The sequence below is a fragment of the Fukomys damarensis genome, unplaced genomic scaffold, assembly GCF_012274545.1.
Source record: "Fukomys damarensis isolate Sample0158 unplaced genomic scaffold, DMR_v1.0_HiC HiC_scaffold_12, whole genome shotgun sequence".
Lineage (NCBI taxonomy): Eukaryota > Metazoa > Chordata > Mammalia > Rodentia > Bathyergidae > Fukomys > Fukomys damarensis.
The window spans coordinates 32,120,829-32,192,917 of NW_022900924.1; the positions used below are offsets into that span (position 1 = coordinate 32,120,829).

The window sequence follows — 72,089 nt, forward strand, 5'->3', positions numbered from 1 at the left end:
CGCTGACAGGACACTTTTCCAAAGTACTATTAATTATAATGTGCTATTAGCTAACTGCAGGTAGTGGACATCCTTTGCATGTTAACTAAAGTGCAATAGCCATTTAGCTAGTGGGGACTGCTCAGTCTTTAAAATTGTCTTAATCATTAGTGAATTAGTTAAACTGTAACATTAAGAGATAAAAACACCAGTGTCACTTGGGAACAATTCTAAACTGGCCTGGTTGTCAGATTTTCTGAGTCTCCACAGCTCTGACAGTGTAGATGGATGGGTAACAGTGAACACAGTACCAGACCCAGCCAGCCTCACCCTGACTTCCTCTGGTTGTGCAGATTCACAAGATCATTGTTATGGGGTTTATTTCTGCTTCAGAGCTATGGCACAGCATGTGAGGCAGGACAGTGCTGCCATATGCTTTATATTTAGTTCTCAATGATTTAGAAATTTATAATATACTTAGCAGATTTTTGAAACTCCTGTTTCTTCCAGTGCTTTCTCTTTTGGGCCATTTCACTAATTATTAATGGCTCCACTGTAGGAGGTCTGGAAATGATGCTGAAACTCAGTCAAGCCTCCTTGGCTGCTCTGGAGAGGGGTTTTCAATGTCAGCTCATTGGCTGTAAAGAGAAGCTGAAACTGTGCTTTTGGTTCATGTCTGGGTTGTGATGGTTAGCATATTTTTCTTCTGCCACAGATAACCCAGACTTAATAAAGAAGGCTTAATTGGTTTGCTTTGATTCATGCTTTGAATACTGAACATAAGCAGAAAACATGGAAACAAATTCTCAGGTGATCTGAAGAGTTTATTAGAAAAAACACATTTACTTTTAAAACTTTATATACAGTAAAACCAACCTTTTGGGATATATAATTGAGTTTAGATAAATACATATCCTAACAAACCACCACCGCTCAATCAAAATAAAGAACAGTTTTCTCACGTCTCAAAATTCTCTTGCTGCTCTTTTGTAAGTGGTCTCCAATTACATGCTTTATTCTGAAACCAGATCCATACTTTCATCCTTTCTAGATGTCATGTCAATGGACCCAGGTCAGGTAGCTCTTTGAGACTGTCTCCTTTTTTCTTAATTAAATATATTTGAAATTCATCTATGTTGTTGCATGCATCAGTTGTTCTTCTTTACTGCAGTATAGTATTGTTTATCTTTTTGTCAGCTGAATGACAGATGAGTGTTTCTAGTGTTTGATAATTATGCAAGAAACCGTGATGAACATTTGTGTACCAGTTTTTATGTAAATATAAATTTTAAAATTTTTTCTTGGATAAATATGTGGACGTGAGATTACTGAATCTTATGGTATGTATTTTATAAGAAATTGAGAAACTTTTTATTATTATTAAAGTATTTTAGTTATTAGATTTATATAAACAGAAGGACACATACACAACTAAGGATTATAATAAGGCAGTAAACTGAAATAATAAAACACTAGCCATGTTACATAGGATATATTCAGTATCTTAGAACATTTATGTGGGCTCTCCATGACCTCATTCTCTTTCCCCTTCCTTTTAAATTTTTATAATAATTTGACTCTCAGTTATCCTCACAGTTTTCTGCACACATGTCCCTACACAATGTAGCCTTTAGCTTTGTCTCTTTTTCAATATATAAGTGGAAACGTTATATACTGTGTATTGTTTTTGACTTTTATTCTATTTTATTGGCCTTTGTTTTTCCCTATGGCAGAAATTGACTCTTTTCTAATACAATTTTATGACAGCCTTGACACAGGAAAGGGCAAATCTTACATTGCTTTTTTATTTCAATAGAAATCAGATCCATCATCAAATACTCAATTATATACAATATAAATTAAGTGTGTTTATTGTATGTATCATATTGTTGGGCCTTGCTTCTTGACTCATTCTTCCAGTCTATTTCTTTTGATTGGTGAATTAAGACCATTAAATTTGATGCTTGTAACTGATACATATTGACTTATCCTTATCATCACTTTTTCTTTTTGTTGAATTCTCCCCTTTGCATTCAATTTCTTGCCATGCCTGATGGATTCATTTTTCTGGTTTTTGTGGGTTTGTGATCCTCTTTGTCTTTTCCTAGGATATTGTTTAACATTTTCTGGAGTGCTGGTTTGGTATTCATGAAGTTCCTAAGGTGTTCTTTGTCATGAAAGTATCTTATTGCTCCATTAATTTTGAAAGATAGTTTTGCAGGGTACATCAATCTGGGTTGGAGGTTGTTTTCCTTTAGGGCTTGAAATATGCCACTCCACGCTCTTCTTGACTTGAGGGGTTGTGCTGAGAAGTCTGCCATGATTTTGATGGGCTTTACTTTGTATGTGATTTGTTTCTTTTCTCTAACTGCTTGTAGAATTTTGTTCTTCTCTTGGGTTTCTGGAATCTTAACTATCATATGCCTATATGTGGATTTTTTAAATCATGGCTAGTTGCCTCAATTATCTGTATGTCAAGTTGTTTTCCCCTGCTTGCAAAGTTTTCTGCTATTACTTCTGTGAACAGTTTTTTTTAATGTCATCTGCACTCTTTCCTGTTTCTTCATTGAGTCTGATTAGTCTTATGTTATTCTTCTTTTCATCATCTAACAGCTACTAGATTGATTTCTCATGGGTCCTTCCTATTTTTGAGAAAATTTTTTTTTCTTGGTCACTAATTGCAATCCTATCTTCTATATCTAAATTTCTATCCTCACATTGACTCTGCTCTGTAAACTTTCAGTGGAATTTTTAATCTCTTGGAAATCTATTTGCATCTGTTGTATGTATTCCATTTGTTTCCTATGTTGGGATTCAATCATGTTCCCCAACTCCTCCATTTGTTTATGTGTGTCCACTCTAGATTTATCAATCGTGTTTTGCAGTATGGGTACATTCTTAGCTGCTATCTGAGAAATTATGTCTGACTTTATTTTTTCCAGATCCTCTTTCACTGCCACTTCAGGGCATCCAGGTTGTTGAGTATCAGATTTTTCCATCTTGTTTCCTTTGGGGTTGCCTTAGATGATCTGGAAGTCTGGTTTGTTTACATGTCTTCGCATTTCAACGATGCAGCCTGCCATGCCTTTGTTGAGGCAACTTTTTGCTCACCAAGTGGTCTTCATTTTTCAGCAGGCCACTGACCAGTCTTTTCTCTGATGCTCAACAATATACCAATTACTGGGTTCAGAATGGTGGCCTTCTGGATCCCTGAGCTGATGTGTTGCCTGGGTGGGCTTCTGGCTGGGGCCTGTGTATCCTTGGGATGGTATCTAAGTGTGCTTCTTGCTGGAGCCTCTATGTAGTTCTTGTCTGGGAGGGCCTTTGGCTAGGGACTTTGCACCCCAATTCCTGTTGTCTGAGCAGGCTTCTGGCTAGGGTCTCTGTGGACTTATCAATGGTATCCAGGTGAGCCTCTGGCTGTTGCTTGTGTGCCTGTGTAGCTCTTTTGGAGGTGTGCCCTTAACTGTGGATAATACTATGAGGCAGTCCTCTGGCTGAGCTTGTGCACCTGTGTATCTCTTTTCTGGGTGGGCCTTTGGTTAGGCTGGGTGTTCTTGAGCCTCTGGGGTCAGAGTGGAGCTCTGGTTGGAATCTGACTGCAGCCAGGCTTCTCTGGTCTGCACAACTGCTCCCTGGGATTTGCATGCACTGACCAGTGCTATGGAGTGGGCCTCTGGATAAAGCTCTTAAAAAGTTATTTTTATGTAGTTGTGTCTATTTTTGCATTTTAAATTTTATTATGCAGTATATCTATACCAGACTATGCCAATTCTATAATATAATTTGGTGTTGGTAGATTTAGTAAATGAAATATTGTATAGGATACCCAGTTAAATTTGAATTTCAGATAAACAGCAAGCTATTTTTATCCTAAGTATGTTCTCATTATTGCATGAGTTTCTGAAATTTGAATTTCACTAGGTGTTCTGTATTTTGTCTGGCAACTCTAAATTCCAATATCTGTTTATGCAAGATGACCCATTTTCCAAAGTATCCTATTATTTAAAAAATAATTCTTTGAAAATTGGTGAGTTATTTAGAATATTTTTTTCAGCATAATTAATAGCAATAACACTGAAAAAAAGGTTTCATTCTCATTCTTTAAAATAGAGTAACATTTAATCATGCTAATTCACCCAAAGTAGGCTAATTCTTTCCCCTTATTTTCTCACAATGTATTTTCTTTTTCTTTCATAGCAACAAAAGTTCTTTACCATTCATTATAGACTGAATATTTCAATTTCTCCAAATTCATATTTGAAGTTCTGATTTGTAATGTTAATTTATGTGGTGATAGGATGTAATAAATGTATAAAGAGATCATAAGGGTAACACCCTAGTCTGTGATGGATAGTGCTGTTGTAAGGAAAGGAAGGGACACCAGAGCTTTTCTCATCCTCTTGAGAGGACTCAGAGAAAGGCTGGCCATCTTCAAGTTAGAAAGTGAACCCACACCAGGATTTGGATTGACTGGTATCTTGATGTTGGACCTCCCAGCCTGCAGAAGTGCTAGAAATAAATTGCAGTTGTTTAGTCTCAGGTGTTTTGTTATGGCAGTCCAAGCAGACTAATACACCATTAGAATATGACATTATTTATATTTTTCATGATTACATTTTAGTTAAAAATTTTACAATTATTATTTGAGTCTCAGAAAATCCTGCAATTTAAATAGTATTCATGCTATCTTTATTTTTGTTTTATTTAGGAGCAAATGGTTGAAACTTTAGAAGACTGTGACTTTCCCAAAATTTAGCTGTACTCCATAATCAGGGTTCAACTCTCCAGTGCAGTTTTAAAAAAATTAATTTTATTGATAAAATCCTGATGAGATAATTAACAATGTGAAATAGGAAGAAAAGGGCTAAAAGTGTAGTGAAAGTGGGAAGGGTAGGGGAAAGGTAACAAGAGAAAATAAAAAAATGAGAAAATGAAAAAATGGAAATAAAATGTTTGTAAATGGGGAGGAGAGGAGGGAGTGAAGGGAGGGCAGGGACAAGGGGAAAAAATGAGAACCAAGACCTGTTATGTAAAAGTACAAGATCCCAATAGGAAGAAAAGGGCTAAAGGCATAGGGAAAATGGGAAGGGTAGGGGAAAGGTAATAAGGGAAAGGAAAAAAAAAAGAAAATGAAAAAATGGAAATAAAATGTTTGTAAATGGGGAGAGGAGGAGTGGGTGAAGGGAGGGCAGGGACAAGGGGAAAAAATAAGAACCAAGACCTGTCATGTAAAGATACAAGATCCCAATAATGAATGTAACTGTACTGTATACCTAAAATGTACCAATAAACTCAATAAAAATTAATTTTATCAATACATTTAATGTATACAATATAATGACATTCGTTGTTGGAAATTTATACCTTTACGTAATCAATCTTGGTTCTTTTTTTTCTCTATTTCCTTGCCCTCCCTTCAACCCCTCCCTCTCTATCTACAAAGACTTTGTTTCCATTATTTTGCATTTTTTCATATTAATTCCATTCACTTCTTTCCTTTCCCCTACACTTCCCACTTCCCCTTTTCCTTTGTCCCTAGCTTGTTTATGAGAGCTAATCTGGGAATCACTGATCTCTAGTATTCCTGCTCAGGATTTGAAGTCTTCTAATACTTCCTCTGATGAAAAAGGCCATTCCATTTAATATGAGCAACTTCAACATTTCTACTCTGTTTCGTACAAGATCCCAATGATGAATGTAACTGTACTGTATACCTAAAATGTACCAATAAACTCAATGAGAAAAAAAAAAACATTTCTCCTCTGTTTCAAATGGATCAACATTTTTATTTGCTTGTCTCACACTCTTCTGTCTCCTCTTTCCTAATATCATTATGTGATATATTTTTGTGAAACTTTCTCATGTTCCACTTACCTCTTCTGAGTTATCCTAAAATTTTTTGTCTAATTCTCTTTCCCTTAGTCTAGAAATACATTCATACACTCTCACATTGTAATAAAGTCTTGCATCATTCTTTAAATTGCAGACCCATTTCTTTTCTTGTCACCGTCTATGTCTGAGAGGAATAAATTTCCCTCACATTTATTTTATGCTATTATAAACATAGTATACATGAACAATGAAAAAGCCTTGGACTACATGTATACCTACCATATGAAAACTTCCCATCTATAGATAACTATTATAACTATAGATAAATATTAACAGTACGTTAATACTATTTTCTCTCTCTGCTTCTCTCCCCTCTTCTCTGTTTCTAATCTTTCACAATTTCATCTTTCTAAAAAATGTATATATTTAGTTTGTATATACATGTATAGTCTCACCCAATTTTATGCCATGTAGCATTTTTCAGATATCATATTTTAAATTAAAATGTTTATTGTTATTACTTATTTTTAAAAAGACTATAAAATAATGCATATCTGTAATTTAGAAGTCAAATGATCTATAATTTAAAAGTCAAATGATATATTTATGTGGTAGTTCTCTGCGTCATCTATCCATACCCATGATAAGTCTCCTTACAGGTAAACATTTTAATTTCTGTATTTTAATTTATGCTCTATATTATTAAGGATCCCAGCAGAAACAGATGACCTACCAAAAAGCAATTGTTAAAGAAGGGACTGTTTGTAAAGGAGTGGGTTAAGTTCAAAGGACCAGTAAAAGATGATGGAGGGTCTAAGACTAGCAATAGTGGAATGAACAATACTGGGGCACCATCTCCAACTTTAGGATTAAAAGGTACAATGCTAGTGGAGGAATTATCAGAACCAGATAAAAACTGTAGCTGTAAGAGAATGCCTACACAGGAGCTGTTGCCTTTGAAGAAGAAATACTGCGCTGCCCCCCTAGGGGTGTGTGTGAGGGTAGGAGCTGCAAGTGTAATTAGCCTGTTCTCTGCCTCTTTCTGTCCTCCTGTTTCCCACTAATGCATCCTATTAAGCAAACCCAACTGGAAGCCAGAGACAAGGAGGCCTTGACAAGAAATCTACAGAGATCAGACTTCTGAGGCACAAATCAATGGAAAGGGTAAAAACATTTGGTGGCACAAAGAAAAAATAGTGGCATATAGGCTCATCTTGGTATTTCTCTTGCTTTATAGGTTTTGATTGTGTCAGCAATTTATTGTGATAAGGAGTAATTGGCCTTCAATGTTTTATGCAATTACATATGTAATTATTCACTACCAAGCCATGTAGGGCACTATGTCTCCTTTCTTATACTATTTCCTATCCATGTGTCTTTCCAGAAATTAATAATTGCTTTATATTTTCATGTGTTTATATGTATTTTTCATTAATTTTTCTAAATCTTCCAAATTATTCTGCATATAACCACACATATCAGATCATTCAGTTCTATTTTTCCTTGGAACCTTCTTTTCTAGGTCCAATCTTGGCTGCTTTTTAGGCTCTAATGCCAGTTATGCACCTAGAATCTTTATTTTAGTATCTCTCCTTTTGATGAATTCCATGGGTTCTCCTATGATTTTCTCTTTTAGTAGAATATACTTTCCACAAGTTTCGTGAAAAAAGGCCCAAGAGCAGTAAAAATTTGAGCCCTTATTTGTCTGGTGATATCTTTATTCTACTTTTGGTCATTCAATTGATAATATATCTGAGGTAGAGTTCTGGGTTGAAAATTGTTTTTCTTCAAAATTTTGAAGGCATTGCTCCTGAGCCTTTGAGCTTCTAGTTACTGTCCAGGCTCTGCATGTTATAAATTTGTACCTTTGTATGTGACCTCTCTTTCCTTTCTAGATGCTTGTATTGGCCATAATATTCTCTTAATTTTTGGTGTTCTGAAATTTCCATGATAAAATCTTATACCATGTTTATTTTGTTTGGCTCACACTCTTTCAATCTTTAGTTTTGTCTTCAGTTCAGCAAAATTCTAGTATAGTGTATTTTTGGTAATTTCTTTCCTTCCATTTTTTTTCTTTTACAAACTTGTTGTTTGGATGGTGGTCCTTCTAGGCTCTGCTGCTAAGTTTCACTTCTTACCCCCTCCCACAGCCTCCTCCATAGTATTTAGTTTGTGAATGATTTACATTGTTATCTTCAAAGTTGGAAATGCCATTCTTTGTTTATGGATAAAAATATGATTTCATGTCGAATATGTGTCTACAGTTGGACATTAGGCTCCTTCATAATCATCCTTCTTCCCCTGCACAAAAGAAAGGTATAATTCTCATGGATCCTAACTCTCACTATGGTGTATTTCCCAGAGAGTTAAGCCTTTAGAGATGCCAAACGAGAGGAATCTACAAATAATTTTACATATGAAACCTATCTAATTAACATGGTGTAAGACATTGTATGTTTTGGCCCAAGTACACAGAATGTTGTAGAATTGGATAGTGACTACTTGTGTTTAGCAGACTTTACTGTGTAATTTTCAAATTATTACTCTGGTGGGAAAAACCTGTAAAAATGAAGAAAGCATCTGTAAGAAATACAGGAGACAGACTTCTGGCAGGTATCATGTATCATTTATGTTTACTTATAGAAGAACGAGAATTCAGACACGAGATAGTTATTATAGAAATGAATGTTAACATACTTACTGGAATTGTAAAATTAAGTCAGAAAGCGAGTCTGATTTAGAAAAGTAGCTTGATCATGAGAACTGAGTCTACCCACTAGGTTATGACAGACATTTTTCATGAATTAAACAATCTAAATCTAAAAAGCTAAATCTGAGCTCTGATGGTTTTAAAAAAATAAAGCATGTGATTAAATGAATTTTATTATTCATGCATGAAAATGCATAAAAGTAATAATATTTAAATTCTCCCAACCCATTCTGAGTATACCAGGTAAAGGAAGCTTCCTCTATGTGAAACATTTGATGGTATAATTCTTTTGTTCAATCTTAGTAAAGCCTTTAGGTGTAATGCCCCCAGGAGAGGAGAGAGTGTTATTGTAACAACTGGATAACAAATCTTTTTGTGTTGTCAGTTTTTTTATTCAACAAATTTAAAGAAGAGCTAACTTGAGTTATTAGCTGATAGACTGTTGAAGATGATGATTATGATAATGATTGCTGCTGTTTTTCTGCTGGAGATACAGGGTACCGGGGATTGAACCCAGGGTCTTGTACATATTGGGAAGCACCCCATTATTGAGTTACATCTGTAGCCCTGAAAATTATTTTTGATTGTTAGTCTTTATTATTGTTTTTGGCTTTAACTTAGAAATGGATCATGGTATTAAGTGGCATTCTTTTCATTCTTATCTATTAGTGAAAACAAGATTTTCAATATTTATGTTTATAATAATAGTAAGTAATAACTTGTCATGAGCACTTTAGTAATAAGAACCAGCCATCTATTTATAGATGAATTAATTGAAACATAAATAAGCCCATACTCTCATTGAAATGTTTCTAAAATAATACCATTAATTTTGATATTAATTTTATTAAGATTCATAGTACAACTTTTTCATCAGTTATATACTAATAGTAATCATAAATGCTAACTCAATCCAGAAAAAATATAGTTAAACTTTTGACCTATGTAAACACAAGAAATTTTAAAATTTTAAATTTAAATTATGGATATTTTTGTTGTAAGTATGTATAATAACATTTTCAAAAATATTTTAAAGCACATATTTTCATTAGTTTAGGATAAAATTCTTTAGGGGAAATGAAATAAAGATATAGAATTTAAGAAGAGTAAAATTTCCAACTGTTAAAGTAAAATTTACATGTGTTCATATAGAGATGAAAGCTTTTATATGCGTAAAAAAGTTTATATAAGAAAAGCTTATGTATAAAAGAAATATATCTTGTTTATTTTCAGTGACTGATGGTAACACATTACTGAATTATGTAAATTAATTAAATTTAGTACAAAAATAAAGCACAGTAATTTTTTTCCCCAGCACCAGGGATTTAACTCAGGACCTTGTGCTAGTAAGGCAAGCATGGTGCCTCTCAACTAAATCCTCAGCCCTGTAGTACTTTTTAAATGTCAATATACACTATATTCTGAAAAATTACACTCTTTTCAGTTGTTTAAATACATAGTAAAGTTTCAGACATCAACTCAATAATTTGACAGCCATTGTTTTATAGTGCTTTTTATTTTCTTTACTATTTAACTATTTTTTATTTTAAAAATTTAATTTTATTGGTACATTTTAGGTATACAATATGCTGATATATATTATTGGGAATTTGTATCTTTACATAATATATTATGGTTCTTAGTTTTCCCCCATTTCCCTGCCCTCCCTTAAATCCCTCCACCCCTCCCTATTTACAAAGACTTTGTTTCCATTTTTTCCTTTTCTCATATTTATTCCTTTCCCTTCTAAAATCTTATTCCTTTTAAAAGAAGACAGGTGATGGAGAGGAGGGGTTATAATCTTTAACAAAGATTATAGGAGATCAATTTAAAATTTATTGAATTATTTTATACTTTTCAGTTACTTTTACTTATCTTTCAAATTTTAACCAAAAAAATCACCAAATGCAAATAAATAGTTCGCATTTTATCCCCAAAGAAGGATAAGGAAAATACGATGAGACAAGAAAAAAAACCAAGCACTGTACACACAATAAACCAATATTAATTTTTTAATAATGTAGCCATTTTTATATAAAATACAGCAAGGTTAATTACTCAGAAATATACTATTGTCATAAAACACCAGTGTATATGTACCTTTAACTAAAACCAGTGTTTTCATGATAATTCTTTTGAATACATACCAAATTAGATAGCAGTGAAAACCCTAATAGAGTGCTCAGAGTAGTTGGCAATAAATGTTTTCTCCTCCAGTTTACTAATGTAGAACTGTAATTTAAAAATATATATTTTATAGTTTATGCAGCATCTCTGCCTAGAACACTATAAGCACAGATATTACCTAAAACTGTTTTATTTGATACATATGCAATAGTTAAGCTAGCAATAAGAAGGAATTTATGCATACATATTAGTTTACATGTTTATAACATGTTTGCAGTTTCTGAGAATTATCAAAAAGTTTGGTCTCTTCCTGTAATCCTGTTAATTTATATATGGACACAGCATTTTATTTTGTATTTAACATTATCCAAAAAAATTATATACAGATCCCTGAAAAATAACATAACCTAGGCAAAAGCAAAATTTAAAGTATAAAAAGTCTTAAAGCCTTTCTTGGAAATATCAAATTTGGGTTTTGGAATTAGATAGATTAATATCTACCCCTGATTCTTAACCATTCCCTTGTTTTGAGACTTATTTTGAAGTAAAATATTATCTTGAATTTATAATAACTTTTATTTAAAGGAAGCTTGCAATTAACTTACATATGATAAGCTTTTATCCTAACAATATTTCTGGGAGTATTAATTCTAGGTAACATTTACTGAGCATTTCCTTTATACCAGGCACTATGCTTAATACTCTATGCTTAGTCTTCAAGACAGTTGTCTGAGGTAGGTAATATTGTGCTGATTTTCCATGAACCTGGTTCATGAAAGGTCATAAGACCCAGATGGGATGGTTTTCCTGAACTCATCATTGCACTGTGAGCTCCTTGAAGTGTGTGTGTGTGTGTGTGTGTGTGTGTGTGTGTGTTTGTGTGTGTGTATTAACGTTTTACTGGTATCTCAGAGCACAGTGGTAGAGGAAAGTGGGAAGTAAAATTTAAAAATACCCTTTGCTGGAAGTCAAGACAGTGGGCAACAGCCAGATGCAGCAGGTGAGTGGCCAGACCAAGAAGTCTAATCATACTCTGAACTTGCTAAAAGAAAAATCACATTGGTTTTAGAGTATGAAAATACTTTCACAAAAAAATCATACTTAGATATTAAGTGTTCAAGTTCATATCTAACTTTTCTAAGTTCATATCTAAATGGTGCTATTTTTATTTACTATAAAATATACTGTTGAACACCTAGGGGTTTTTATTTTGTTAAACTAGTTCTTTGGTCCTTATATAAGCTTTATTGTCTTCTCGTTTATCCTCAGTATTTATTTTTATTTTCAACATAAAAAAAGCTGTTGGTTTGAGTGGTTTCTATAACCGTGGACTGAAACATTTTTAATTTCATCTGTACTGAACATGTACAGATATTTTGTTGTCATTATTCCCTAAACAAAACAAAACAATGTGACAACTATTTTCACAGTGCATTTACATTGTCTTATAAGTAATCTAGAGATAATACCAAATATACAGGAGGATTTATGTAGGTTATATGTAAATACTACTCCTTTGAGAATTTTGGTATCTGCAGGGTTATTATGGGGTTCTGGAACCAATTTCTGATAAATATAAAGGATGACTCTTTTCCAGGAAAAAATCATGGAATGAAAATGAAAGGTACTTACATTATTACATGGAGGAAAAAAACTTCAGGCTCTGAATATCTGGCATTTGTGAGTCAGTCAAAATAACTAACTAGAACTTAAAAGTGGTCTTTGGGACACTTTTTTAAAAACCCTTACTACTATATTCTTTTAGTAAATGAGACCAAGAATAGTGATTTGAGATAAACTACATTCATCCCTTATAATGTGGCAAATTCCTTTATGATTGTAACTAACACTGGACTGACTTCTCAAAGGCCATTAGCATTGTGAAATAGGGAACAGGAGCCACCCAGGAACATTTTGCTACTCCTCCCCTCCTCAGTCTCTGTATTTCTGTCTAGCATTCACAGTCTAGCCCAAAGAGCTCTTGAAGTATTTATGCTCACTTTGTTTCCTGAAGTAGCAAGTGAAAATGGTTCTAAGTTGGCCCAAGGGAAAAAAATTAATCAAAGTGAAAAGAAATAATTCCATAATGTTTCTACTGCCAAACTGCATGTGAGCAACTTTAACCAAGAGAAAGAAGAAAATTTAAAAAGCAAGCATTCTTTGAGCTTTTCTTTAATTTTTAAAAAGTACTGTTAAAAAATGGTTTTCTTCAATGTATATTAAAGCAAACATAAAGAAGATTGATTCAGTGTTCCACTTTGTGGGGAAAGCAGTCTGAAGACAGCTTTAGTGCCCTGCTAAGCCTTTGATGTTCACCAGAACTATTCTTCCATATTTGTAAAGTTTACTCTAAGTTAAAGTCTATTTAATCATCTGTGTATTTTCAATTTGTGCATGTGTGTCAAGGTACTTAGAATTGTGCCTACTCTATTGGTGTCATACAATACCTGTTAGTAACAGCAATAGAATAGTTTGGATGGAAACTATGTCCAAGGGGATAATTATTATCTGTGTTAGGGAACATGGTATTTTCAGGAAAATCAAATAGGGATTTTGGTCAAGTGTGAAGTTGAATATTTATGGTTTCAGGAGCCCATACTTCAAAATTTTGAAGCCCTACCTCTTTGACGTGTTTTGAACCATGCTAATTCAGAAAATAGTTTTTTAAAGAAAGGCAATCCTTTGCTTCAAATGTCTCTAAATTAGATTGATCCAATATATTGAGGTTTGGGGCAATATACAAAAGACCTTACTAATGATTGAATGTATTTTGTAACACAGCTCAGGCAAACCAGGCTATGCTAAAGAGCAAAACAAAATATAACCTAAAGAGTGAGCAGCAATGATTTAACATGGTTTTGTAAAAGATATTAATACTGATAATCCAATCCAATCTTGGACATGTGGCCAGGTAAAACCTTCTAAGTGTTTAGTCTTGTAAAAACTGGTCATTAACCAAAAAAAGAATTCTTTTGTTTTTCTTCTGAGTATAGGAAAATTTTTGGTAGCTACCAAAAATAAATGTTTTTCTTCATTAACATATTTTGTCATATTCAGTAAACTGTTCTGCAAGAGAATACAGAAAAATAAAATGCTAAACAAAGTACAAATTCTAACAAACAAAACAGAAGCTGAGTAAGAGAAAGAGAAAAGTTAATTTTAATGTGAATCTTACTGCCACTAGCCTTATCTCCTTTAGTATGATATCTGTGGGTCAGCAAATTACAAATTAAGCATATTTAAATACATAAATATTAGTTGTATCTTAGGGTTTCCTGTCACCCATTTAATGAACCAATAATATACTAAAAGTTCTTCAAGGGGAACACTGTAATATAGAATAGGACTAAGAAGGTTAGAACATCCTTTAGGGTACCAGAACATGCTAGTTAGCCTTTTTATTTACTTAAGTATAAAGTCCAACCACCAAAAATAGAGTCTCTAAGTTAAAAAAATACTTTCCTTGGTAACATTTGTTGACATTTCTGATCAGAGCCAATACAACTCTTTAAAAAATAAAATAATACTTTGAAATATGTGTATAAACTTCTCAAAGAATCATTAAAAATATATAATTTCCTTCCTGTATGGTTCATATAGAAAACCAGGTTTTCTTTACACAGTCCCTGTAGCTCTAAGGAATTCCATTTCTACATGAGCTTTTGACCTTTGGGCTGAACCACTCTTTTTCCGGAATTCTGCAGCAATTTCCTCAAAAGACTTTCCCTTGGTTTCTGGAACTTTAAAAAATGTAAACAGAGTAAAGGCCAGGACCACTCCAGCAAAGAGGAAAAACACATAAGGTCCACAGAAATCCTGGAAAAAGCAAGCACAGAATTACAATTAGCAGCTATTTGACTTGTGTTCTGTTCAGTAAATTTACACAGTGTTGAGCCACTTACCGCAATGTACTGGAAACACAAAGCTATAATGAAATTGCAAGCCCAGTTGCTGAATGCAGCCAGAGCTAAAGCTGTTGGGCGTGGTCCTTGGCTGAAGAACTCAGCCACCATGAACCAAGGGATGGGGCCTGGTCCAATTTCAAAGAAACTGACAAAGAGAAAGATGGCTGACATGCTCACATAACTCATCCAAGCAAACTTATCCTAAAAAAAAAAGCAAAACAGGAATAAAAGTGAGGCCAGGATCATTGACTACTGTTCATTTAGTTAAGTAGCTTCTCACAGATTTCAGAGGTGGACATAGCTCTTCTACTAATACGTTTGTGTTCAATCAAGTGCCAGTTATTCCAGTCTTGGGACATGTTATTCTAGTCTGAATCATTCTTAAATCCTTTGAATTCCACTATAGGCAATCCTCTGGATTAAGACTTTATTTGATTCTTAGTCATTTTCTTCCTGTGAAAGTCAAGGCAAAGATCCAGTATCCTTTACTCTTGCATATACTAAGGTGGCTAGAGAAGGTGTCTGATTCCCTGTAAAGTGATGGATGAGGACTCTAGCCTGGTAGAAATTTCAGGTACCTTCCCAGGGTCACAAAGTCATCCAGGTGACAGAATCAGCATTAGAGCTCAGTTGGGACTGACCCCAGAGCCTATTCTCTAACCGTATTTCCTCTTTCCTGGACAACAAGCATAAGTAACATGCTGATATTCAGTCTTTAATGCCAAGAAACTAGTTCCTATTTTCTTTACCTTGGACCTTTGACCTATGTACTGTTCCTTTGGCTTTATTTCATAAGTAAGTTTCATGTTTTTGACCTATGAAGACCTTTAACTTGGAGCACAGAGATGTTGTCATGTGGTGACCAAAATTATCAGTTCAGGCACCAAACTCACCAGCAGAACAAGTCCCACTGACATGAAGATGGCACAGAAAAACATTCCACTCATTCCGATTAGAAACAGAGAGCGTCGTCCTGCCTTTTCCACAAGAAATACCTAGGGACATTAAAAAAATAATATGTCTGTTGTAGGAACAACAATACATTGTCTTCATATTTGAGTTATTTTAACTGATAACAAGGTCATTTTAATTTATATGGTGGGAAAGAAGTAGGACTGTTATTCCACATTATGGATATGAGACTAGGTGGAGAGTGACTTTTGCCCCAGGTAGCAGAAGTACTCTCAGTGAACAAGTATTAATTGGGTCACATGGATTTAAACAGGCCAATTTAGAGTTAGAATCACAGTGTTACCCCCACTATAGAATTATCCCCTTTATACAGTAGTCAGAAGCTGTATGTCTTGAGTCTCTTCAAATAGATCTACAATAAAAATGACATTAATTTTATTCTGATGCTTATGTTGTTACAAAGGTGTTGTGCGCTACAGGGGTCTGAAACAGGGCAACTCTTCTCAGGGCCAGTAATCTCATCTGATGGTCTCACTGTTTGATAAAATCAAATTATGACCACTTATCTGGCAACATACTGAATTTGATCATTGTAGTAAAATAGGTCTAAATTTTTCTGGTGTACTTAAGTGTGTGTGGTGTTGGTGTTGAACTATATATTTGAAAATTGCTGAAATCAAAGAGAGTACTTTCTTATTCTAATTAAGGAAATATATCATTGATTCCTTTGAATCTGTGAATTTTCGCATTAATGGTTAAGATTCATGGCTAGCCATGATCAATGTTTATTGAATAGACTCTTGCCTGTCTGATCCATTGAATATGACCAAGACTGCCCTCCCACAACACACACACACACACACACACACTGACATACACTTACACCTGTCATAATTTCTCACTTCAATAGGGAAATTGGTTAGGCTCATCAGTCTACTAGAAAATCAGTAGCAACCCAATATCCTTAGTAAGGTGAGCCCTGGTTCTAAAGATACCTGAAAAACATTTTACCTACTGTGAAAGTTCTTTTTATCTCATTCATATCAGAGTTCCAAATCAGTTCAGAAAGGATGGTAGGCAAAGAGCTTACATTTAATTACTGAGAAGGAAGTGGGAAAAAAATCTTTCTCAAATTCATAAAATTTCTCATTCATTTGACTAATTATGAGATTGAAATTGACTTGATGATTCCATGTCAAGCTACCAGGAAAATAAAAATGTTTCTATGAAATTAGTTAATTGGGTAATAAACTCTAAAGTGAGGTGCCTTGAAAAATGAGTCAGACTCTGTCCTTGAGGCTGGGTTTGCACTCAGGAATGCACATGACAATGGGAGGACATGATCAGGGGCTTGAGGCATCAACCTGATTACAACCCTTGTCTTTGCCCCAGACCATATGCATGCATCAGTCAGATGCCAAGTACCTAGATGGAGTTGGTAGCCCCTGGTTCTCCCCAGCAGTCATCTTTCTATAGTTCTACTAACTCATTAATGTGGAACATAATTCAGTGGGAAGTTAGGAAAGTGTATATCTTTTCCCAAACACTCATTCCGAAAAAAAAAAAAAGATTATATTGCTTCTAAGTTGGAGAAGCACTAATATATTATCAGTGCAGATTCCTATTTGCATATATTTATTTGGTTGGTAACATCGGTTAATTGGAGGCAGAAAAACTAGGTGTCTTCAGTAGTCCTTTTTTGTACTTGTTGAAATTTAAAACAACTTTTCAGAAAATTTGAAAATGTTACCTGTAGTTTTGAGGGTTAATGAGATAATTAGAACTGATTATTTTTAATTATGCACTTACCACTCAAAAAGTCACATAATCAAGGGATGAGCTCTAAAAAAGGTACATTTAAAATAATTATTGACACATAAATAAAACAACTCATTCCAACAAAGTTGGGTGTGAAGTGGAAAAATGAATTTCTGCAGAAGTTTCTACTTTAGATTTTCTCAGGAGTTGGTTTACTCATTCTTGACAACTTGTTGTTTTATACAGTAAGCCTTCATATTTTAATAACAAATCTCTGTATTATAAAATGTGTTGAAATAAAATTTGTAAAAATATTCTAGGAACAGTGATATATGCACACCCATGTTTGTAGCGGCACAGTTTGTAATAGCTAAAACTTGGAAACAGCCCATCTGCCCATCAGTTGGAAACTGGATAAAGAAGATGTGGTTTTTCTCTAAAATGGAATATTACTCAGCCATAAAGAATGACAAAGTAGATTCATTCATAGGTAAATGGGTACATTTTGAGGATATACTCCTAAGTGAAATAAATAAGTCACACATATGCAAATACCAAATAGTTTCTCTGGTGTGAAAAACTAAAATAGTACTTAAGATCCTAACGAGGCAATTAGCAATGTGAAATAGGAAGAAAAGGACCAAAGGTGTAGGGACAGTGAGAAGGATAGGGAAAGGGGAATAAGGGAAAAGGAAAAAAATATGAGAAAATGTAAAAATGGAATTAAAGTGTTTGAAGGTGGGGAGGGGAGGAGGGGGTGAAGGGAGGGCAAGGACAAGGGGAAAAAATGAGAACCAAGACCTGGCATGTAAAGGTACAAGATCCCAGTAATGAATGGAACTGTACTTTCTACCTAGAATGTACCAATAAATTCAATTTAAAATTAAAAAAATATTCTAGGAGACAAAAAAGGCAGAGTCCCTTGGAATGCATCCTGATAATACCAGCCCTCCTTGATTCATAGTAGCCTTTTGGCTTCAAGAGCATTACCTCTAAAGTCATGTGTATAGAGACATTAGCATTCTGTTTGTTCTTTCTCTTTCCAAGGTCCAGCACTGTTTAATGTACTCTGGACAAACATGTTTTGGTCTAGGTAGCCAGGCTGCAATTTATTGACCATGTTAAAGAAATAGTTAAAAGTATGTATGAAGACAATGAAAAACAAGGAGCTAAAATACAGTATAGTATCATGACCAAAATTGAAAAGGATAAGCATTTTATGCATTTTGTATTCAAAGCTAAAAATTAGCCCAATTATCATTTTAAACTAATTACTTTAGCTCATAAATTTTCATCTTCATTTTTTAATTTTAGTTTTTAGATCATGTTCATTATTATTGTCAATATATCAGATCATTACTTCTAGAAGATTTTTGACTTAAAGTAGAATATATAATCTCTTTTGTAGAAAAAACAATACATTTCTAGTGTTATGCTAATTCAACCCCCATGCTCTCACATACAGTATTATTTTTTATTTTTCTTTTTTATTAGTGCATAATTGTGCAGATTAGTAGGCCTTATTTTGGCATATTTGTACATGCACACAACATAGTTTGTTTTATTTTTTTCTTGGTCCTGGGGATTGAACTCAGGACCTTGCATTTGCTAGGCATGCTCAGTGCCATGGAGCTAAATCCCCAGCTATGTAATATACTTTGTTAATTTTCCCTCACTCTCTTTCCCCTTTTCTTACCCTGCCCCTGATCCCTTCCCTCTTTTCTAATATCTCCCTCCTACTCTCATGTCATCTTCACTTCTCTTTTCCCTACTAGGCTCCTTAAAAGAGGAAACGTAATATTTGACTGCATGAGTCTGACTTATTTAACTTAACAGGATGATTTCTGGTTTTATCCATTTTCTTTCACGATTCCAATGTGATTTCACTCTTTTTTATGCCTGAATAATAGATGTGTGTGTGTGTGTGTGTATTTTTTTCCTTCATTCATTCATCTATTGATGTGCACCTAGGGTGCTTCTATAGCTTATTTATTGTGAATTGCACTGCACAGACATGGGTATGCTGGTATATCTCTATATTTTGCTGATTTTAATTCTTTTTAGGACTATGCTGAGGAGTGGCAAAGCTGAATTAAATGGTATCTCTACTTTCTGAGGAAACTCCATGCTGATTTCTGTAATGGCTGTACTAATTTATATTCCCACTAAGAGTGTAGAAAGTTTTTCTCCCATATTCTCATCAGGCTTTATTGTATTTTTGTATTCTTGATGATCAGTCTCACTGTGATGAGATGGAATCACAGTGTAGTTTTGATTTGCATTTCCAAGACTAAAGTGGTTGATCATTTCTTTCAAATATTAGCCATTTGTACTTATTCTTTTGAGAAGTATCTTGTTCAATACATTTGTCATTAGTGATTGGACTATTAAATTTTTGGTGTTAAGTTTTTTGAGTTCTTTATGTACTCTGCATATTTGTAGGAAGAGAGGTTAGTAAAGCCTTTCTCTCATTCTGTAGGCTATCTCTATTGATTGTTTTCCTTTGCACGCTCTTGTGCTTCACTCGTAGCTACACCTTTGGGAAGTACCTGCGATTTTGCCCGATAATCTAACATTATAGGAATTTGCTGAAGTTGTTGAATTCTGCTTAAAGTCTTAAATGTTTATTACAGAAGAAATTGTTTATTATTTTATAGTTTTTTCTCTAAGACGTCAGGATAAGAAAGTATTTCATCCATGGTAATCTAGTCAATATTGATAGAAATGGCAAGCTTTCAGGTAATCCTAAAGAGTTTATACAGAGCAAAGGAGAGGGAACTCATGGATTTACACAGAGAAAGTCCCCTGTGCCTCTCAGTGAATTATTAATTCATCAGTGAGTGACTGAGTGGGGAAGTGGACCATTTACTCAGTTATGACTCATCTCAGTGCACTGGTTGGCTTACTCACAGAGAAGACCTCTCCCGCGAGGTCTACACACCCAGGTTACATGGAAAAAAGTAATTGATCACTTTTAGGTTACAAATTATTTTCCCCATTCCAGACCAAGGAAGAAACAGAGTGTTTATTTGGGTATTGACTTACAGAGAGAGCAGTGAAAACCATGTTGATGGCGCCAACTCCAATGGTTGCATAAACAGGCTGGCTGAGTCCAGCTGTCTGAAAAATGCTGGTTGAATAGTAAAAGATCTGCAAAGTAAAAACACATTGACCTTAAACAAGTAGACTTGCATTGGTATATTTAAAGCAAGAAATGTTTTAGGTTGCTTGTTTTTATATGTTTCTATACCCTCTCAAAGAACCTATACTTCTTTTAGTGTTTACAACTTCTGACTGTTTAAAATTCCTCCTTATATTTATCTGAAACTCTTACTGCTTTTGAAAATTCTTTTAATTTCTAAACTTTTGTTGAAGGATAACATATAAAACATACATATATCATAAGTGTACAGGTTACTTAATTTGAAGGAACTGTGTAACTAGCACTCAGATCAAGAAATAAATCATTTACAGCTCTATGGAGTCTCTCTATATGTCTTAGGGAAATCACTCTTTCAGTATCTTACATCATAGATAAAGTTTGCCTTGCCTTATACTTGACAAAAACAGAAACACATAATATGTACTATTTTGTGGTTGGCTTCTTGTGCTTAATATTACCTATGTAAGAATTATCTTTACTGTTGTATATATTTGTAGACTGCTCATTTCCATTACTATATAGCATTTTGTTTTAAATCTGTAATTCAGTCACCCATGCTACTTCTGATGACTATTTAGGTTGCTTCCACTTGGGATGATTATGAATAGTGCTGCCAACAGTTCTTTTGGTGGTATATATGTGTTTTTATGCCTCGTGAAAGAACTGCTGGGCCATAGCATATGCACATACTCTGCTTTGCTAGACTCTGCCAAACACTTGTGCGAAGAAGTTATGACAATTTTGTACCTTCACCAGTGTGTATAAGAGCTCTGGCTGCTATTGAATTTGGTCCAGAATTTTCTACTCATCTCGATACTGATGGAGAAATGACTTCACAACCTTGCTAATAGGAAAAAAAATTAGCTACATTTATTTCTAACAGTCTTTTGGATCATTGTCATCTTTTGTCATTCTGTCATCATCTGTCGTTCTTTTCCCACCTAAAATGTCCTGTTGCTGACCTGATTCCTTCTCTTGCAGGACTGACAGATTATGTTATGCCAGCAATGGCTTGCAATGTACGCTATTTCACCAATGTTTGTTCAAAAGCCTCAGTTTAAAGATTTCTTCACTGTCTCTTTAAGTCAGACACTGAGATGGAAGTTGAAGTAGGAAGTTCAGAAGGAGTAAGTATTGTGCCATTAGGTATACAGGCAGAGAGGTCCAACAGAAGATATGAATTTTGTCTGTGATTCTCAAAAGGGATCTCTTAAATGAGGATGGAGACCATAGAAGTATTTTATTTGTAGAATGAGAATCATTTCAAATATCCTTTTGCTTCAACTGATGGGAATTATTTTTACTTTTATTTTTTTGAGACAGGATCTCAGTATGTAGTTCAGGCTGGCCTTGAACTCAGGATAGAGCCCAGGCTGCCTTTGAATTCATGTCACACCTCCTGACTCAGCCTCCCAAGTGGTGGGATTACAGGTGTGGAATTATATTATTTGCTTACCCCAAGACTCTACTCATTCATCCTTCACCCCCAGAGTGTCTTGTGGCTCACTATATAGAAGCCCAGTCCATATTTTTGACATAAATAAAACAGACTGATTTTCTTTACTTAGTTTCTTAAGTGCTTTGTTTTTCCTCTTCCAGTGGCTAATTGCCAGTAGGACCATTTAATCTACATGATGCAGGGGTTTCAATTTAGAAACTAAAAGCTAATGGTTTAATACTCAGCATATTTTTCAGTCATATCTTTTCTGCCATACTCACCTATTTCATTCTATTGGTTGTGCTGTCTTCCCAAAGTGGAAGTTTTTTTTATGGAAAGAAATTGCACTTTGCATGTCATATTCATTACTTCATTTAAATAAATAAAGGGAACCATGGACTTCTTTCTGTCCATACATATTCTTAGAAATCCATAATTTTATATTTAACTCTTGAAGTATCATGAAATTTAGGTTTTTTTTTGAAGAAGTATATTTACTCTCTTTCTCCTTCTTTGTTTTTTATGACTTTTACCTTGATCAATAGAAATAAAGTAGTATTGATTTTTGACTTTTTAAATACATCGTGAGTTAATTTTAGAAAGCCATGGAAGCAAAGCAAGGAAAATTTATTATCATTTAATATATATTTATTATAGTAGCATCTGGTGTCAATATTTTAATGTGTCTTTTTAGTCATTTAAACTTACACTTCCTTCTCTGTATTAATTTTATTTACTTTCCTAAAGTTATAAGGTGTCCTTAAACTTACTGCATTGATCCCAGAAAATTGCTGAGCCATGTGCAGCATCAACGCCACTATCATAGGCTGTCGATAGCTGGGATTGGTGAAGAGTTGAATCACAGAAACTTTCTGCTCACTTGATGCTTCTTCTTTTTCCTTTTTCATCTCATTCATGTCTTTGGTGACATCATTACTTCCTCTGAGTCTTTTCAAGCCTGTCCCCCAAAACGATCAAGTTGAGACAACCCAGGTGAAATGAGAATACATTTATTTTTATCACGTTCATGAAAGAGCTACAATTGTGCATGTTTCTTTGTATTACCTAATAGCATGGCCATTGGAAATCTTTTTTGTTAAATGATGCTCTATATTTTAAAACACAACACTTTCATATCAGAGAAGCCTATGATCCTTGTTAGCATAGCATAATACTAGAAAATCTTTTGGAAGCCTCTGGTTAGGTCTAATACCCTGCAGGTGGGTTTCTGGCTTAGGTGTGGGTATGAGATGGTATGCACCAGTCCTATTAAAGGTTTATGGGTGTGAGCTGGTTTGTGGAAGCCCTATCAAAGTGATTTTTGCATATTCTCCTCTATGTGATCTCTGACTTCATTTGGCAGGCACAGAAATTGATTTCATGAGCAACCATTTGCATACACTATTTTGTATTAGCTGATAGTTTCAAAACAATAGGATGAAAGAAAAATCACCTACAGACTTACTTTTCTTAGCTTTGACTTCCTCTTCCAACTTGATGTAAAGATACCTGGGGCTTTCTGGACAGAAGATTAATAACAGAGACTGCAGAAGAGCTGGCACAGCAGATAGGCCAAGCAGAATGTGCCACAGATCTTGATTGCCCAGGATAAAGTCAAGGCCAATAATCTAGGAAGAGAAGGAGGAAGCATATCAGCTGTAAAACACTTTAGGTCTGCCTTCTACAACAATTTGTTGTAAAAGTACATTGGCTATTTAATCCTAATACCATCTAGGCAAGCACTCTGGGAGGCTAAGGTAGGAGTTTGAATTTAGTAACATGGTGAGACTTTGTCTCAAAAAAAAAGAGGGGGGAGGGTTGGAATTGCAGATCAGTGTGAAAGCCTTTGGTTCATTCCCCAGTACCATTATAAAAAAAGTAATTAATTACAACATCAGTTCATAAAGTATAAGGTGGAAACTATTTATAGTGTATTTTACCTTCACCAAATTAGGGACAATTTTTTTTGACAAATAATTCATCTAGCCTTGTTTTCATTAACTCCAATTAGACCCAATTAAAAAAAACACATTTGATATCTAAAGCAACATATGGTTGTAGTCTCCAGGCAACCTTACAGAATTATGGTTGAAATCATATGAAAAATAGGATTAAAATCATGCATAACTTTAAGGCTTTGCTTTAAAAGTCTTTCTTAGGTTAAATAAAATGGATTTCGTAGAACAATTCCTGGATCAGAATCAGCTTTATGATCCCAATTACAGTGATCCATGTGCTTCCTTCTGGATCATGCATGTAGGCTTCCAAACACTCTCTGAGACCAAAAGGAAGAAGGAAAAGGATAGAGTCAGCTGAACAAGGGCTTCTCTGACTTGTCTATGTACTACATTTCCAGGTAAGATGCTCAAAACAAAGGAAACCCAGGCAGTCAAAACTTTGAAGGTTCCTATTCCTTGAAATCTAAATGTAATAATTTAATTCTGGAGTAGTATTGGAAGCTTCACCTCGAGTGCCAATCCACCTGCAACTTCTAGGAGAAAAGTGAGAAGGGGCAACAACTGACCTTTGATTCAAAAAGTCTTTGTCTCTTACCACCTCCACTACCGCACTATTGGGATGGGCTTTTTCTTTCTTCTTTAAACTGTGCTGGTTTACAGCGGGAGGACTCAGTCAGGGAGGGAGACAGTAGACAAAGTAGAAGATGGGTAAAGCAGGGGAAGAGGAATTTTTACCTGACTGATAAGAATGCCTGTGACAATGGCCAGCTGGTGAAGAGTGCCAAGTGCACCCCTGAGCGAGGTTGGAGCAATTTCACCGATGTACATTGGAACCAGCCCTGAAATTAGCCCTGAATAAAACATGAATATAAATGTTAAAGTGCATCCAGAGATATTTTAACAACAACAATTTGGTTTAAATACAGTCAATATCCTGACTGAAAATCCCATCCTGAGTCCCTTGGAAAAAAGAGCCCTTGTCCTCTGCCAAAAATGCAGTTTATACAAAAAAAATTTTTTTGTTGATCAACTCTAAATATTAATAGAAAGAAATGGTTATTCATATATTTAACAAATTTTCATGATGTTTTAGTTTAAAAAAAATGTATGTCTATTTAGTTAATGGGATGATGGCTCAGACTGCCTTGAGAAAGAGATTGAAAAAAAATTAGAGCTTCCATAGGCCAACCTCTTGACAGAGGTGAGAAGTGGTTTGTCCCAAATCACAGTATATGGATGTTATAAAGCAGTGTTACTGTGACAACTGGGAGCCCTAACCAAATCTCCACTATGAGAAGGTGTTTCACAAACACTGTTGAGGTGGTGATGGGACTGTAGAAAGGTGGAAGAGGTTAAGGAACTCAAGAACCCTTTTCCCAGATCTTCAAATCAGAGCAACCTAGTTTCTCTGTTCAGTTCAAATATTGGGGGCATCAGAAAAGATTTTATTTGAAAGAACACTTTTGATGCTTGAATGAATATGGAAAATTAAAGTGCTAGGTCATTCTTCCTCTTGTAACTTTCTTAAGTACATATATAATCAGTCATTTTGGAAATGGTGGTGTTTCTAGTATTTGCTGACTGTTGTTTGAAAGTTTTTAAAGAATTTAAAAATGATCTTCCAGAGTTTTTCTTAGATTATGCTTATCTATCACACATAAGTGGGTGATCTTTATGTAAATGATCCTTTTGGCAAATATTTCTCTCTTTCTTCCTCTCTCCTTGTGTGTGTTGTGTATGTATGTGTGTGCTTCAAATTGTTCTTATATCTCAAATGAATATTTATTGATATGGCATCTGTACTTCTGCAGAGTTTTTTTTTCCTCATTGAGTTTGTTGGTATTTTTTAGGTATACAGTACAGTTACACTCATTATTGGGATCTTGTACCTTTACATGACAGGTCTTGGTTCTCATCTTTTCCTCTTGCCCCTGCCCTCCCTTCACCCGCTCCTCCCATCCCCATTTACAATCACTTTATTTCCATTTCTTTCATTTTCTCATATTTTTTTCTTTTGCTTTATTCCATTTCCCCTACCCTTCCCACTTTCCCTACACCTTTAGCCCTTTTCTTCCCATTTCACATTGTCAGTTATTTCATTAGGATCTTATATACTATTATAGTTTATTCACATCAGAGAAACTATTTGGTATTTACACATGTGTGACATTTATTTCACTTAGGAGTATATCCTCAACATGTATCCATTTTCCTAAAATGAATCTAACTTCTTATTCTTTATGGCTGAGTAATGTTCCATTTTATAGAAAAACCACATCTTTATCCAGTTTCCCACTGATGGGCAAATGGGCTGTTTCCAAGTTTTAGCTATTACAAACTGTGCCGCTATAAACATAGGTGCACATATATCACTGTGATATGATTCTTTTAATTCTCTTGGAAAGATACCCAACAGAGGGATGGCTGGGTCAAATGGAACCTCTAGTCCCAGCTCTTTGAGGTATCTCCATATTGATTTCCACAGTGGTTGCACCAGTCTGCCCTCCCACCAACAATGGAGAAGGGTTCCTTTCTCCCCACAACCCCGCCAACATTTGTTATTTGATTTCTTGATAGCAGCCATTCTTTGTGGGGTGAGGTGGAATCTCAGTGTTGTTTTCATCTGCATCTCTCAAATGACCAGTGATGTGGAACATTTTTCATATATGTACTTGCTGCTTTTACTTCTTTGTATGAGAAATGTCTGTTCATTTCAGATATCCATTTTTGAATTGGATATGTGACTTTTACATGTGGTCTGTTGAGTTTAAATAAGAAAACCCCATTTGGCCCTTTTGAGATTGTACTATTCTCCTATAATACATAGTACTGTACTTCAAAATTGCAATGATATAAAGAAACTCACAGGTCTAGAGTCACATGAGCCTGAATTAAAATTTCCCATATTTCTGGCAACCTTAATACTAAGAATAGGGCCACACCTAATTTTAATAAATGGTTGAGTATAAAATACTTTAGAATGCTTGTAGGTTATTTCACAGTATGTTTATGGCATTTGTTCTCAATTTTCAAAGAATGGAATTTTTAAAAAATAGAAAATAGGATCATGATTGGATCTTCTTCACACTGCTATTATTTGCTTTTAACCCAAGAAGAAATTGAAGCTCAGAGGTAATTAATATTGCCTAAGGCAAAGCAGAGATAGTGCAAGAATTGATTCACTCTGAGTCCATAGTTCTTTCAACATCTTGGCTGACTCTTCACCTTAATAAAGCCATTATGACCTTCAGTTTTTTGAATTGTCATTGACAATAATGAAAAGAGACATTTAATTAAGTTACTAATGTGGGTATTTTAGGCCTTGGCTTATACTGATCACTGAAGACACATGGAATTAAAATCTTTTGTGCAAGTGAAAGTGTTAGAAATCTTTTATACACACAAATTTGTACTTTCATCATTCCTTCTTCATTCCAGTGAATATTAGTACTTAGAAGGGCAACTACAATTTGTGAATGGATTACAACATCAGCTCAGAACCATCAGAACCCAAGGATTCACTGGCATGAGAATGGAATGAGAAGTTAAACATTTGTCCACTTGTTTTAGAGATTGAATGCTTCTGTTTTTGTTTGGACCTCTGCTAATTAGTTGCCTTGAAATTTTGCAAAGCTGTCTACCAGAAGTAGTGATTCCCTTTATACAGATATAGGGTTCACAGAGGGAGCATCCTCAATTCTGAACTCCTCTACTGGATGCTTCTGCCTGAGTCCCTCTCCTTGTGGTCACCAGTGCTTTAATGTATTATGCAGCTAAGTCGGAAATCTGTTAGGGCTAGAAAGTAGGGTCTACAAGAGATTGGTCCAGCTTTGCAGTCTTGCTGTATCTGAGAGAAAAGGACGAAAACAGGTAGGCAAAGTGATGTGGTCTGAGTGTTGCCATCTTTTACTGTCTAGTGCACCCAGGAGTGATAACAACTGCTAGCATTTATTGGCAGCTTAGTATATGTCCGATTCTATCCTCTTTATATTTTTCTTACAATCATCTGGTAGGACAGGTACTATCTTCTTCATTTCATACATGAAGAACTTGCACATAAGACCTAAATAATTTTCCTGAGGTCGGATAACTAGCAATGATGTTATTAAAGTGGAAAGGACCATACATTGGATTACAATTCCCATTTTCTAATCTCAAACCCTGACTCAGGGCTTCACAAACACTATGGTATTACCTTTATCTCTGTGATACCACCCTGGGCTAAAAAATAATCATGTATGTTACCACAAAGTACTTTTCAAAGGTGTGTTTGTGTGTCTTACCACAGTACAGTCCTGATATGCTTCTTCCTGCAATTATGAGAATATGAGATGGTCCTAATTTTGCACACCCCATCAAGAGAGCTCCAACTAGCGAGAGACTGTTTGCTGCGAACAAGGCTTTGATTCTGAAATTTAAAAAAAATCAAGATTTCAGCATCAAAACCTGATAAAAAAATTTGCTTTCAGAGCATGCTGAAGTTTTTACCTAAAGGTAATTATTTTAATTTTGATGTAAAAGCTAATTTAGGAATTTTGAACCAAAATTGTTACTTTGACTCCATACACCAAAGTATTAGCAGAAAGTAATATTTATGATGGAAAAATCTGGGCTTCACACACCTGGTCTCCACATGTTGATAGAGATGACCAATTTGATTTAAAATAACACTTCTAATACTTTTTCAAACAGTAGCTAATTAAGTTTTCTACAAATTTAGGAAATAATTAGCTGATGATATATTAATTCAGTTCTGTGGTTGTAACCTCTAACTTGTTCTTTTTTCTTTAACTTTTTTAATAGTAAGAGTTTTTAGTGATATGGAATAGGAGGGAAACCTTCAAAGTCAAAATTTCTTTTCTATAATTTTTGGAAGTAAATTGAAACATACTTTTGAAAGCTTGTCATAGTTATAATTATCCTTATTTTCATAAGATACATATGCCATATTTCCAGAACCAGTGTAAATGTCAGTGTCAACCAATGTAAAACATAAAGCTGATAATAGCAATAAAAACATCATTTTCAAAAGTAATCATTAGATAAAAACCTTCAAAATTAAGTTGTAATAGCTAGAACTTGGAAACAGCCCATTTGCCCCTCAGTTGGAAACTGGATAAAGAAGATGTGGTTTTTCTATAAAATGGAATATTACTCAGCCATAAAGAATGAGAAATTAGATTCATTCACGGGAAAATGGATACATATTGAGGATGTACTCCTAAGTCACACATGTGAAAAAACTGAATAGTTTCTCTGGTGTGAATAAACTATAATATTGTGCCAGGGATTTAGCTCAGTGGTTCGGTGGCCTGCCTTGCAAGTGCAAGGACCCAAGTTGAATCCCCAGTACAAAAAAAAAAAAAAAAATCCAACAAAAAAACAAAAAACAAAAATATTGCATAAGATCCTAATGATATAATGGACAATGTGAAATAGGAAGAAAGAGGCTAAAGGTGTATGGAAAGTGGGAAGGGTAAGGTAAAGCTACTAAGGGAAAAGAAAAAAATACAAGAAAATGAATACATGGAAATGAAGTGTTTGTAAAGGGGGAGGGGAGAAGAGGTGAAGGGAGGACGGAGACAAGGGGAAAAGATGAGAAGCAAGACCTGGCATGTAAAGGTACAAGATCCCAGTAATGAATGTAACTGTACTGTATACCTAAAATGTACCAATAAACTCAATGAGGAAAAAAATTAAGTAGATGATAAGGCCAATAAAAGAATCTGAGTGGACAGGATAAAAATGTGCCGAAAGGAAATTTGTATTCTAATATTTCAAAATCTAATAGGTGGGTTTTTAAGAAAGTATCTTTAACACCAAACATTTTGTAAAATGAAACAATTTTATATGGCAATGATTGTCTAACAGCCATACAATAGGCTGAGTAATATCTCCTCAGTGCAAGTCTATTTTTAGAGTCTGAAAATACTACCTTTTATAGCAAAGGAGGTTTTGCAAATGTGACTAAATTAGGGATTTTGTGGAAGGGAGAGTGTTTGAATTATCCAGGTGAACCAATGGTGTTTCAAAGATGTCCTTGTAGGAGGAAAGCAAGAAAGGAGAAGGCAATGAGATGACACATGGAGATTGGAGTGATGCACTTCAAAGATGGAGGAAGGGGCCCCAGGCCACCTTAGCGGAGGCCAGTACAGACTGGAAAAGGGTAAGGAAATAGTTCTCCCATCAGAGATCCCTAAAGGAACCAAGTGTGCTGAGATCTTGACGTTAGCTAAATGAAACTGACTTTAGACTTAAAACCTATGGGAAAATTCATTTGTGTTTTAAGTCTCCAAACCGGTGGTAATTTGTCACAGCAGCAATGGTAAACTAATGTAAGGAAATTATTAGCTATATTAAGGTGGAACAGTGAATAGACCTGGCTAGCCCCTGAGCTGTAGTGTTCAGACAGTTCATGGGTGCTTTTCTGCAGACTGCTGTGTGAAATGCCTTTTCTCTTTACAAGAACAGAGAGCATTCAAATCATTAATTTACCCTAAGAAGTTATTATCAGCTAGATATTAGTCTATTCTATCAGGAGGGGGAAAGACAAAAAGTATAATCCTGAAAGGATTTTTGGTGATCAATTGTCTCTCTTCCTCATTCCAAACAATATTTGCTGGAACACTTTATACAACTTAAAGGGTTTCAAATTTCAGCTCAGATATGAGAAATGGCCAAAAATTAAATATATGAAATAGTTGAATCAGGAAGAAGAAACTTATTTCTATTTCTTTAAATTTTCCCATATCTCAGCATAGGCTTCATCATTATTGTTGTCATCATCACCATCACCAGAACAGGGCTACATTTGCTGCTTTCTTACTATGTGGCAGGGATTGTGCAAAAATTCTTCATATTCTTTCCTTTTAATCATCACAATAATGTGATAAAGTAGGCATTGTATTTTTCCCACATTTCAGGTGGCAGGAAAATATCTTAGAGAGTCCAAGTAACATGCTCGTTTTCACACATTGTGTGCCCAACACCCATGTGATAGGCTGAGTAATGTCTCCGGTGAAACTAAAGGTTATTAATGCTCCATTTTAATAAGTTCCTCCTCATTCTTCTATTTTTGTGGTATTGGGGATTGAACTCTGGGCTTTGCACATGTTAGGCAAGCATTTTACCACTAAGCGGTACCCTCAGCCCTATCAGTAGAGTTCCTATGTCAACTTTCCTTGACTCATGGTAGTATGACTTGCACAGCCTATGGTTTTCCTCATTGTAATCTTGGAATTGAATTTAAGTAGACAGCCTTGGGAAAATCTGAACTTCCAAACACAAATCCACAAAACTGGTCACAGACCTCTGTTGACTGTTACTCACTGTAAAGACAAATTTTTTTAAAAGAATGATGGAAGGAACACATTTTTATTTAGTTTTAACTAATGCAGATATGATTCTGGCAATAAGAATAATCATGTCATTTCTCAGTGATTTTCCCTAGAAAAAGTTTTATGGGACACATTGAACTCTTTTGCCTTGTTTTTAATTTTTTTTTACTATTGTTTTTCAAAGAAGATAATTTTCAATTGAGAGCTGAAAGAAACTTCACTTTCCTTTATAATAGACCATTTAACAAATGGTCACTTGACATTATTTTAGGAACAACCATTGTTGATGCTAAATCCTAAGACTCCAGAGAATATGCAAACTGCCTTCATTTCTAGGACACTAATTTAATGTTTTATGCTGGGTCACTATATCTGTCAGAATCTCATCTCTCAAAGAGGGACAAAGGTTTGAGATTTTCTTCAAGGATGGGAAATAGCTGCTAAAAATTGATTTGTTCATATTTTAAAATTGAATCCTGTTTGATTTACTTTAGAAATAATCTAGGATATCTTCATTTATACCAACTTGGTGAACTTGAAATGATTATTACATTTTTTAAACAATGAAAGTTCATGTTGAGTTTTACATATTCTGATTCATATTTTAACCAAACACCAGTACATTGATAAAAATATATAAAAAACAACCTCTATCTTTTATCATGAAGCAAACTCTTTTTCAAATAGTAAGAATAAAATTTGGATTGCCACATACTCTTTAGTTACAGGAACTTTTTATAGTCTTATTGTATAAAGTTCCAGTAAAGAAGAAATTATCAGAATCAGAATAACTATACAGCTAAAAAGTACAATTTATAATAGGAATTGGAAAAAACTAAATGAATTAGAATCCAGAGCTATTAAGTTAGTTATTTATATTGTTCTTTATACCTTTAAAAGATTTTGTAATACCTAAGTAGGTATTATTTTTATCGTGAAACTAAAAGGTAATACATAGGAAGAAAAGGGCTAAAGGTGTAGGGGAAGTGGGAAGGGTATGGGAAAGGAATTAAGGGAAAAGAAAAAATATGAGAAAATGAAAAAATTGAAACAAAGTTTTTGCTAATGGGGAAGGGAGGAGGAAGTGAAGGGAGGGCAGGGGTATGGGGAAAAAATGAGAACCAAGGCCTGTCATGTAAAGATACAAGATCCCAATGATGAATTTAACTGTTCTATATACCTAAAAAGTACCAATGAACTCAATGAGAAAAGAAAAAAAAAGGTAATACAAAAAATTTGGGCTCAGAAAACAAAATAAATGTAAATAAATAATTATTTGATTTTCTGATTTTATTCCTTCCCTATATAGGGGAAGAATCCACCCAACTTTAGTATGTTACATAACTAAGAACATGGTAGAAGAGCACCACCAATGTTTTTAATCTATAGAACTTCTAGTAGAAACCAGATAATCACTATGATCCTTGAATTTGGAAGTTATAAAATATACTAAGAAACTACTGAAGAAATGGTTAACTCAGGGACTCAGCAGGAGAACCTAGGTTGGAATTTTTAACCTGGAAATCTACTATTTGTTTTGTCAAATCACACCATTCTGAGAACTTTTAGGAATGTTTCATCTTGCTTTATCTTGAGCTGAGGCTTTGAGGTAGCAGTAGCAACAGTAGATAGCAACCCTATTCCAGCTGGGGATTTAGCTCAGTGGTTCCACCTCCTCCTAACAAGTGCAAGGTCCCGAGTTCAATTCCCAGAACACACACACACACACACACACACACACACACACACACACACACACACACACACACCCACACACACACAAACCCAAAAAACAAGAAAACAAAAAAAACCTATTCCAAGAATATGGGGCTACTAGTAGTTGGCAATACTGACTTGACCTTGGGACTTGACTGGTCCAAATGCCAAATTTTCATCTAAAAAATGAAACACTGGTTGCCTGAGAATGGTGTCATTTGATCAAAAAAAAAAAAATGGTAGATTTCCAGGTTAAAAATTCCAAACTAGGTTCTTCTGCTGAGTCCCTGAGTTAACCATTTGTGTAGTGGTATCTTCGTATATCTGATAACTTCCAAATTGTGAGGATTGCAGTGATTATCTAGAAATCTACACCAAATTCACTTTTCTGAAAATGCTAACAGTTAACTAGATTATTGCAACAGCATTTTCCACTGATTTGGTCTAATACTGACCTGCCTGATTGGGTTATAAGTTGAAAAACAATTTTAAAACTGTTACACAAAAGGAAACAGTATTGTTCTAAACAAATTCTAACAACACCAAAATACTAAAGTTTCTATGTTTATGATTATTTATGAAATACACCTACCTTCCAAGTTTGTCCCCAAGCCACCCACCAAAGAAAGATGCAATCATTCCACCCACTGCAAAGGTGGACACAGACAAGGACCAGAGCATGGTGATTAAGCCAGTAGATGTCACAGTCTCTTCCTCAGGCCAAGGGACTGGTGTTGGGGTTCCTGGGTGCAGGGAGATGGGCAATGCATCTGTAGTGTTGAAAACATAGTCGTCGGTAGCCTTTCGGTCATCTAGTGGAACACCCAAAGCATGTCTATAATGAGATATTATTACCTACAGAAATAAAATAAAGAAAAATAAGCCCACTATTCAAACATTCTATATAGTTTTGATTTTCCTTTAAAATATTTGTTAGGTGTTTAAAGAGGACCACCCCAACTAGTGTGTTATGGTCCTACAACATGGATAGATTTATAGTTGACCATATGCAATGATCACAAATCCAGTGTTAGCAGGAACCAGGCAAGGAAGGTTAAGTGAAATAGACATGGAGTATCTCCATGACCACAGTGGTGAAATACAATCTGTACCCTAGGGACATAATTGGGAGTGGTTAGCTTGTGGTGGGGTAGCAGTTGTCCCACCTTAAGGAAGAAACTGCAGAGGTAAAACTGGTGTTGTATGACCTTTAATATTTGAATAGAATTCAGAAATCTGAGTTTTTGTTTAAAAGTTTTAAGGTTTTTAGGTGGCCTGCCTTGCAAGCGCAAGGACCCGAGTTCAATCCCCGGTACAAAAAAAAAAAAAAAAAAAAAGAAAAAGAAAAAAGTTTTAAGGTTTTAATTGCTGGCAAATAGTCAAATTGAGAATATTCTTCTGGTTAAAAAGATATGTTTTTATATCAGTATTACTTCTGCACAATAGGATTTAAATAAATTGAAATATTCTAATGAAAGCATAAGAGACTGAGGAAGACAAGATGAGGGTAAAAAATAAAGTTAATACTACCCAAAATTCAAACACTAGGTGTATTATCTTTGTAGTAGTAAGCTATAGATTCAGTGCTAAAGTTCCTGGCAGCCAGGACAACGAGAGGAAAATAATCAGGAATATAATTGATGAATTCCAAAGATAAAAACAACTCTGAAGATCCTGAGAAGATGTGAAAGGAAGGTCACTCCATAGGTCCTCATAGAGCAGTGGTGGCAAACCGTAGGCACATGGGCTGCCCCAGGCTGCTGTTATCATTGCAAGCTCTAACAGGTTCCCCATTACTGCCATAGAATTTAGTGTGTCATAGAAGGAACAATATTTAGAATTCAGTCTCACTGAGTCACATTTTATAATGTGCTTCAGTAGAGGCCAATATGTCAGCTAGAAGCACGTCCTCCGGCCATGATTTGATCACAGTGATTTGATCACTGTTCAGCCTCAGTGAGTTGGACAGTCTTCTCTGGCAAGGACCAAGATTGCATCTGCTCTCGGTTACCAGTGAAGAGCAAAACCCTATTCAGTAAAACTAGCTGAGTGAGGGGGGAGAATCGACATCGACATCCTTTCATAAAACAGATCTGATCAAGACACTTGCCTCGTTAGATGGCTGCCCAAAATAGATAACATACGTAGGAAACAAGGCTGGAAAGAAATGTTCAAAATGTTGTTAGTAGTTTTCTGTATGGCATACAGCACTTAGGGGTAGTTTTTTTCTTATATTTTTCTGTAGTAAGCATCTATGTTTTCATAATCATAAAATGGTCTGTTTTTAAAATACCTTAAAATAACTGCACATGTTTTTCAGCTAATAATAAAATAAGAGGCCTGAATGGATATTTTTATTTAATGGTGTTTAACCAGGTGTTTAAACCCAGAGGAAAGGGGCTGTGGAGGGAATAGTAACCTGGAGGGAGGAGAGAGAAGAAAGGGAGGGAGTGAGGGAGGAAAGAAGAGGAGAGAGAGAGACAGAGAGAGAGAGCGGGAGGAGAGGGGAGAGGGGGAGAGGGAGAGAGAGAATATGAATCAGGGACTTGAATCAAAGGAGGGGAAACTAGCCTACTTTCTCTCTAAGAATGGAGAGAATAGTATAAACAAGGATATGAAAAGGTCTTCCATAGAATTCTAGTAGAATTCTTTCAGTAGAAGGAATTCTGCCTAGCAGAGGGATGGCTGGGTCAAATGGAACCTCTGCGGGGTATCTTTGCAAAAGAAATAAAAGAATCATACCACAGTGATATATGCACACCCATGTTTATAGAAACACAGTTTGTAATAGCTAAAACTTGGAAACAGCCCATTTGCCCATCAGTTGGAGATTGGATAAAGAAGATGTGATTTTTCTATAAAATGGAATACTATTTAGCCATAAAGAATGAGAAATTAGAATCATTCATAGGAAAATGGATACATATTGAGGATAAACTCTTTTTTGTTTTTTTTTGGTAGCAGAGATCGAACTTGGGACCTTGCCCTGGTGAGGCAGGCAGTAGCACCACTGAGACAAATCCCCCGCCCAAGAATATATTCTTAAGTGATAAATAAGTCACATGTGTAAATACCAAATAGTTTCTCTGGTGTGAAAAACTATAATTGTACATAAGATTCTAATGGTATAATTGACAATGTGAAATAGAAAGAAAAGGGATAAAGGTGTAGGAAGTGGGAAGGGTAGGGGAAAGGAAAGAAGGGAAAAGAAAAAAAAATGAGAAAATGGAAATAAAGTATTTATAAATAGGGAAGGGGGGAGGGGTGAAGGGAGGGCAGGAGTAAGGGGAGAATGAGAACCAAGACATATCATGTAAAGGTACAAGATCCCAATGATAAATGTAATTGTACTGTATATCTAAAATGTATGAATGAACTCAGTGAGAGAGAGAAAGAGAGAAAAAAAAGAAAGAATTCTACCAATGCCAAGTCATGGTGACATTGAACTGAATTTTAAGAAGCCTGCTAAATTGGCCTGTGTGATCACCACCCACAGAAGAAGATATGACCATGGTCTCTTGACTCCCAACATAGTTTTCTTTGTCTTAGCCACAGAGAGGCCTGCCACACTCATGATGTGTGGTATCTAATGAAAGCACATCTTTTGGCCCAAGGGCCAAGGAGCAGCCCTTTTCAGGTAATGGACTGTGACCAGCACATATTTCATCCATTTACACTCTGCAATATCCTATAATTTCCTTTTAGCTTAGAGCTATAAAAGAAGCACATGAAACATGATAAAGCACAGAAGCACCAACCAAGGCTTTTACCTTCACCTTATGCCACCCATTTCCCAGCCTCCCCAAACTCCATTTTTCTCTTTCTCTTCATCATTTAGTGAGTACTTTCCTATGTCAACCATCATGTTTGACACTATGCACAAGTCTGAATTAGTGCAAGGGGGCTGAAGCCGTGTTTTCCCTACTTAGAGCCTATGGGAGTGAGAATGATGAAATCTCTCTCCTCAGTATTCACTAGATAACAGAGCACAGATATACAAAATAAATGAGAAAAATTCTAGAAATTGATATTTTAAAAACCCAACAATTCAAATACAATCATGAAGAAAATCCAAACTCTGTCAGACCTCTTAACTATCATTGAAGTTTTATATTACTTTATATTGAATGCCTTATGGAAGTCTGGCATAGAGTGAGGGACGATCACCTTTTTAGAATTAGGGCTCCTAAAGTTTATGATCTGACCTGGAAATGTGTGGAACCTAAAGGTTATGATCTGGTCTGGGAATGGGTATAATACGATTTTGAGGATCTGGCTCAGAAGAGCATATATTGAAGTATCCGATGCAAATAAGGAGGGCTCAGTGAACATACACAGAATCAAACATATCATTCTATAGTTTTCTCTTCTTCTCTGGCATTTTTCATTTATGCACAAGTGAGAGCTCTGAATGAATGGTGCAATAAACTCTCTGGGCATGTGATATTCCAGTTAGAGTTTTCTGTGAGCTCAGGCAACAGCAGAGTCAGAGATCAAGCATTATTTATTGCTTCTTTTTCCCCCTGTGGGCTGCTACCTGAGGAGTCAAGGCCAAGTTATCAGCTTTGGAACCACGTGCATTGTACTTGGCAGGCCAGGATTACCCTATGTCCCCCACGTGGACACACTTTATCTTCACGACAGAACTTGGCCCAGAAAGAGCTTACACATATTCATGTTTCACTTGCCTGTTGAGGTGCATTGATCACACCAATGTCGTATCCAAACTGGAAAGAACTCAGTACAGCAGTGAAGACAGTAAAAGCCAAGGTTCCAGTGATCTGTGGGTTGAAACATACAGCTGGGATACACCAAACAGTTCTGGCTACCACCATCCCACCATCCTGCACTGTGAACTTTTACAGGCTCCATGGTCTGGTTCTTTCCTCTTGATGACCTTTCACGATATGCTCTGTGCTGTGCTGGGTAGGTGTTGTTCTAAGATTGTTAAAGTCATTGATTATTTTCTTCACAACCATACTCCACAGCACATGAAATTACCCCCATTTTACAGCGGAAGAAACCAGGTGCAGAGAGGATTAAGGGGCAAGCCTAACACTGCAGAAGTACAGCAGTACCTCTGTTGGTGAACTTAATTCTTTCCACTATTCTGGTCACAAATCAAATTGGACAAGAACCGAATCAAATTCAATGGTTAGGTTCATTGTTGACCTTATGGGGAAATTTGACTCAGTTCTCATCCAATTTGGTTTGTGACCAGATTGGAGGAAAGAATTAAGTTGATGAACTGAGGCCGCTGTAACAAATTATGGGTCTCTAAGCTGATGGTCTTAACCCCTCACTATTGAATAAAAGCAAATTTTTTAGCAACTACACATTGACTAGGGAAAATAGTTTATGCACTTCCTCTAAACACATGGTTTAGGAAGCCAAGCCAGTGACAATCTTGCACCCAAAATGGAAATGGCCAGGGGCTTTTCAAGCCATAGAATTTGCAAGTTAAAAGAAAGCTTAGATAGCAATGAGTGTTTGTCTGATTTCTTCATTTTTTCAATTAAAAAAATTGAGGTTCCATAGGCTAAGTCCCTCGTCTGAGTTCTGTACATATCCAGAGTAACACCTGAGGTCTCTTGACCTCACTTTCTGTGAATGTCCTCCTATTCCTTTTAACCACAAGTGGTTAACATCCACTGCTTTTTTCAAAAAACTGAAAAACATTGCTTTTTATATAGGCTCTCAAATATTTCTAGGTTCTATTATTAGGTGATTCTTTGTTTCTCCAGAAAAGTTCTACAACCTAATTTCTAAATTCCTAAGGGAATTTAAGTAGCTGTAAATGAAGCTTGGGCATCCTATGCCAGGCTCCCTGCTAAGCACATTGCCTTCCCTCTTGCAGTACCTTCTGTTATGTTTGCCAAGTGTATATACCATCTCTGTCTATCTCTCTAGTTATTAGTGTTCATCTTTGTATTATCTTTAAAGTTCTACTTCAGCTTTATCCTGGACATCAGTATCCATAAAATCATGATGTGCTAGTAATACACATTATATATCTATTAACATTAAAGTGTCACAGAAATTTCTCTGATCTTACCTGATTTACTTTCAAGCTCCAAAGTGCTAAAATACCTAAATAACTGATATTGTATTTCAATATGTTCTTATTATATTTTAATGTAGAAAACCCAAAGCTCAGAAGAATAACATTACCAAGTGTCACAGCAGTAAGAAGCACTGCTAGAGCATAGATCTGAGCATGCTGATTCCACAGCTCATGTTACAAACCATGTTGCTTACTGACATGAACTGATGATCAGCAGAGTGTGTTCTACCATGTCAGAATTTAAAGGACCTACTTTAACATGAGCATATACTTATCAATTTGTATTATTGTGTACCAGGGTGGGTGATTTTTGTTAGGGAAAACTTCTAAGGGAACAAAAGTGTTATATTATTTTAAGGCTTTATATTGAAAAGTATTGAGCTGATGGTCTTAACCCCTCACTATTGAATAAAAGCAATTTTTTTAGCAACTACCAATTGACTAGGGAAAATAGTTTATGCACTTCCTCTAAACAACATGGTTTAGGAAGCCAAGCCAGTGACAATCTTGCACCCAAATTGGAAATGGCCAAGGGCTTTTCAAGCCATAGAATTTGCAAGTTAAAAGGAGGGTTAGATAGCAATAAGTGTTTGTCTGATTCCTTCATTTTTTCAAGTTGAAACAATAGTGTAGTCAATCCTCCACAGCCTTCACCTATATTCACAAAAGGTTAACATCCACTGCATTTAACTCTCACTGTGTGTGTATTGTTCTGGCTGAAACATTTAAAAATAAGCTTCAGATATTTATATCACCTCACTCTTAAATATTTCAGCATGAACTCACTAAGAACAAAGATATCTCCCTACATGGGTGTAATATATTATCATATCCAAGAATGTGATATTGATATGCTAATGTTAACTAAGATATAGCTCATATTCAGTATTTCCTATCTATCCCCATATTGTGCCTTATAACTGTTGTCTTCTTTATTCTGTGATCTAAGATCACTTGTTGCATTCTTTTTTTTTTTAAGAATATTGCCTCTACTTCTCTTGCCTTTCATGCACCAGCATTTCTCAAGATTCTAAATCAGTTTTCATGATTAACTTCAAAATAATCTGCCCTTTTTTAGGGAAGGAGGCACATTTCTTCCATGTGGTTATATAGAATCACTTGGAAAAAAGTCAGAAAACAGAGCATAGAAAAGAGAGCAAACATCCTTAAACTCCAATTATTGAATAAGAAGGTTTTTTTTCTTTAGCAACTAAATGAATAATCAATTGGCCAAGTAGAAAGAAATAGCTTGTTTTGTGGTAACTATATCCAGTATCCCCAAAAACTCAATAATGTGAACAAATTCCCCTGTAATTTTTTTCAAAGCCAGATTTAAAATGAACCTGATGCTGATTTACCTTATCTCCTGCCATTCTATGGATTGGGAGTCCTCTTAATTCCAAGTTCTGTACTGAGTGTGGAATATGTGGCTGACAGTCCCTGCCTTTATGTCCACAGCTCTGCCTGGTTATACATTGTAGGAGGAGGAGCAAGTTGAGGGGAGGAGTAGGGCTCAAACTAAGAGTCCACGTCTAATCTTAATGACAGAGGTTGAATTTTGATGAGAATCAAACCAATAAATCCTTTGCCTCGGCGCCTTGTGGCTCCAGTACCTTTTTTTCCTCCAGAAGAGAAAATGGGAGCAGGTCCCCTAGGCGTAAGTTACAAATCAGAGGTTGTCACATTTTAAGGCATGTGTTAAGTGTAGCAGCAGCTGGGGACAGGTGAAAAGAGAACTCCAGAAGTTCTTTTGTAGCAGATATGCTGGACTTTTGAGATATGCTGGGCTACCAGGTAGTGTGGGATGACACAGGCAGGCATTGGAAGCGCCGCGCACTCTGCTCTGCTGATAGCATGTACTGTGTGGTATGTGTGCGTTAGAGCTGGGTGATGTGGCCAGGGGCTGCTGTGGACTAGACTGGTTACCTAAATGAGCTCTGCAGAATTAAGGGCTTGGGTTTAACTCTCAACATTTACTGGCTTGCTGTGATTTTCCTGTTGTTATTTTTAATCTGATAAAGAGGAACTAACAGAGTATACACTTTGTTTTGTTGGGAGGATTAAATGAAAAAAACAAGACAGAATTTGGCATAGCCTAAGTGCTCAGTAAATGGTGGTTGTTAATGTTTTTTATTTCCTCATTGAATTTATTGGTACATTTTAGGTATACAGTACAGTTACATTCATTATTGGGATCTTGTACCTTTACATGACAGGTCTTGGTTCTCATTTTTCCCCTTGTCCCTGCCCTCCCTTCACTCCCTCCTCCCCTCCCCATTTATAAACATTTTATTTCCATTTTTTCATTTTCTCCTATTTGTTTCCTTTCCCTCATTACCTTTCCCCTACCCTCCCCACTATTGTTATTACTATTACTGATTCAGTGTATATCAAGAGGAACTTGCTGGAGGTGATAATGTAATTTTCACAAATTGTCTTCAGCTGGTGCCCTTCTGGGTATCTTCGCTGATGTACAATCTCTTTGGGGGTGCAGGAGATATCCAAATTGATTGAGCTTTAACTGTACCTGGCAACTAGGATCACTGCTTCCCTTGAGACTCCCATGAAACAAGATTGCCACAGATGAACTATAAGAGACAGCAGCAAAAGAAGGGGCATGAGGAAAAAATGAGAAAGTGAAGAGGTAGAGGAAACTCAGATTTCATTTGTCTTCTATTTTTCTCACGCTTTTTCATTTCTACCACTTCTGCAAGGTGACACACCTAAAAATATTTGCTTTTAAATGTTTAATTCAGTTCAAACCCCAAATAATAATGGAGCCCAGCACAGTTCCCTGCTCTGAGATGCATGACAAATATGACACAGCTGCCTCCCGCTAGGAGTTTATAATGTGTAAATTGAGATATGTGCAGAGACCAATGTGCAACACAATAATTTCTTAGTGGAGAGGCATGGACAAATGTTAATAGTGGTAGTTAATCTTTATTGAGTCCTTGCTTGGTGCCAAGTGCCTCTCTCAGCACTTGCTATGGATTAACTTGTTTAGTCATAACAGAAGAGTTCTGGATCACAGCGTTGGGGAACAGCTTTGAAACAACTTTACTTTCTGTCCTAGTTTTGGCAGTGTTTGCATACACCTACTCAGCAGGGCCTTCTATAAGCAGGTGAGGTTCCTCGGCAGTCATTTTCCAGGGACCTGGAAATCTGTAGGAAAGAAGCTTGTGCCATGTCAGGAATGATAGTTATCCTCTGCTGTTTACCAGCCTTTGACTTTTGAACTCTCTGGGACTGGTGAGAGTACTAAGTCCTGCCAGTATCTAGTAGCTGCCAGAACTATTCTCTCTCCTTCAAAGTGTGACCTGTATCTCATCTTGAGCCATCATGATCAGCTTCCTCTGGTTTAGCCCTGACCTCTCTGTTCTGCTCTTGCTCAGAAATTAGTAAAGATTACAACTTTTGGGATGAGCTAAAACTGTCTCCAGGATGGGGGCTGAAGGATTCAACTACACTGATTGCACTTGTTGACTTAGCCCTAGAACAACTGATATGTGATTCTAGCCTCTCAGGAAAGTTTACTTCAGTGACTTCCTGGCTGTAGGATAAAGGCAGGCTTTCGGCACTTTGCTGAGGGGGTAGGGTCCGCTCAGTGAGTGCCTGCTATTCACCTCTGTGCGATTGTTTTTTTTTTTTTTTTTTGACTCACATTTTTAAACTTTTCAGGTCGCATTCTAATCACTTTTTTGATTAATTGAATCTTAATAGGTGCAAAGAGATCTGAAGGTTGCAAAGCAGGATTCACCATTCTGCCCGCCCCCATGTCCTTCCTTTCAGGAAGATGAGAGTCTGTAGAAGGAATGAAAGAAAACCAGCTATCTGAGCATGCTGCATTCTTCTCTGATTGGGTCAGGTGTCAATAAGTGCAAAGATATCTCCTGGAAACTAATAAAATGATTTCAAACTTGGCCAAGTCAGGGATGCAACAGAGTATCTGAAGATTCCAGTCCCTGAAAGCAGTGCTTTTTAAAATTTCTTAGTCAAATTTTGCACTGTAGTCTATCGAAGAGGGAGGGAAAAGGCTGGTCCATGCTGTCAGCAACTCTCTTGTATGTATTTGCATAGCCTCCTACCTGGCCTCCTCACTCAAGTCAAGGTTGGTTTCAAAAGTTGAATCAGATGATAATACTCCCCCTTACTCAAAAGCCTCTGGAGACCTCATAGTTACCCTTGGAAGGAAACCCAAATTCTTCACCATAGCTAAGAGGGGAACCTGATGTAAGCTGGATCGAAGACTGACTATCATCCTCTGGGCCCAACACACGGGCCTCAATCTATCTAACATCCTCCCGTCTCAACATCTGTGTACTGGAGTTTCTATTCAAAGTGCCTCTCCCTAGGTTTGAATGTCACTAGCTCCTTTTCTTCGCTGATATGAAGGCTTTGAAAGAGCTCCCTCACTGGACTGCTTAAAGTAATACTAGCTATGCCTCCTACTCATGTTTGGCCTGTTACTCTGCTTTATTTTCTTTGTAGTATTTATGCTTTAAGTTTTATTTCCTGTCTATTTTTTTTGACACTTTCCCTACCAAATCTAAGTTCTATGAATGTAGAGACTCCTGTATTCTTATCCTTAGTACCTATAATAGTGCCTGGTGTAGTAAATACAGGCTTTCTTGTAGTGGGAGGAGTATCTGAGGCTATTACTGGGTCATTTATTGATTTAACATTCAGTAAAGCAGCATTCACAGAGCATTTTTCTAGTTATGACTGTGAATGACACAGACCAGAACTCTGCTCCTAATGGATTACATTCTATGAAAGATAAAAGGGTGCAGAAGAAGAGACTAACGGAGGCACTCTTGGAAGAAAAGGTACTAAAGTAAACATTCTTGATAGAGGTGCCATTTTGACTGAAGACAAGAATGGGCGGCAGGATGGAGGTGGGAGTTTGAGTAAATTTTGAGGAAGGAAAGATATATTTTCATGGGTAAAGGTGGGATTTGCAGATAATTGCTTTGAAGAGAGGAGAGGAGAGACTTCAGGATGACACCATTTAATATCACATGTGGTAAACTGTTTAATCATCTGAGCAGTAATCCAAGTTTATCTCCCACATCTCATGGAATGCTACAGTAAAATAATCAATTTTGTTCTATATTTCATACTTTATAATTTTATTTTATTAGTACATATTTACAGTTCATCAAGTTTGGGAGTAGGTTTATATATACATAAAATAGCTTATTTCTTTTTTAAATCTCCCTCCCCTTCCCACCTACTTCCCTTCTTCAAAATCCTCTCTGAATCCCCTTTCCTCATTTTTATTCTTATTTTTATTATTAGTCTTAGCTCATGTTTGTGACATATAATGTTTAGATTCATTGAAGTTATTAGTTTTTGTACATGTCATTATCTTGATTTTTCTATTTCCTCTTCCCTTTCCCCTCGCTCCTTGCCCTTGGTCTCTTAGACCCTTCCCATTTACAAGAGATCCATGCCTTCTTTCCTGCTAACCACCCTTTTTTACTTTCTTTGCTTTTTGTACTTTGCCTTACTCAAATGAGAGATACATATGGTTTTGAAGCTTGTGTGTCTGATTTATTTTAGTTAACATTGAATTTTCCAGGCCTATCCATTTTTCTACAAATGTCTCAAATTTATCCTTCTTTATAGCTGAGCAGTATTACGTTATGCATAGATACGACATTTTTTTTACCCATTTGTCAGTCGGTGGGCATACAGGCTGATTCAGGGATTTCACTGTTATGAATTGTACTGCTGTACAAATTGGTATGTTTGTATCACCATAGAATGATGCCTTTAGCTCTTTGGGGAAGATATCTAGAAGAGGTATGGCTGGATCATATGGAAATTCTAATTTTAGTTCTTTGAGATATCTCCATATTGATTTCCATAATGGTTGTACTAGTTTACATTTCCACCAGCAAAGTAGGAGGGTTTCGTGACAGCCACACCAGTGTGTTATTGTTTCACTTTTTGACAACTGTCACTCTTTCTGGTGTAAGATGAAATCTTAGCATGCATTTAATTTTCATTTCTGTAATGACCAGAGATGTTGAACATTTATTTCATATATTTGTTGGTCATTAGTATTTCTGAGAAGTACCTGTTCACATCACTTGTCCATTTCTTGATTAGATCTTACATTTTAGGAGTCTATATTTTTAGGGAGGATTCTTAATATGTTTTGGAAATTAGTCTTCTGCCTGGGAAATAGGTAGAAAATTTTCCCATTCTATAAGTTGTCTCTTCATTCTACTAATTGGTTCCTTTGCTGTGAAGAAGCGTTTTAATTTCATGTAATCCCATTTGTTGATTCTTGCTGTTATTTCCTGCTGCTGTTTATTCAGATTCTATTTAGAAAGTCCTTTAACTACTCCTATAACTTCAAGTGTTTTACCTTATTTTATATTCCTGTAGGTTCAATAGTTCTTTAATGTTTAGATGTTTGATCCATTTTTATTTTAGTTTAGTATATGGTGAGAAATATGGGTCTAGCTTCAATATTCCATTAACAGATATTGAGTTTTCCCAGGGTATCTTTCTTCCAATATATTCGTTGTGGGCCCCTTTGTCAATTATCAAATAGCTGAATGTGCCTGGAGATGTTTCTGTATACTCTATTCCTGTTCCATTGATTCACATGTCTGTTGTGTCAGTAATATGCCATTTTTATCACTATTGCTTTGTAGTATAGCTTGAAGTAAGATACTGTAATGCCTCCTGCTTTGCTCTTTTTGCTCAAAATCACTTTTGGAATTCTGAGTCTTTCCTGGTTCTGTATGATTTTTTTTTTTTGGTACTGGGGGTCGAACTTGGGTCCTTGCACTTGCAAGGCAGGTGGCAGAACCACTGAGGGTTCCATATGGATTTGAGGATTGATTTCTCTAGATCTATGAAGAATGCGTTAGTGTTTTGATTGGGATTGAGTTGAATCTGTATAATAGTTTTGGGAGTATGTCCATTTTAACAATATTGTTTCTGCTTATCCAGAAGCAGGGGACATCTTTCCATATTCTGATGTCCTCTTCAATTTCCTTTTTCAGAGTACTATAGTTTTCTTTGAAGGCATCATTCCTTGGTTAGGTTAATTCCTAGGTATTTAATTTTTATCGATGCTACTATAAATGTTTTTTGTTTTTATAATTTCTTTCTTATTGAGTCAATTATTTGTGTTCACAAATGCTGTGGATATTCTTGTGTTGATTTTGTGGCTTGCCATATAGCTGAGGTTGGTTATTGATTCTAAGAGGTTTTTAGTGGAATTTATTGGGTCTGCTATAGAGAGTATCATGTCATCTGAAAATAATGATAATTTGAGTTTTTCCTTTTCTGTATTTATCCCTTTTATTTCTTTCTCTTGCCTGATTGCTTTAATATTTTAAGTATTATGTTGAATAGAAGTGGTGATAGTATCATCCTTGTCTTTGTCCTGATTTAAGAGGACGTGCTTTCAGTTTCTCTCCATTTATTATGATGTTGGCCATTAGTTTGTCATAAATAATTTAATAAAATTCAGATATTGTCTTTCTTTTCTTTTCTTCTCTTTCTTTTTTGAGACAGTCTTACTTTGGAGTGTAGGCTGACTTTGTACTCACTATGTAGCTCAGGGTCACCTTGAATTTGTGATAATCTTCCCATCTCAGCTTCCTGAGCGATGAGATTATAGACATGCACCACCACACCCTGACAGGTATGATCTTTCTATACCTATTTTCAATATAGTTATTAACATGAAGAAGTATTGGGTTTTGTCAAAAAGCCTCTTCTGTGTCTATTAATATGATCATATGGATTTGTCTTTGTTTTGTTTATGTGGTGTACTACATTTATTGATTTACATATGTTGAGTCATCCTTGCAAATCTGAGATGAAACCTATTTGGTCATGATGTACACTCTTTTTTGTGATGTGTCATATTCTATTTGTGAATATCTTGTTGAGAGCTTTTGCACCTATATTCATTAAGGAGACTGGCTTGTAGTTTTCTTTTTCAGTTGAGTGTTTATCTGATTTTGGCTTCCATAAATGTGTTAGCAAGCACCTTGTCTCTTTCAATTTCATTGAAAAGCTTGAGGATTATTGGGGATATAATATCCTTAAGGTTTTGTAGAATTTAGCAGTGAATCCATCAGGTCCTGGACTTTCATTTTAGGTGGTAGGTTTTTTATTACTGTCTAAATTTCATTGCTTCTTGTTATAGTGTTCAGCATTTTTGTGTCTTTTTGCATTAGCTTTGATAATTTGCATGAGTCTAGGAATCTGTCCATCAAGAGAATCTGTTCATCAAGATTTTTCAATTTGTTGGAATATAATTTTTCATAGTAGTAACTATCTTTTGGATTTTGACAGCGTCTGTTAGGTTTTCACCTTTTTATTTCTTATTGCATTGATGTGAGTCTTTTCTCTCAATAAGTTGGGCTAAAGGTTTATCTATTTTGTTTATTCTTGCAAAGAACTAGCTCTTCAATTTATTGATTTTTAGTCTCAATTTTATTAATTCCACTCTAATCTTTATCATTTCCCTCCTTAATTTTGGTTTAGGCTTGGATTGTTGTTGTTTCTCAAGTATATCTTAAGATTTCTCATTAGGTTATTGATTTGAGGATGCTCTGTTTTCCTAATCTGAGCATTGATTGAAATTAACTTCACTCTTAGGACTGCTATTATTGTGTTCCAAGGTTCTGCTGTGTTGTATAAGTATTGTCTCAAACGTCCAGAAATTGTTTAATTTCTTCCTTGACTTCTTCTGTGGCTCACTGGGTGTTCAAGCCTATACTATTAAGTTTCCACATGCTCCTAAATTTCTATGTTTTTTCCTGTGGTTGATTTCATTTTCAGTGCACAGTGGTCTGATAGTAAATATGGTGATTTTAATTATTTTATATTTATTTAAGCAGGCTTGGTGGACTCATATGTGACCTATTTTGGAGAAAGTATCTTATGCTACAGAAAAGAATATGTATACTGTTGCAGTAGGGTGGAACACTGTAGATATCTATTAAATCCATATGAAGAGAGTGGTTCGGTTTTGATAGTTCCTTATCGATATTTTCTTTATGAAAGTGGGTTAAGATATGCCATTATTATTGTGTTAGTATTTATTTCATGGTTTATTTTCAGCAATATTTGTTTTAGGAAGACAGGTGATCCAGTTTTTTTTTCTTGAAGTTTATTGGTACATTTAACGCAAACAATATGGTTACATTTATTATTGGGATCTTGTACCTTTACATGATAAGTATTGGCTCTTATTTTTTCCCCATTCCCCTGCTCTCCCTTCACCCCTCCATCCTTCCCTATTTACAAATACTTTGTTTCCATTTTTAATTTTTTTTCATATTTTTCTTTACCTTTTTTCCTTTTCCCTGCCCTTTATACTTCCTCTATTCCTTTAGCCCTTTTCTTCCTATTTCACATGATCAGTTATACAATTTGAACCTTATTTATACTTTCAGTTTTTCACACCACAGAAAATATTAGGTATTCACACATATGTGTCCTATTTATTTCACTTAAGAGTGTGGCCTCAATATGCATCCATTTAGCTATAAATGTCTCTAGTTTCTCATTCTTTATGACTGAGTAGTACTCCATTTTATAGAAAAACCACATCGTCTTTATCCAGTCTCTAGTTGATGGGCAATTAGGCTATTTCCAAGTTTTAGATATTGCAAACTATGCTATAAACATGCATGTACATATATTGCTGTGGTATGATTCTTCTAATTCTTTTGGGAAGATTCCTAGCAGAAGAATAGCTGGGTCAAATGGGAACTTTAATCCTAGTTTTTTGAGGTATCTCCATATAGATTTCCACAGTGGTTGCACTAGTCTGAACTCCCACCAACAATGGAGAAGGGTTGCTTTTTCCCCACAACCCCTTCAGCATTTGTTATTGGTTAATTTCTTGATAGCAGCCATTCTTCCTGGGGTAAGGTGAAATCTCAGTGTTGTTTTCATCTGCATCTCTTGAATGACCAGTGATGTTGAACATTTTTTCACATGTTTATTTGCTGCTTTTACTTCTTTGTCTGAGAAATGTCTGTTCATTTCAGATGCCTATTTTTTGAATTGTGTCTCTATATTTGGTGGGGGGTATCTGTTTTTTAGAAGTTTTTTATGTTTTCTAGATAAGTAGACCTTTGTCTGAGGAACAGTTGGTAAAATATTTTTCCCACATTGTAAGTTGTCTCTTAGCTCTGCTGGTGGTTTCTCTCACAGCACAGAAGCTTTTTAATAAGATGAGATCCCAGTTGTTGATTCCTTGTGCTAGTTCCCATTATACTGAGGATTTGTTTATAGTCTTTTCATGTGTTAATATCTTCAAGAATTCTACCTTACTTATCTTCCAGGAAGTTTAGAGTTTATGATTTAATATTTAGATCTTTAATCCACTTGGATTCTAGGATAGTGCATGGTGAAAGATAGGGCCTAGTTTTAACCTTTGGAAAGCTGAAATCCAGTTTTTCTAACACCATTTATTGAAGAGGGTATCTTTCCTCCACTGAGGATGGTTGGCTCCTTTGTCAATGATGAGGTAGCTGAGTACATCTGGAGTTGTTTCTGCATCTTCTAATCTATTCCACTGATCCTCAGGTCTGTTTCTTTGCTAGTGCCATGCTGTTTTTATCACAGTGGCTTTGTAGTATAGTTTCAAGTTGGGGATTGTGCTACCCCTGTCATGTCTCTGTTACCTAGAGTGGCTTTTGCTCTTCTGGGTCTCTTCTGGTTCCAAATGAATTTTTGGATTGTTTTCTCTAGTTCTGTGAAATACACTGTTGGGATTTCAATTGGGATTGCATTGAATCTGTAGTTTTGGAAGTATGGCCATTTTTACTGTTGTTTCTTCCTACCCAAGAGCAAGTGATGTCTTTCCATTTTTTAAAATTCTCTTCTCTCTCTTTTTTCAGACTGCTGTTGTTTTCAGTGTAGAGGTCTTTTGCTTCCTTCATTGGACCGATTCTTAGATATTTCATTTTTTTGGATGCTATTGTGTAAGGAATCATATTCCTAATTTCTCTCTCAGGGCATCTGTTATATGTGTACAAGAAGGCTATTGATTTGTATGGTGATCTAATTTTTCATTCATAGATATTTATTAGCATATCTCTTCTTACTAGATTATTCCCTTAACTAACATACAGTGATCTTCTTTGTCTCTTCTAATCAGTTTTAGCTTGAAGTTTACATCATTTTAGATTAGAATTTCTCCCCTGGTTGCTTTGGGGGTCCTGGTGCAGGAAAGGTTGTTTTTTATTCTTTGAGTTTTAGTCTATGCATATCTTTTTGAATTAGATGAGTTTCTTTAATGCAGCAGACTATTGGATTCTGCCTTTTCATCCAGTTGCCAATCTGTATCTTTTATTGAAGAGTTGAGGCTTTTAATATTGAGAGATGTTACTAAGGTGTTGATTAATTACCATCATTGTATTGTTTCTGTGTTGGTGACTCATTTGCTTTTCTTTTCCTATAATTTTGTATTGTTGTTGTTTGTCCATTGACTTTGCTTGGTGTTTTAAATTCCTTCTGGGTTTTTTGACTTTTAAAAAAATGTTTTTTATTGAGTTTATTGGTACAATCTAGGTATACAATACAATTACATTCATTATTGGGATCCTGTACCTTTACATGATAGATCTTGATTCTTATTTTTTCCCCTTGTCCCTGCCCTCCCTTCACCCCCTCCTCCCTTCCCCATTTACAAACACTGTATTTCTATTTTTTCATTTTCTCATAATTTTTTCCTTTCCCTTATTACCTTTCGCCCACCCTTCCCACTTTCCCTACACCTTTAGCCCTTTACTTTCTATTTCACATTATTACTTATCTCATTAGGATCTTGTGTACTATTATAATTTACCACACCAGAGAAACTATTTGGTATTTCAGTTAAAGAAATCTCTATATGAACATTAAAAATAGGGAATCCCAAAATAAAACTAAAAAGGAAAGTAAAAGAGAAAAGGCAATGATGTAAAATTAAAATAACCCTTAATTCTGAAGATGAAAATGGTCCTTGAACATATTTAAGTTGCTTCTTGCTCTTGCAGTCTCTTTTTTCCATTTTTTAGAGAATACTTTATTAGTTTCTATAATCAAACCCAGATAGAAATGACCTTACATATTTAATACAGTGCATTACCCCTGTAGAATTGGAAAAAATTAACTTTCTAGACCAATATGGCTGTTAATTTCTGTACAATGCCAACTCAACACAGTAAATTGGGATAACTTTTTCCAAAGTCGACAGCACAGTTAAAGTTTCCAAAAATTCAAATTTTATATGTGTATATATATATAAAAAGACCAATAATAGCAGTATGTTATGCATCAATAGCAGCAACAACTTTTCCAGGTTCTGCAGTCTTCTGAACAAAATTATAGACATCCAGTACACTCCATTAAAAAAAAACTAAAACAAAAAAACAAAGAGATGAATAATACCCAGAAAACAGCAAAGTTCTGTTGCTGTTGTGGTACCTGGTACCATTTTTTTTATTAGCATCTTAATCATCATCTGGAGAGAGAACATTCTAGAGTAACATCATTAAAAATAGCTCTGATAAAGCACGGTCACTACTACGTATCATAAAGCAGGTACAAGATATTTTACATTCACAGAGGTATGATACAATACTGTCCTACATCTACATTACTAGAATCAGTTTTGGTTTGAAATTTACTTCGTCTGCAAATAAGATTGCTACCCCTGCCTTTTTTCTGGGCTCCTGTCACATGGGGAATTGTTTTCCACCCTTTCACTTTCAGTCTATGGGCTTCTTTTTGCAATAGGTGTGTTTCAGGTAAATAAGATACTTCCAAGACAAAGAACACCTGAGAAACTACACAAATACTAAACCAGCACTACAAGCGATTCTAAACAATATCCTAGAAAAAGACATTGAAGGCAACAACACCATGAGGCCCAACAGAGCAAATCAAATAGGCAAGGCAAGAAACTAAAAGGAGAAGGTGAAAAAGTAAAAAGAGTCAACAAAAGGCCATAACAGGACAATAATAAGTCAGTACATATCAGTTATAACCATCAGTGTCAATGGCCTCAACTCACCAATCAAGAGAAATAGACTGGCAGAATGGAATGAGAAGCAAAATCCAACAATATGTTGTTTACTGGGTTTTTTTTACTTTAATGGTTTCATTGTTTCTGTCTAGGATATTCTTAAGTGTTTTCTGTAGTGCTTATTTAGTATTTATAAATCACTTGAATGCCTCTTTTTCATGAAATATCATTATTTATCTATTCTGAAGGAAAGTTTTCCTATATATGTTAACTGGGTTGGAAGCTCTTTGTTATTATGGCTTGAAATAAATCTCACCAAGCCCTTTTGCCCTTTACGGTTTGTGTTGAGAAATCTGCTGTAATTATAATGAGTTTACCTTTATACATAAATTTTTGTTTTTCTCTGACTACTTTTAAAATTCTATTTTTTGTTGGATATTTGTGATTTAATTATGATATGTCTTAGTGAGCTTTTTTTTTCCATAATGAGTTGGTATTCCAGAAGTGTTTGCTTATATGTTGAACACTTTTCTCATATTTGGAAAATTTTCTATTATGATTTCTGTAAAAAAATTAATAATTCCATCTTCTCTGTTATCATCTAATTTTTCTCTAACTCCAGTTAGCCTTAGGTTGGTCTTTTTAGTGTCATCTAGTAGCTGTTCAATTATCCCCCATCCCATCTCTGTATGGTTTCTCTGAATACTTTATCACAATTTACCATTTTTACCTCAGTTTCAGAAACTCTGTCTTCACATTGGTAATTTCTGCAATTTATGAATTTGTACAGTTTTTTATTTTTGATCTTTCTGTCTGATGCTTTTTTGCAGATTCTATATTTTTGTTAAATTTTTGTTAATTTTGTTAAATTCGTGTTTTAAATAATTTTGGTCAGCTGGAGATTAGGAAAGTTTAAATTTACAAATTCAATTTTCTTAATAGTTATAAGATTTCTTATTATTTCCTATTGGAAGAGTCATGGTAGTTTGTATTTTTGTGGAAGGATGCATTTAGTCTAATTTGTCAAATTGTGCATAGAGTTGTTCCTAATACTCTATTATAGTTATTTTGATATGTGTGCAGTGTCTATTATGATACCTTCTATTTTATTACAGATGTTGCTCATTTATGTCCTCTCTGTTTGTAAATTTATTGTTTTTTTTTCAAAGAACTGATTCTTTGTTTCATTGATTCTTTTTCTCCATATACTCCAAATTGTGTATGTGTGTGTGTGTGTGTGTGTGTGTGTGTGTGTTTAGTGGGGGAGTTGAGTTGCGACAGGGTCTTGCTGTGTGGTCACGTTGTCCTCGAATGCACCATGATTCTCCTCCCTCAGCCTCCATAGTGCAGGAATTACAGATTTGAGCTACCGTGCCTGGCCCTTTTTTTTTTTCTAAGTTCTCGAGATAGAATTTATATGATTGATTTGAAATTTTTCTTCTTTTTGCATGTATGCATTTAATACTTTAATTTTCCCTCTCATCACTGCTTATATAGTTTTCTACAATTTTTTGACATGTATTTCAAATTTCACTCAATTTAATGTATTTTTGTTTATTTTAAAACTCTGGGGCCATGGACTATATTGGAAGTGTTTTGTTTAATTTCTAAGGATTTGGAGATTTTCTTTATATTGATTTCTAGTTTGAGTCCATTGTGGTCAGAAAAACAATCTATATAATTTCTTTTCTTTTAAATCTGCTGAGATTTTTTTTATGGCCCAACATATGGTCTTTTTTGTATAGGTTTCATGAACACTTTAAAGGAATATATAGTCTACTGTTGTTGGGTGAAATATATCACAGTCAGTTAGAGCTTCTTATGGTTTGTATCTGGATGTCCTCCTCAAAGCTCCATGTGGTCATAGGTGGGACTTTTCAGAGGTAGTTGTGTCTAGAGTGTATGCTGCTGAGATTAACTATGTGATGCTGGAATCAAGAGTTTGTTCTTCCTAAATTATCTCTCTGATTGATCTGGCATAGTTCTGGGTAGGATTAAGGGTTCCTCACCTTGGATGTGAGTGCTATGTTCCCTAAGGGCAAGTGGTCTGGGTAGAATATAAGGGATGGAAAGAGGGCTGTATGTCCTTGCTGCTTCACTACTTTGCTGCTTGCTGCCTTCTGACCACCACAAACTGTTTCTCCCTTGCCATGCCACCCTTCCTTGGAGCCAGCCAACTGTGAACTGAAACCTTTACAAGCTGGGCCAAAATAAACACTTTTCCTCCTTTAACTTTGGGTGTAGGCTGAGCTATTGCTTATGTTGTCATCAAGATCTTTAAGCTCTTGGTCTAATGGTCTATCAGCTTTTGAGATAGGGATGTTGAAGTCTACAGCCATAACTATGTATTTGTCTCTTATTGCCAGGTGAAGGTAGATGTCCAGCCTCTATTTATGCCCACAGTAGGAGAAATTACATCATTAATAGTAGATAGGAGTAGTATTTCAGCTCATCTGGTGGTTTCCACTGACATTGTGATGCGGGTGGTCTTTTTGCTGATGGACAATGGCCATATTCATAACTTTTCCATTAGGTATCTATTATTGCTTAGAGCTAGAATGTTCCCCTAAAGCCTCATGTGTTTAGAGATGGGAGTTTTGGAAGATGACTGAGTCATGAGTCATGGTAGCTGAATGTGAAGATGGGGATTGCTTGGAGGTGTGTCACTGGGGTGTCATCTATAAAGATCTACCTCCCTCCCTGATTCCTCTCTTTCTTTACTTCCTGATTACGATGACCTGAGCAGTTTTGCTCCTCAGTGTGCCCTTCCATCACACCATTTCTATGTTTGAGCCTGCCAACCATAGACCACAACTTGTGAAACTGTGAGTCAACATAAACCTCTCCTACTTTAAGTCATTAAAGTCATTGGGTATTTTGTCCCAGTGATGAGAAAATGACTAAGACACACCCATTGACAACACTTCAGGGGGGGGGAGCAGGATGCTTTGTTACTTCAAGTGGAGGTGGAAATACAGGTTCCTCATCTCATCTACTAATACTATTGCATGGCAGAATCATTTCAGTGGGGATTAATGTTCTTACTCTCTAGTTTCTCTGTATTCATCCTAGTGAGTTTATTGCATTCTTTGTTGTAGGTCTATGAAGGTGAAAATGTGAGCTCTTATAGGCTTTGACATAGGGGTTATGAGTACAGATTGTGTGTTCTGTTTTGTTTTTGGCAGTGGTTAGCTGGAATAAAGTTATTATCTGCCTTGCCTAGTTTTGCTTTTCTTTTTCCTTTAATATTTCTAGGTTTCATTTCTTCAATTCCAGGTCAAGTATATTTGAGGAAAAAAGAGTACCTATTTCTCCTTTGGTCTTGTAATTTGTAGCCATATTCGTCTGTTTTCGTAGTCTTCTTGTATTGATTTTATATGAGTGTCCAGGTTTTTAGTTGTACTTAGCAGAAGGAATGTGGAAAATACATTTATTCTGGTTTCCCAGGAGTGGAAGTCTTGTTCTACTTTTTAAAACCATTAGGGAAATATCTTAGCTACTTTTCTTGTTACTGAGACAAAACACCTAACACCCACAAGTTAAAAGAGGAAAGGCTTACTTCAGCTTACAGTATGTAGAGTTTGCAATCCATAGTCAGCTGGCTCTAAGACACCGTGGCATGGCAGAGGAGCATCACAGAGGAGAAACAGTGCATGGCTGAGTAGACAGGAGGCAGCAGCAGTGAAGCAGCAGCAGCAAAGCAACAGCAGCAGCAGACCTCCTTTTCTAATTTATCCCATCCAGGCCATAAGCCTTTTGTCTGGTGCTGCCTGCACCTAGGGTGAGGGTTCCCATTATCCATACCCAGAACAATGTTAAACCAATTTAGCACCATAGACTAATTTAGTACTATACACCCTTAATTCCAGTATCACACTCTAGATGCAGCTAGCTCTGAAAAGCCCCGCCTATGAGCTCATGAGACTTTGAGGGGACATTTAGACAAAAGCCACAACAGGAAAGCAACTTAATTATTTATAAAATGAATATAAGGTGTAGGGAAGGTGGGATGGGTAGGGGAAGGGTAATAAGGGAAAAGAAAAAATGTGAGATAATGAAAAGATGGAAATAAGTGTTTGTAGATGGGGAGGGGATGAGGGGGTGAAGGGAGGGCCGAGACAAGGGGAAAAAATGAGAACCAAGACCTGTCATGTAGAGGTACAAGATCCCAACAATGAGTGTAACTGTACTGTATCCCTAAAATGTACCAATAAACTCAATTAAAGCTGAAAAAAAAACAAATATATGAGCAAACAAATGAAAAAATTAAATCAAACCAAATTAAAATAAGTCAGAACCCTTTATGGCATTTACTCTAAATTTTCCATGTTGCAACTTCAAGAATCCCTACACTTTTTTGTTTTTTCTTATCCATATAAAAATTGAGAATTATTTCCCATCTTTTGTATTTTGGTCATTGTATGGAGCAGTGAGGTTTTGGGGGAAATGGGCAAAGGAGGTTGATAAATGTTAGCCCTCAGCTATCTCCTTACAGACTCTAGACCATTGGCTATCAATAGCCTATTCGGCAGCTTCACTTTAGCATGGAACAGGTATAATCTCAGTATTTACACAAGTACACTGAGTAATTTACTTCTTCCTTTCTAAAACCTCAATTCTGTCACATTGCTTATGTAATTTTGGGCCGTTGTATTTACTTCTGTAAAACTGGTATAATAATGCTTTCTTTTTTCAGGTGATTATAACCTGTAGAGAACACGTGTATATAGAAGACATGCCAAATACTGGCTACTCAATAATGGTGGCAGTTATTACTGTTATTGTAGGTGCATGTGAATCTTTTTTGTTAGGCTGAATTTCATCATGTACTACTTCATCCCTACAGCAAAATATCTCCTTTGCCCATTGTTCCAGTGGAAGTCTGTGTCCCTTCCAGAGTGGAATCTATACTTTTAATCTTGTTTTTCTCAAAGAGTTCAGTTTTGCAAGTGTTCCACATTCTCTCTAAGGAGTCAAGAGAAATTAACAATTTCCCTTTCTCTACTGAGTCATTTGCTAATTAGAAAAATGAATTAACTGTGTCTAGGGAGAGGCAAGGAAACCTCCCTCAACCTCTAAAATGTTACTTTATTCTATTTTCTCTCATGGTAAAAACCTTCAAAAGATTGTTCACACTATCTTCATTACTTATTATTTATTTCCTCCATCCTGCTAAAGTAGGATTTCCTCCCTCACAATACCTCCAAAACAACTCTCTGTATAATTAAGTTAATGGGCAATTCTATATACATTTGACCACTCCTCTATCTCTCTGGAAACATTTTCTTGACTTCATGACAATATGGTTACTCCTCAAGTGTGACTGCTTTTCAGGTTCAGACTCTTACATTACCAGTCTTCTAAATGATTTTGGAGTCTAGAATTCAGTCTCTTTTCAGTCTATATTAATTCTGTAGAGGATCACACAAAATCCAACATTTAAGAACTGTGTACACCATCAATGACTAATAGAATGTTCTGTGATGTTAAACATGCTCCATATCTGCTCTGTCCCATTTAGTTGCCACTTTCCATTAATTAAAATTTAAAAATTGCTGGTCACACTAACTACATTTCAGGTGTTCAGTATCCTTATGTGGCTAGTAGTTACTATACTGGATAGAACAGATGGACATTTTAACATCTATCTTCTGCACTGCATTTCACTTTCCAGTTTCATATAGTATCCAACATCTTCTTTAAATATCTGTGGTTGTCAGTCTCACATATATCTTATGTAAACAGAACACTCCCTTCTTGCCCTGACTACCCTTGAATCTGCTTCATCAAAAGCATTTCTAGTTCCGTAAGTGACATAACAGTTACTCCAAACTAGGCATCAATTCCTGCCTTTTCAGTGCTATTGGTAATTCACTATAGCTTTAGAAAGTCCTTTCCAAATATGTCCTGTGTCTAAGCACATCTCACCATCACCCTAATCCAGGGCACTGTCATCCCTTGTCTTCACTATTGCAATAACTTTCTAACTGCTCTTGCTATTGCAGTTCTTGTTGCCCTAGTGTTCATTTTCCTCATACTAGCCAGAAAAATATTTTTTAAAAAATTCAGTTTATTGGTACATTTTAGGTATACAGCACAGTTACATTCATTATTGAGATCTTGTACCTTTACATGACAGGTCTTGGTTCTCATTTTTTCCCCTTGTCCCTACCCTCTCTCTTCACCCCCCCTCCCCTCCCCATTTACAAACACTTTATTTCCATTTTTTCATTTTCTCATATTTTTTTCTTTTCCCTTATTACCTTTCCCCTAGCCTTCCCATTTTCCCTGAACCTTTAGCCCATTTCTTCCTATTTCACATTTTCAATGATCTCATTAGGATCTTATGTACTATTATAGTTTATTCACACCAGAGAAACTATTCAGTATTTACACATGCGTGACTTATTTATTTCACTTAGGAGTATATCCTCAACATGTATCCATTTTCCTATGAATGAATCTAATTTCTCATTCCTTATGGCTGAGTAGTATTCCATTTTATAGAAAAACCACATCTTCTTTATCCAGTTTCCAACTGATGGGCAAATGGGCTGTTTCCAAGTTTGAGCTATTATAAACTGTGCCGCTATAAACATAGGTGCGCATATATCCACTGTGGTATGATTCTTTTAATTCTTTTGGAAAGATACTCAGCAGAGGGATGGCTGGGTCAAATGGAACCTCTAGTCCCAGCTCTTTGAGGTATCTCCATATTGATTTCCATATTGGTTGCACCAGTCTGCACTCCCACCAACAATGGAGAAGGATCCCTTTCTCCCCACAACCCTGCCAACATTTGTTATTGCTTGATTTCTTGATAGTAGCCATTCTTTGTGGAGTGAGGTGGAATCTCAGTGTTGTTTTCATCTGCATCTCTCGAATGACCAGTGTTGTGGAACATTTTTTCATATATTTACTTGCTGCTTTTACTTCTTTGTCTAAGAAATGTCTGTTCATTTCAGATGCCCATTTTTGAGTTGGGTCTTTATATTTGGTGGGGGCTCATTGTTTTGAGTCCTTTATATATTCTATATGATTGTCCTTTGTCTAAGGAGCAGTTGGTAAAAATTTTTTCCTGCATTGTAGGTTGTCTCTTAGTTCTGTTGATGGTTTCTTTTGCAGTGCAGAAGCTTTATAATAAGATGAGATCCTAGTTGTTGATTCTTTCTGCTAGTTCCCGTGCTACTGAGGATTTGTTCATAAAGTACTTTCCTATGCCATTGTCTTCCAGAGTTCTGCCTAACTTATCTTCCAGCAAGTTTAGTGTTTCTGTTTTAATATTTAGATCTTTAATCCACTTGGATTTTAATTTAGAACATGGTGAAAGATAAGTGTCTAGTTTTAATCTTTGGCTGGTTGAGATCCAGTTTTTCCAACACCATTTATTAAAGAGGCTATCTTTCCTCCAGTGGGTATGGTCAGCTCTTTTGTCAAAGTTGAGGTAGCCGAGTACATCTGGAGTTGTTTTTGTGTCTTCCAGCCTGTTCCACTGATCCTCAGGTCTGTTTCTTTGCCAGTACCATGCTGTTTTTATCACAGTGGCTTTGTGGCATAGTTTCAAATTGGGAATTGTTATACCCGCTGCCATGTGTCTGTTGCCTAGGATGGCTTTTGCTATTCTAGGTCTCTTATGGTTCCAAATGAATTTTTGGATTCTTTTTTCTAGTTCTGTGAAATATAGTGTTGGAATTTCAATTGGCATTGCATTGAATCTGTATAGCAGTTTTGGTAGTATGGCCATTTTCACTATGTTGATTCTTCCTATCCAGGAGCATCGGATATCTTTCCCTTTTCTTATGTCCTCTACAATCTCTTTTTTCAGAGTCCTGTAGTTTTTGGTGTAGAGGTCTTTTGCTTCTTTTGTTAGGTTGATTCCTAGATACTCCATTTTTTTGGATGCTATTGTGAAAGAAATTGTTTCCCTAATTTCTCTCTCAGTGAGTCTTTTATTTGTGTACAAGAAGGCTACGGATTTTTGTGTGTTGACCTTGTATCCTGCTACTCTGCTAAAAGTATCAATTAAGTCTAGACGTCTTCAACGTAGAGTATCATATTGTCAGCAAATAATGACAGTTTAATTTCTTCCTTTCCTATCTTTATTGCTTTAATTTCTTTCTCTTGTCTAATTGCTGTGGCTAATGTTTCCAGAACTATATGGAAGAGGAGTGGTGATAATGGGCATTCTTGTCTTGTTCCTGATTTTAGATTGAAGTTTTTGGCCATTTAATATGATGTTGCCTGTTGGTTTTTCATAGATAGCCTTTATTAAGTTGAGATATAGACCATCTATTCCAATTTTTTGCAGGGTTTTTATCATGAATGGGTGTTGAATTTTGTCAAATTCTTTTTCTGCATTTATTGAAATGTTCATATGGTTTTTGTTCTTGTCTGTTAATATAGTGTATTACATTTATTGACTATGTATGTTGAACCATCCTTGCATCCCTGGAATAAAACCAACTTGGTCAGATGTATGCTCTTGATGATCCTCTGTATTCTGTTTGCTAGTATCTTATTAAGGATTTTTGCATCTATATTATTAAGGAGATTGGCCTATATTTCTTTTTTTTAGTTGCATCTTTCCCTGGTTTGGGAATCAAAGTGATACTTGCTTCCAGGAATGAATTTGGAAGTATTGCTTTCCTTTCAACTTCACTGAAAAGTCTGAAGAGTAATGGCAGTAATTCTTCTCTAAATGACTTGTAAAATTCAGCAGTGAATCCATTAGGACCTGGGCTTTTCTTTGTTGGTAAATTTTTAATTACATTTTCAATTTCACTGATTGTAATTGGGGTGTTTAAAATGTTTTTATCTTCTTTGTTCAACTTTGGTAATTCATAAGTATCTAGAAATCTGTCCATTTCTTCTGTGTTTTCCATTTTATTAGAGTACAGGTTCTCAAAGTAGGTATTGATGATCTTCTGGATTTCTGTTGGGTCTGTTGTGTTTACCTTTTTTATTCCTAATTGCATGGATCTGAGCCTTTTCTTTCCTTTCTTTGATGAGGTTAGCTAAGGTTTTATCAGTTTTATTTATTCTTTCAAAAAACCAATTCTTTGATTCATTTATTTTTTGTATCATTTTCTTAGTTTCCATTGCATTGATTTCTGCTCTAATCTTTATAGTTTTCTCTCTTGTTTGAGCTTTGGGTTTTTCTTGCTTTTGTTTTTCTAGTAGTCTAAGATTCATCATTAGGTTGTATATTTGAGCTTGCACTGTTTTCCTAGTGTAGGCTTTCAGTGCTATGAATTTTCCATATAGAACTGCTTTCATTGTGTGCCATAGATTCCTCTATGTTGTATTGGCATTTTTGTTTATTTGTAAAAACTGTCCGATTTCTTCTTTAATTTTCTCTGTGATCCATCGATTGTTCAGGAGAATGTTGTTCAATTTCCGTGTGTTTGAGAAGTTCCTACAGTTTCTTATGCTATTGATCTCCAGCTTAATTGCACTATGATCTGATACTGTACAGGTAATAACTTCGATTCTTTTGCATTTATTCAGACCTGTTCTGTAAGCTAGTATGTGGTCTATCTTGGAGAATGACACATGTGCAGCCCAAAAGAATGTATATTCTGATTTTGTGGGGTGGAACACTTTATAGAAGTCTAATAAGTCCATGCATTCAAAAGCTTGGTTCAGTTCTAGTATTCCATTGTTGAATTTTTGCCTAGATGATCTGTTTGTTTGTGATAGTGGGGTATTTAGATCCCCCACTACAATTATATTAGTGCTTATTTGGTTTTTCATGTTACTTAATATTTGTTTTATATAGTTGGGGGCATTTATATTTGGTGCATATATGTTTATGATTGTCATCTCTGCCTCTTGAATTGTTCCATTTACAAGGATGTAGTGGCCTTCTTTGTCTCTTTTAATCAGTTTTGGTTTGAAATTTACTTTGTCTGCAAATAAGATTGCTACACCTGCTTTTTTCTGGGCTCCTGTCACATGGAGAATTGTTTTGTATCTTTTCACTTTCTGTCCATGGGCCTCCTTTTGCAGGTGTGTTTCTTGTATACAACATTTTGTTGGATTTTGCTTCTTATTCCATTTTGCCAGTCTATTTCTCTTGATTGGTGAGTTGAGGCCATTGACATTGATGGTTATAACTGATATGTACTGACTTATATTGACATGTTATTGGCCTTTTGTTGACTCTTTTTACTTTTTCACCTTCTCCTTTTAGTTTCTTGCCTTGCCTGTTTGATTTGCTCTGTTGGGCCTCATGGTGTTGTTGCCTTCATTGTCTTTTTCTAGGATCTTGCTTAGAATCGCTTGTAGTGCTAGTTTGATATTCATGTAGTTTCTCAGGTGTTCTTTGTCGTGGAAGTGTCTTATTTCCCCATCTATTTTGAAAGACAGTTTTGCAGGATACATCAGTCTAGGATGGAGGTTGTTCTTCTTTAGTACTTGAAAAATCTCATTTCAGGCTCTGCTTGCCCTAAGGGTTTGTGTTGAAAAGTCTGCTGTGATTCTGATGGGCTTTCCTTTGTATGTGATTTGTTTCTTTTCTCTTACTGCTTGTAGTATTTTGATCTTCTGTTGGGTTTCTGTGATCTAGAGTATTATGTTTCTAGGTGTAGTTTTTTTTTTTTATTGTGGCTAGTCGAAGTCCTATATGCCTCACTTATCTGTATGTCAAATTCTTCCCCTCTTTTTGGGAAGTTTTCTGTCATTAATTCTGTGAACAGCTTTTTAAATTGTCTGCAGTTTTTCCTTCTACTTCATGGATTCCTATTGGTCTTATGTTATTCTTCTTTGCATCGTCTAGGAGTTGTTGGCTCAATTTCTCATGATCTTTTACTGTTTTTAAAAGACCTCCCTTTTCATGGTCGTTGACTATAATCCTATCTTCTATAGCTAAGATTCTATCTTCACATTCTTTTATTCTGCTGCGTACACTTTCAATAGAGTTTTTAATCTCCTGGGTATCTGTTTGAATCTGTTTACTGGATTCCATTTCTTTCCTATGTTGGACATTCAATGTTTCCATTTCTTTCTTATGTTGGGCCTTCATGGCTTCTATCATGTTCCTGAGCTCATCTATTTTTTTTTGTCAGTTTCTGTTCTAGAGTCTTGAATCACAACTTTTATTTTGCTCACCATCTCTATGGTTATCTGGGACATTATTTCTGTTTTGAATTTTTCTAGAGCCTGATTGATCTCTTTTGTTACTTCCTGTGCTATGACTTCAGGGTGTTCTGGAGGTTCACTATCAGGCTTTTTATTCTCCTTTGCCCTACTGTTTGCCATTGGTGAACTGGAAGTCTGTCTTTGTGTCTTGCTTAAGTGTTTTCTCATTTTTATTTTTGCTGTTGGGTTGTCCTTGATTTAATTTCTAGGTTATTAGATCTTCCTGATAAAGTTGTGCTTTAGCTTTTGAATCTCTAATGACTCATAGATATTCTCTTTTTCATAATATCAGAGAAAACAACTCATTAAATCAATAACTATCCTTTATGCCAATTGATACAATCAGCAACACAATAGGATCAAGCACAACTTGCAAATTCACCACTGTGGTAGTCATTAATCTATCACCTTTCAACCATGTGAATTAAAGTAAAATCAAGAAGCAGCCCAAAATATGTTTGCAGTGAATAAATTTTTCAGTATAGCATATTTACCATTTAGGATGGGGGCTTAGACAGAGTTAGGATGCAAAGTGTAGATAAGTAAAAGAATTGGAGAAGGTTTCAAGTGAAGCCAGGGGATATAGAATGACCACACAATCTTTAGGAAACTGCTAAATTCAAAAGGGATAGACAGAGTGCAAGTATAAGGACAAGAATATATCCCCATAATAATAATAATAGGGGCTCACTTTCCCTTGAAACTATTGACCCTTGAGTGAGGTAAAATGATAGAAAAAAAAGAACATAAAGAAAAAAGAAAAAATGATTAAAGAAGAAATGAGTCTGGGCAGGAACAGGAACAGAAAGGGAGATGAGGGATAATAGTGGAGCAAAAGATTGAGTTGGTGAAAGAGGACAGAAAAAAAATTTGCAGAGTGGAATGAGGAAAAGAAAGAAAAAAATGACTTTGAAGGTCCTCTTTCTGACTATATCTGTGCTGTCATAATATACAACATGAGCAGCCATGTGCAGAACCAAATCCACTGATCTCAGCTAGCTGATGGCAGACCCCTGCAATGCAGACTGACCTCAGGCGGTGAGGCCCAAATTGAGTTCCCCAACCTCCTGCAGGGTTGAACTCCACACAGTTCTAGTACAGGTTTCCCCCACCCCTTCTTTGAAGATGTTCAAAATTGGGAGATCAGAAAATTATCCTTTATAACCAGCTATGCCTCTGCAGAGTGGATCCAAGGACTGGCACAATCAAGAGTCTGAAAACGGGGGAGGGGGCTGGAGCAGTTCAGGGACGCCTGCGTGGCTACCTTCCAGGCACTGGAGCAGCAATGGTGGTGCCCACAGGGGAGGGCGTGGCTACCTGGGCCCGTGGACTGGGCCCAGGCAGGCTGGAGGGAGATGTGGTGTCTGAGTGGCTTCCCTGAATGTCACCTTCCTGTCACTGGAGAAGCAATGGCAACACCTGCAGGGGAGGGCATGGCTACCTGGTCCCGTGGACTGGGTCCAGGCAGGCCATAGGTAGATCTGATGTCCAAACGGCTTTCCCAAATCTCCAGACAAATCTTTTAAAAATAGTAGTAAATCAGGAAACATCTCCATACTTAAAAATTCCCAGTTGCTTTTTATAAACATTTAGCCTCATCTACTAGGCCTGAATGTTTTAATTCCTTGTTGACTTTTATAATATCTCTTTCTAATCTCATCTTTATTTATTTTGCTGCAGCCACCCTGTTGACCAAGAAGATCAGGTTATTTCTCCTCTGGAACACTTTTCTCAGCATGGATGCCTAATTTTCACAATTTAGGTCTCAACTCAGATAATCCCATTATGGTTTAGATCAAGAATGACTCCCAAAACTCTCATGTGCTCAGAGGCAGGGCTTTTAGAAGGTAATTAGATCATGGGGGTGCTATAGCTCAATGTATTGTTAGAAGATAGTGTTATAGTGTAGTTTCTTTAGAAAAGGCTCACCAATCAAAAGTGTTCCAAGGTCTTCTTGCCTGGAATGAAGAATTGGGCAATTCAAGCCCAAAATAATGCCAAACATTTATTTGAAAAGTGCAGGGTAAATGGTAAGGGAGAAACCAGCTCTGCAGAGTGAACTTGGGCAGAAGAAAGAGAAAAAAAAAAGAGGACAAAAGTAAAAATGAAAGGTCAAACCAGGTCTGAGAAACATGGTGCAGGCTACCATGCAAACTCAGGCATGTTAGTGGCTTTCCATTTTGGTTGCCCTTATTTTATGCCATCCACATCTTGTGAGTGCTCCTGAGAACTACATATGGAGTTTGCATGTTGCTCTGGGATCTTGTAATTGACGGGTCCTGCTTTTTCCAGCAATGTAACATACATGGAACATTTGGAACAGTGTCAAGACCATAATAAGTATTTGCTACTGTTATTATTAGAACTGAATATAGGTTCCATTTCATTAAAAGGCTCCTTCCTTGGAGGCCAGGGGAATGAGGAAAAAATAAGAACCAAGATGCATCATGTAAAGGTACAATATCCCAATGATGAATGTAACTGTCTTGTATACCTAAAATGAAAAAAACAAAAAAAGACTCTTTCCTTTTGCAAGTTTTGCTTTTTTGGAAAAACAAATGGATCTGAAGGAATGATGATGCTTCAAGAATTCTCTGATCCTACTGAAAACATTGGAAACCGTTTATCCCCTTTCACATCATTGACCTTTATAATCATTATGGGAAGTAGTTCACAAACATCACCTCTCACCACTGAGAGACAAAGGGAAGAGGATTTAAACAGATTTCCCACTGGAAGATTACTGATAAGCAACTTCAAACCTTGGAAAAGTCTTTAGGACATCAGTATCCTCCCAACTGAAACATTTGTCTAACAGTGAAAGATCCTGATAATTGTCTTCAACCTTTAGACAAAGAGCCAGAAAGATAAGAAACAGCTTCACAAATGAACCAGGAATTAGAAATGTGAACAACAGCCAAATTCGTATCCCTTTTTCTTAAATTATTGAACACCTACCATAGTTCAGAACATTAGACACATTGCCACTTCATTCCTGCAACACTGTATGAGTAAGATATATCCATTTTCCTGAGGGAAGACCAAGGCTCAAGTCATTTAAGAATCTGTCCCAATGTTCTGTGTCTAATTAGTGGCAAAGATGTAATTATTCAAAATTATTCCTTCAGCCCTTTGACAAATACAGATATACACACATACATATTAACTATATATACATATATATATATATATATATGCGTGTGTATATATATTATAATATGAGTTCTGTCTTCTAAGAATTTTCATTCTCTGGGGATTAAGATATATGATTAGAGCTCAGTTCATTCTGTGAGTGCTTCATATTTCCCCAAATGATAATCTAATGGGAATAAGGATGAAAATTAATAGAAATATATCAGAGAAGTGAGCAACAACTATAGTGGCCACAAATACTCACTGTGTGCTTGCTAGGAATCAGTACTTGTAGGTTCTAGTGACACCCAGAAGGAAAACAAACGTAATTACTGGGCTCACAGGACTTTTTTAAAAAAATTATTTTTGGTACCAGGGATAGAACTTGGGCCCTTGCATAACTTTCATAAAATGTTCATAAATTTAAGTTTTTACCAGGGCCAGACAGGTAATGTAGAGGATGAAAACAGTTATACACTGTAGCATTTGAACACAAATAAATTTTGTGTATTAAATAACTGTATAAGCTTAGTTTTTCAAAGAAATATGATTTTTATTAACACACAAGGTTCTCCTTGGTATATCTTTGTTTTGTAACTTGGTTGGAGATATTCTACCTCGTATTTCCCTTTCTTGAGGTGAAAACAGCACTACACACATAGTGATGAGTTGTTGCTGACACTTGTCCTGTATGTCAGTGAGTAAGAGATGCCAAATCTGTGATAAACTAGAAGGGCTCTTCCCAGGGTGGTATAGCTAACCGATTCCAGATGCCTTCATTAGCCAGGCCCAGGGGATTTGTGTGGTCAGAGCCATAAGTAAATGCTGTGTTAATTATTTTAGTTCTTCTAGAACTGGTGAGCTCAAGACAACAACAGAAAATCAAGGGGATTAAAGACTAGAATTTCTGAGCATGTTCTCTTTCCTCCTTTAATCCTTTGATGGTAGTGCTAAGCCTATACACCTTGGAAAAACTAATCATATCTTTTAATCTAGGTTACTTAGTTTCATGTTATTCATTGTGTGTGTGTTTCCTTCAGTTATCACAACCCTCTAGAAAAGCTTTCGAGGGACATTAAGAGATAGATCAGTGATTAGCAGGAGGGGCTGTCAATCTGATGTCGGGGTGGTAAAATTTTGGGGACTTGAGTTAGTTGTACAAATTCTAACCACCTCATCCCATGAAAGACTCTTGCCAATTTTGATGATACAGATTTATTTTTAAGGGCGACAGTAGGCTTATTTCAAGGAAAGTAGGAGGTTCATAGGCAAGACACTGAAGAAGTGATGTGAAATATAAAAATACTCGAGTGCACCCACGTACAGTAAAGGGTTCCTAGAATTCCAAATCTTTCATGTTCAGTGTTGTTGCGCTGAAACAATTGATAGAACCCTCCATGTGTGCATGTGTATATTATAGTTGTGTTAATAGCAATGCTTAAAAAGCATATATCCACTAAACTTTCACATTTATAATGAAAGCCATCTTATGGGATTCTCACAGTATATTCTGAAGTAGGTATTATTTTCATTTTGCAGATGAAGAAGTATCTACAACAGTTTAGTGATTTGTTCAAGGTTGCAGGATTAATTTAAAAACACATATGAACATAGATTTTTGCTTTGGACCTTTCTGCTCTATCCTACTGTGTTTGTTACTGTCTGAAAATCACTTAAAAGAGTTGTCATTCATGTAATCCACACGTCAGTGCATGTTTGGGTTCTCTTTACGTTGATATGTTATATGCCCTGAATTATTGAACAATTAATAACTGGGTTTTTTACTCTTTCAAGTGAAAAGAGAGAGTTGTCTAAACTACAAATTCATTATCATAATTTTCATCAAGTCTTGTGACTTTCATACCTTTTTCTTCTTCCAGTCCCATACATAATCCTAACAGAAAGGCAGTTTACCTTATTAATCAGATTTTACCCATAATAAGAATTCCTATGATATCTTTCACTGAGGAAAGATAAAAGAACTTTATTGAATATGTTGAGGTTGATCCTTTAAGATAATTTAATTTTAGAAGACCCTGCTTTAAGCAATAAATTAGAATTAAATTAATGGCCAGAAAAATGTTTCAATTTCAAGTTTTAATTAAACTTTGTATCTTTAAGCTATGCAAAGCAGTTAGGCCAATAATAATTAGGTGCTTGTTTTTTAGAGTAGGTCTTAGGGATAAATAAGCTTAGAGCTGAAGTCTGAGCTCTGGTCTAATAGATTTGAGGGAGAGAATGTGATAAAGAGAACACGTTCTCTGATAGTCGGGGGATGCATGTGAGTGGGTAGGGTTCTGGGTAAGAAGGGAGAAAGAATGAGCACTGAAAGGGTAGAGATGGAGTTATATGTTCATATGTGTTTTTAAATTAATCCTGCAACCTTGAACAAATCACTAAACTGTTGTAGATACTTCTTCATCTGCAAAATGAAAATAATACCTACTTCAGAATATACTGTGAGAATCCCATAAGATGGCTGACAGATTATTTTTGATGTCCAAGCTGACCTCTTGGACTTCCCCAGGAAATTAACCGTAGTAGAGTTCATGGAGGACAAGTTGTGATGTAGGCATATGCATGCTGAGGGGAGCCTGCTAGGACTTTAAGAAGAGTGTCCTGAGAGAGGAGGCATGGGGCAGGTTGTGGGTGCCAGTTCTAACAATAGCAGGCAGTCAAAGGGCGTATATTTCCTTTCTTTTTCTCCTTTTCAACTTGCTTAGAATTCAGTCCAATAGATCTTTGTAGGTGAGTTAGTAAAGGGTTAGAGGGTTCTTCTGGATAACTTGGTGATCACTTGGAGAAATTGAGACAATCCAAGGTGAGAAACCCAGATGTACACAGAGGCCCATGGGAATCTCTCTTTTAACACAATCTGATGATTTTAATATGTGTAATTATGCTTCAATAAAAGTTAAGGAAATACTTATGAATGTTTTGAAGGCTTAAATGAGAGAATATGTGGTTAAAATAAGAATAAATAAATGCATAAATAAAGAAATATGGGTGAGGAGAGAGAGAGAAAGGGGGGCGGTGCTGCTAGTTCCAGGAACTGTAATATCCTAATAGTGCAATAGTAGATCCAGCATGCAAAACTGAGATATGTAAGAAGTAATGATTACAACTAGAGAAGAATAAAAATGAAAGAGTCAATTCCTCTTTACTCTGAATAACAGTATGCATCTTCATATATAAAGGGTTTTCTGAGTTTTATGTTTGCTGAATGCATAAATGAATATACACATACCTAAGTAGAAGACACAAACACAAATAATAAATAAATAAATCTTATAATGTGGCTATAGAAAGATCATATGACATGGTAAAGAAGCAAGAAATTTTGTTTATTTTTTTCTTGGTCTCAACACAATTTTACTCAAAGTAAGTCACAAATTATAAAACCCACCAGGAGGATTTTTCTTCCAATTATAGTTAACAAAAAGAAAATTAACACAGCAGTCAATGTGGCTATTCTTAGAACTCAACATAATATGTATGGTGTCCAGCTCCTACTGTCCTTAACCATGGGATAATAGAAAAACTAAGGCCTTAAACTTTAAAAACTTTTGCTTTTTCTATGTTTAAACTCTTGGGCTATACCTTACTTCTGAAACATACACACACACACACACACACACACACACACACACACACACACATACACACAGAGTATTTAATATTTAGAAGTCCCTCTGAGCCATAAATCATTTTTACACATTATGTTTGTTGAAAAGGAGATGATAAACTCAAATTTATTGTATGATAAACTTTATTCAATTTAAACATAAAACCTCAGCAAAATCAATGACTAATTTCTGAAAGATTATCATTTGATTAATACCATTAAAAAACTACTGTTACTTTATCAAGTTTTTTGGTTAATTGTAGTAAGATGTTTAACGTGAGATCTACTCAAGATTCTAAGTGTTTAATACATTATTGTTGGCCATGGATCCTGTGGGACCTCTTGATAGATCTGAAAGGCAGATCTGTGGTAACTGTTACAAGGAGAGGAAATAGCTTTGGTCTATAGGACTGGGACTGCCAAGAGTCTTCGATGGTGGTGGCAACATTAAGCTTCCAATAACACACTCGGGCCACAAGTCCCAGATGAAAATTCCTCAACAGCTTGTACAAATATAAGTACTGTTCTCACCTTTCTTTCTTCTCTTTTCAAAAATATTTACTTCATTTAATGTTAAGGTAAACACTAAAGCATGAGGACATTCTCTTTGGGTGAATCTTAAAAGTTACGCAAAGAGCTAACATGACCCTTTATGTTGGAACCAGACTCAGAAGTCACTTCTCAGTTTCATTTTGGGGGTTTCATATCCCCTTTGAAACTTCTTCTCTTATTTTCCCTGTTTCTATTATGATGTAGTTTTAGCTTAATTGTTTCTGAGAGTCTTTCCTCATGCTGAGGCTAATATCTAAAGTATATAAAAAACTCAGAAAATTAGACCCTCATGAAATGAATAGACACTTCATAGAAGTATAAATGACCCATAAATGTATGAAGAAATGTTCTACCTCTTTGGCCATTAGAAAAATACAAATTAAAATCACATTGAGATTTTGTCTTACCAGAAAGAATTGCCATCAAGAAATCAAATAACAAATGCTAGCAAGAATGTGGGGAAAAAAGAACCCTTCTACACTTTTGGTAGGGTTGTAAACTACTACAACCACTATGGAGACAGTAGGGAAATTTCTAAAAAAACTGAAACTAGAAATTCTACCTGACCTAGCTAGTCCTCTTCTAGGTATCTTCCCAAAAGAGTTAGAGATATTATATTGTGGTGACACCTGCTGACAGTACCACAGGTAATAATGGCTAAATGTTGGAAGGGGCCTATATGTCCACCTACAGTTGAATGAATAAAGGAAATGTGGTATTACACACAATGAAGTATAGTATTACTTTGCCATAAAAATGATAATTTGAGTCATGTATAGGAAAATGGATGCTCTTTGAAACCATAACGTTCAGTGAAATAAATCAGATTCACAAGTTTAAATATCACATGATTTGTTTTATATGAAACCCAAAGTATAAATAAAGAGAAAACAAAAGATAGATAATAGGAAGTCAGGGGACAGATGTTTCTTAAAGTGGAAGGAGATCAAGAGATTAAGGGTGGAGCCAGGGATTTGGTAATTCAGTGTTTCTGCCACCTGCCTCACAATCACAAGGGCCCAAGTTCAATCCCTGGTACCAGAAAAAAAAAAAAAAAAAGACTGAGGGAGAAGGGAGAAAGGGGATTAAAAAAGGAAATAAGATGAATTATGTGCATATACCAATTCAACACAGGAAACATAAAAATTATGTACGTCAGGCATATACCTGCCTCCAAAAGAAAAGTCAATAGATGGGAGGAGGGGGGAACAAAGGGACAGAGGATGAAAAATAATGTTAAAATATATTATATACATGCACTAACTCTCCACAAGGAATGTAAACACTAAGTTCAATCCGGTACAAAAAAAAAAAAAAAAAAAAGACTGAGGGAGAAGGGAGAAAGGGGATTAAAAAAGGAAATAAGATGAATTATGTGCATATACCAATTCAACACAGGAAACATAAAAATTATGTACGTCAGGCATATACCTGCCTCCAAAAGAAAAGTCAATAGATGGGAGGAGGGGGGAACAAAGGGACAGAGGATGAAAAATAATGTTAAAATATATTATATACATGCACTAACTCTCCACAAGGAATGTAAACACTATGTACTATAAACATATGCTAATAATAATAAGAAATAAAGAATCTTTTCTAAGTTTGCCCTCCGCAGAGCTCTATAGACAAGAGATGCCCAAAGTCTCAGTCCAAGATCAGGTCTCTGCATACCCTTTCCCAATACTCACACCCTTGTTTGTTTAAGGGAGGTCGTGAAAAGAGGCAGCTGTGTC

The 72,089-nt window shown here is 35.7% G+C and overlaps 1 protein-coding gene across 3 annotated transcripts; it reads right to left on the reverse strand.

Moving 5' to 3' along the window:
- Window positions 1-11,546: 11,546 nt before the first annotated feature.
- On the reverse strand, window positions 11,547-40,343 carry Slc2a2 (solute carrier family 2 member 2). 3 transcript variants are annotated; one of them, XM_010632398.1, is made up of 11 exons: window positions 40,261-40,343; window positions 37,527-37,619; window positions 33,431-33,693; window positions 28,069-28,193; window positions 24,521-24,636; window positions 23,293-23,455; window positions 22,598-22,785; window positions 20,272-20,376; window positions 15,450-15,551; window positions 14,554-14,757; window positions 11,547-14,467 (listed from the first exon to the last, which is right to left on the reverse strand). In XM_010632398.1, exons 1-11 carry the CDS (start codon window positions 40,273-40,275, stop codon window positions 14,267-14,269), a joined length of 1,575 nt encoding a protein of 524 aa, XP_010630700.1. In that variant the 5' UTR covers window positions 40,276-40,343; the 3' UTR covers window positions 11,547-14,266. The 3 variants fall into 3 exon arrangements, with proteins under 3 accessions (XP_010630700.1, XP_010630701.1, XP_010630703.1); XM_010632399.1 differs by lacking the exon at window positions 33,431-33,693 and adding an exon at window positions 34,949-34,995; XM_010632401.1 differs by lacking the exon at window positions 40,261-40,343 and having other exon boundaries at window positions 33,431-33,608; window positions 37,527-37,618.
- Between the last annotated feature and the right edge of the window lie 31,746 nt (window positions 40,344-72,089).

Bases quoted from the DNA above. Each gene is read 5' to 3' on its own strand.
- Slc2a2 (XM_010632398.1), bottom strand. The intron at 33,694-37,526 runs GCAAGTGAAACA...TTATTTCTGTAG, and splicing joins TGATCAATGCACCTCAACAG to GTAATAATATCTCATTATAG. The intron at 24,637-28,068 runs GTAAGACACACA...TGTTTTATTCAG, and splicing joins CATATCAGGACTGTACTGTG to GGCTAATTTCAGGGCTGGTT.